Source organism: Sebastes fasciatus, chromosome 8, assembly GCF_043250625.1.
Source record: "Sebastes fasciatus isolate fSebFas1 chromosome 8, fSebFas1.pri, whole genome shotgun sequence".
NCBI lineage: Eukaryota > Metazoa > Chordata > Actinopteri > Perciformes > Sebastidae > Sebastes > Sebastes fasciatus.
In genome coordinates, this window is record NC_133802.1 from 9,898,071 (window position 1) to 9,970,159 (window position 72,089).

The 72,089-nt window shown below is 40.7% G+C and overlaps 1 protein-coding gene across 1 annotated transcript; it reads left to right on the forward strand.

The window, feature by feature from the left end:
- Window positions 1-574: 574 nt before the first annotated feature.
- On the forward strand, window positions 575-42,061 carry ntsr1 (neurotensin receptor 1 (high affinity)). The gene is made up of 4 exons (XM_074643237.1): window positions 575-1,536; window positions 25,320-25,521; window positions 32,872-32,956; window positions 41,322-42,061. The coding sequence occupies exons 1-4, from the start codon at window positions 892-894 to the stop codon at window positions 41,575-41,577; spliced, it is 1,188 nt and encodes a 395-aa protein (XP_074499338.1). The 5' UTR covers window positions 575-891; the 3' UTR covers window positions 41,578-42,061.
- The last annotated feature ends 30,028 nt before the right edge of the window (window positions 42,062-72,089 follow it).

Genomic DNA, 72,089 nt, shown 5'->3' on the forward strand with positions numbered 1-72,089 from the left:
TTTATCCTCTGTCTGAAACGCTCCGTTTTAGTGCATTTCAATGGAATTACGTTGCTAGGCAACAGCTTGGGTCAATGTGTACTTCCTGTCAGCTGATAACATTCACATACACTGCAACCAGGAATAAACTGGGACACATTTAGAATGTTTACTTTTAAAATTGTGTCAAGGGTCTAAATATTGTATATTTGTGACATCACGAATGGGCAGAAATCCTGACAGCTTGTTTCAAATGCAGAGTTTCTGAATACGGGCTGTGCGTATTTCCCTGTGGATTGAGTGTTTTGATACTTTCACAGTATTTATGTAGGACTTAAGCCTGCTTTATAATAAAAAAAACATGAAAATCTCACTTTTTTATAATATGGGACCTTTAAAATAGTGCAAGTTAGAATGTAGGACACCGAATAAGCTGAATGTAAACATGAATGCAGTAAATGTATATGCATGATAGAATATAAATATATATAGTGTAATCAGATGATGTAAACAGGTTGTATGACAGTAAGTAAAGTATATAAAGTGACAGTGACAAATTCTGGGTGCCAAGGCTAAACATACAAATGAAAGATGTCTCTCAGAAAGTGTATTTGACATTAAATGCCCATGATTTTTCGATTAGCTGGTCCTTTAGCGTTATTTTTGGTTGCCAAGGTGAATCGTGAACGGACAAAAACGGCAAGGGGCTGCATGCACTCACTGAATGGCTGTGCGTCATCGCAGCAGACCCAATAGCGAGATACGCCTCTTGTCGTGCCCAATATATAAAAGCTGCGACTCTCTGAGACTGAACCGTTTTACTCTGGTTGGTAAAAGCAAGTGAAACTCATCAAATGTCCGCTCATTTCAAAACAATTCAATTTCCATGTTTCCACATATAGAGGAATAATAATGGATTTAAACGTGACGCTCTCAGGGCGCAACTTGGAGAGACTCTTTGGGAATAACTCTCTGTTTCTGTTTGAAAAAAACAACACTTTTCAGACGGATGAGGAAGACTTGGAGGTGAACACGGATGTTTACTCCAGGGTGATCGTCACCGTCATGTACGCCTTGCTGTTCTGCGTGGGCTGCCTGGGTAACTCCATCACTTTGTACACCCTGCTGACCAAGAAAACCCTGCAGAACCTGCAGAGCACTGTGCACTACCACCTGGCCAGCCTCGCCGTGTCCGACCTGCTCATCCTGGTCCTCTCCATGCCCATCGAGCTCTACAACTTCATCTGGTTCCACCACCCGTGGGTGTTCGGAGACTCGGTGTGCAGAGGTTACTACTTCCTGCGGGACTCCTGCTCGTACGCCACGGCGCTCAACATCGCCAGCCTGAGCGTGGAGCGCTACATGGCCATCTGCCACCCGTTCAAAGCCAAGAGCATCATGAGTCGCAGCCGCACCAAGAAGCTCATCAGCGCCATGTGGCTGGCGTCCTTCGCGCTCGCCATGCCGATGCTCTTCGTCATGGGCCAGGTGATGCGTAAAGGAGAGAAGATCTGCACCGCCATCGTGTCTCCTGTCACCCTGAAGACCGTGCTGCAGGTGGGTGTTGTATAGCTGCTTTAGTGTGTGTTGGCTTTTACGCACAGATGTATCCACAGTTGCGATTTACGCACCGGGATGAATTAAAGGGGGGATATAAAATGTCACTCTGGAGTCCCCAAACTCAAATACGTGGGTGGTGGTTGATACTTTCTTTAAGATTCAAGATTCAAGAGTTTTATTTGCTATTTGCACCTAAGTACATTGGAATTCTGAGCAGTTTATAGTTTTTTACAAGAAAAAGGTAGAAAAGGCTCAAGGTGATTACAGTACAAAATAAGTAGCACATTGAACTCAACACAATAAATAAATAAATTATTAAAATATAAAACGCCCTCAGTGTAGTCAATAAATAAACTAAACTACCCTCTGCATAGGAACGATACCCCCAGAATACAAATATACAGTATATATGCTCCATGACCATGTTAGAAGAACTTGTAACTCTCAAAAATATTTTTAAAAAGAAATAATTCATATATTTCAGAGAATTACACAGTGGAAGGCAGCATATTGCACAGCATTACAGTCCATTCAGTTCAGGTGTACTGTGTGTCAATAATGGTAGTGGGGTAGAGGTGAGGTGTGGGGTATTTGTGTCCCTCTTTACTGTCCTTTACAGTGTACATGAGTGCCATTGCCTTGACAAACTGTACGGTTTTACGTCCGAATGTGTCTCCAAAATCCTGGTTTGTGCGCACAGATACCTGTTGATTTTCCACTGGAAAACACAAAAAAATTCTGTAGTTTAGCATATGCATAAAGAAAGTTTAATGTTATTGTTGAGCTGTATAGGCTTTATATTAGTATATCAAAAACATAATTTAGCCACATGTTTGTCAGTAATTCCACCTCATTGCAGGTTGATTTCTGCCAGGAAATGAACATGGCAGACTCTCACCAACATCAAGAACATGATGCTTATTTCTGTAAAAATCAATCACACAATGTTGAACACACAGGAAATTATCAGATCCTCGGTTCTCAATATCTGAAAAAAAAAAAAACATTTGTTGAGCAGAATAAACAGCTACTAAAAGATGAGCAAAGGTAATCGAGGCTGCCACAGGTGGGATGTTTTCTCAAGTGGATGGTGTCCTGTTGGCTCACTTCCTGTGCATTTGTATATGTTGTGCATGTAGCACTGATATGATTGGTGATTCATGCATTACTAGTTGATTTACAGAATTTTTTTTTATCATTGAAGACACTTTTTAAGCAGAAATTCTAAAGATCAGCTTCTCAAATGTGAGGATTTAATTCAAAATAAATATTTCTAAAAGAAAATCACACAAGTTAAAAAAAACAATAATGACAATCTAATACTTAAAATAGTGCAAGTTAAAATGTAGGACACCGAATAAGCTGAATGTAAACATGAATGCAGTAAATGTATATGCATGATAAAATAGAAATATATATATAGTGTAATCAGATAATGTAAACAGGTTGTATGACAGTAAGTAAAGTATATAAAGTGACAGTGACAAATGATGAGCTCAGGCGCTCCAGAGTTCAGCAGTCTTCTAGCCTGCAGGATGAAGCTGTCCCTGAGCCTGGTTGTGCAGGACCGGATGCTGCGGTACCGTCCGCCACACGGCAGTAGGCAGAGCGGTTTGTGGCTGCGGTGGTTGGGGTCTCTGATCTGATCTTGTTGGCCTTCTTTCTACGCCGCTGGGTGTAGAGGTCCTCCATGGATGGCAGCTCCATCCTGGTGATGTGCTGAGCAGTTTTCACCGGACTCTGTAGAGCCCTGCGGTTGAGGGCGCTGATGCAGCCGGTCAGAATACTCTCGATGGTGCACCTGTAGAAGTTGCAGAGTATCCTGGAGTCCATGTCGGTAAGACTATTAGAATACAGTCACCTTGAACATGAGCCCCTATTTGTGCCTCTCATGATGATGACGATTTTCTGAAAAATAAATACCAGGTATTCATAAAAATAAAAAATAAAAACATTTGTTCGTTTGACAACGCTTACCACGGTTCTAAAGATACTTCTAGAATCCTCAAAAAAATGCTTTGTTGGACGATAAAAATATTTCTTAACATGTTTCCCAAGTTGTGACTGTTTCCTAAAACAAACAAAGATTGGTTTATTACCTCCGCCAAGGCCGAAGGCCAAGGAAGGAGGTTATGTTTTCACCGCCATTGGTTTGTTTGTTCGTTTGTCCGTTTGGATGATTACTCCAAAAGTCCACGATGGATTTGCACAAAATGTTTTGGAAGGGTGGGGTGTGGCACAATGAACAATCCATTTGATTTTTTTAGTAACTCCGCTAAGCCTGTGCATTAACACCACAGGCTTTAAGACATGCACAGTGTAACTGTTCATGACGCGTCACCCTGCCTCTTTCCTTCTGCCTGCAGAGAGAGAGACAGAGAGAGAGCAGGGGGTGGAGGGCGGTGGGGGGGGGACCTATTTGGCGTTTTTTCACATTAAACTTGGTGAAATTACAATTGAGTTCGACCAAAGCACACTTGGTGATTGTTGGAAAGAGTAACGACGACGGTTTAGGTGAGTTTTATTTTGTTTCTGTCCAGTTTGAATGAAGTGTTTTACGATGCTCCGCTACGTACAGCTGGTCTCAACATTAAAAAAAATACACGTGGATGATGGCGCAAGCTGAACGGAGAGTGCCATTCTAGTATTGATGTTACTTTCCAATTTCTGGCAAAAAAAAACAAAAACACCTCCTCAAAATGTTTTTAACTGATGTGTATGACTTGGACAATAATATTTTATTGCATCTGGTTTCACTTTTTGCTTTATCATTTTATCACTGTTTCTTGTGTGTTTGGAAAAGCACTCAGTAATTATGGTAAGAAAAGTGCTGTACAAATAAAGTAATTATTACAAAAAGGCAAAGGACATATGTCATTTCCTTGTAATGTCATAAGAAAAACTTGTTGCAGGCAGCTTGGGTTTAACAGGTTACAAAACGTTTTTGTGTGTAGCAGAGTGAATATTTGTTTCATCTACATGGTTAGAAGAGTCTTTAAGGGTTTTGGAAATTCCTTCAGAACAGCTGTAAGTGTTTTGTATGTGATTTGGTGCCATCTAACGATGTTGTTGCAGATTGAAACCAACTAAAACTTATGCGCCGAACGTGTAGAACTACGGTGGCCGACGTGAAAATGTGAATTGCCCTCTATAAAGCCAGTGGATGGTTTGTCCGTTCTGGGCTACAGTAGAAACATGATGAGGACCCGCTCCCTAAGTAGATATAAACGGCTCATTCTAAGCTAACGAGAACACAACCATTCTTATTTTCAGGTGATTATACACTAAAGAAAACACACCTTTTAATGTATTATATTTCTGCCAATAGATCCCCCTAAATGCAACACACTGTTCCTTTAAATGTGTTTTTCAAAGCAGGTATTAATGTTTTGGACATTTAGATGTCACGTGTGACTCAAATGTAAAGATAATAAATGAGAGGATCAAACTGGGGCGAGGAAAATGTGATGGACAGTTACTTTAAAGGTCCCATATTGTAAAAAGTGAGATTTGCATGTCTTTTATATTATAAAGCAGGTTTAAGTGCTAAATAAATACTGTTAAACTATCAAAACGCTCAATATATGGAGAAATACACACAGCCGATATTCAGTAATTGTGCGTTTGAAAAAAGCCGTTAGGATTTCTGTCCATTTGTGATCATTACACGGTTTTAAACATAAACATTCTAAATATGTCACAGTTTATTCCCTGGTTGCAGTGTATGTGAATAACATCAGCTGACAGGAAGTAGACATGGACCCAAACTGTTGCCTAGCAACGCAATTCCGTTGCAATTCCGTTGAAATGCATTAAAATGGAGCGTTTCAGACGGGGTAAATACAGGTGTATTCAGGCAGACAGTATGAGGAAAATAAAGTTTTTTTTTAACAATACAGCATTTAAACATGTTCTAGTAGAAACACTAAATACAAGTATGAACCTGAAAATGAGCACGATATGGGACCTTTAAGTGTCCTGAGATTTTACAGACCAAACACGGAATAATCAAGACAATCATCAACAATGAAAATTATCATTAGTTGCAGCCCAATGTGCACATTAAGTACGCATGTGGCTTAATGTAAAGAGCCTATGAGTCATCGGAAAGTGAGTGAGTGAGAGACAAAGAGAGAGAGATACGCTCACACACTTCTTCCATATTCTGAGCACAGCAGCCCCCTCTAACAGAAAAAGGCTATTTCTCAAATCTGTCCCCGCTGCTCCCCAAGATGAATGGGGTTGCTCTGCAGGTCGTGGGTCGTATAAATGATTATGCCAATCTGCCAGGCTTTGTTTACAATGCACATACTTGGCGTTGACTCAGAAGCCCAAGTGTTGTGATTTGGTTTGTGAGAGAATTGGAAATGATTAGGTGAGGTGTTTAGTGGATGCTCTGTCACTCCGGTGTAGCTTTACAGACATCTGGCTTGAGACAAACGCAAATAGAAATGTGACATCAGCTGCTGTGTATCTAATGTCTGTCTTCATCAGGAGTGCCTATTCTGCCTGGTTTTACTCTCTACACCACACTGATATTTTCCCATCACTTTGTACTCCCATTTCTCGTGTTTTGTCTGTGTTTTTTTTTTTTTTTTTTGCCTCATCTATTCTTCACTCCTGCACGACAGTGACTAAGTGAAGCAGTGCCAAGGCTAAGAATTGTTATCTTCTGATGCTTAATTTGAGGCTATTGGCATTCGTGAGACAGGCTTCAGCAAATACTCTGTCAGCTGAGAAACATTTTCCCACACAAGAGGTCTTACCCTATAGAAATTACACAAGACTTTGTGTTATTGTTTCCACTTGATGTAAAAAGCAGAACAATAAATAAGTTGGGACAGTAGAGTCTGGGGACATTATATGTGACGCACAGTGAGAAGGGGGTAACGATCAAATTGCTCCCATAACATTTTAAAAATGTGCGTGTTTGTGTGTGAATAAATTGCGCAGTTCATATATATATGTATATGAAAGATGCAGTGTAGGCTGGTTCACAGGGCGTCCCGCTGCTATGGAAGGTCTCAAAACACTTTGGACAACAGTGAGTGACGCTGAGGGGAGAGAAGGTGTGTGTCTGTGTGTGTGAGAGAGAGAGTACTGAAGTGAAAGGGAAGGATGAGGGGGTCAGAGAGCAAGTGGGTAGCAGAAGGGGGGCTGATCCTGTGTAGATTAATAGGAGGAGCATTCACTGCCTGGGGTTAGGAGTTCAATTCCCCCTACAGTTAGCCAACAGGCTTACAGTACATTCAACTGCAGTGCTGGAAGTAAAACTGTACTCTAAATGGCAAATATAAATAATGCAGAACATCTGAAAACTGTTTTAACTTCTTGAAACATTCCAAGGCAGGCTCTCAAAAATGTTGCCATTTGAACCATTTACAAGTTCTTTAAAGGGATTGTTCTAACTACTTACTTAACTTCTTACACGTATAAATCTACTGGGTCGGTTTCCCATGCGCGCTCCCATATGCGCGCTCGCGTGTGGCTACGCTGTTCAGACAAGACTCCAACACAAATTACACGGAAGCACCAAAACCTCTTGGTCCTATCTAGTGAAGCCCGTCTTGCAAAAAAGTGTTGGCGGCGGTCGTACGACACAGGTGAGACCGTAGCTTTAGTCTCCAGGGCCGGAGTCTCTGCTGTTCTCTGCTCCTCTGCCTGCCTGCCTTCACTCACACACCGCGCGCGTTCTCGCTCCACCTCACATCATGCGCGCACACTACACACTGCAGAAGAGTTAGTTTAGCTCTGAGAATATCTAGTGAATGTACAGTGGACGTTTGTGCAGAAATAACTGCTGCAGCTCCTCCAGACCAACAGAGGTCCGTGTCTTGTGAAGTGACGGGGCTCCGCAACGAGAAACGTTATCGTCTCCGACCAAAACCCCAGTGTCGGAGACGATAACGTTTATTTTCCTGCTTCAGCCCTGGAGGCTGAAGCAGGAAACGTTATCGTCTCCGACCAAAACTCCAGTGTCTCCCTGCGGGCGCAGTTGCAGACGATAACATTTCTTTTCCTGCTTCAGCCCCAGAGGCTGAAGCAGGAAAAGCCAACACTAGGATCAGCATTGATTCATGGAGAGACTTCGTCTGGTCAGCTAACATTACTGCCAAGCAGGTGAAATATAGAGTGATATTGTGGTTTTAGCTGACGTGTGTCGCCTCACTGTTTTGAGCAATGCTCGTTCATGTCTATGTAGAGCGAGCAAGCGCGAGCCCAACGCTGATTTTCGTTGACCTAAAGACCACAAGTGTCACTGTTAACAAGCATTTTTGAAAGTTACAAACAGTCCCTTTAAGTTTAAACTTATAACCCTTAAAGCGTGGATAGATAACATTGGAGAAACCAGTAAGAGTACACTAGATTTTAAAAGTATCCAACCTAAAAACCAGCCCAGTGTTGCCAACTCTTTTCCAATGAAAGTAGCTATAGCAGCACTGGCTCCAAAAGTCCCTAAATCTAGAGAGAAAGTCTCCAAGTCATCAACACTGACAGTCCGTCCTTTCAGGCCTCCCTCCAAAGATACTCCCCCAACATTATCATTATGAATGTAAACAACCAACATGGCTATTGTTAGTACTCACAGCTGTCAAGCTGGCAGCTGGTGGAAGACTCTGGTGATGTGCAATGAGTGCACACAGGTAGACAGGTAACTTCGGTCCGAATTAAATGATTGGACGGGTTTCTTACAGTCCTGCGACAACCACAGATGCCATATTTTTTTTTCTCAGTTTTTTGTCAGAGCACTTGATTTATTGATTGCTGTCAGGATTTAACGAGAAGTTCAACAAATATAACAACAGAATGTTGATAAAATATATTACCTACCTTAGCTTTAAAGTCCCAGAGAAATGTACGTTAGAGCGTCTTTATCTTCTGTACGGTGTGTACTGTACTGTATTTCCCAGAGGTGTACAGTTACAAGAGGGAATTAAATCAAATCTTTCGTATTTGATTGGACAGCTAAAAAGTGGGTGGACTTGGCGTGTGTAGCGTGATACAGAGCTACGGAGGACTGTGGTTCACACCATGGATGTATTAAGAGAACTGGATGCAGCATTGGAGGCGGGGCCCCGTTCAATCCTATGAAAGTTGCTCAGTGGTGCATGAAGCCTAAATGGCTCGACTTCCATCTGGAACAGTACCCGGATCTTGGGCACACGGAACATGCGCAGTAGCGTCCGCTCGGTCACATGACTCGGTCACGGGGTCCCAACGTCACGCCTTCGTCACGGCTTGCGCTCCAGCCTCGGTCTGGGTCTCACTCACATGAACGGAGGAGGGGAAATAACTCTGGATCGGCTATTAGTGCGTTTTACAACTTAAAAAACTTATTTTTTTAAATAAGGGCTATTAGGGTGTTCGTATTGGGGAGATGATTCACCTAAAAAAAAAATGATCCGCTGAGTTACAGACATCTCTTTCCCAATGTAAGTCTATGGGAAAAAGTATTTTTGGGCCCAATGCATCACGTGACGGACATGGAGGTTGCAGTATCCCCGTTTGGCCACTACGAAAGTTGGGATCGACGACCGGCGCTCTTCCTGGAGGCTTGGGCTCCACACACACCTCCTTCATCGCTAAAAGTTGCAGATTGGTTGATGGATGGATGTCATGATATTATTGGTGGAAATCAGTTGGTACTAGCTTATGTAAGCCCGTCATATTTAGTTTTACAGGAAAATTCCAGTAAAATTGAATATATCGTTAAATAGGTACACGATATGACCGTGAATGTGATCTAAAAGCGTTAAAAAGGCCTTTTTCATTTCATCTCGACTTTAATACAGCTCTGATACGGCTGTAAGAAAGTGAACAGTAAACAATGAAGTTAATATCAATTGGATGAAATTAAAAAACAAGAATTTGGGCATTTTTTCACAATTTACTGACATTTTATAGATGAGAGAATAATCATTAATTGTTTTAATACCCTTGGGTAAAACACTGTACTTAGGTATAATTTTGAGGTTCTGTACTTCAATTGAGTATTTCCATTTTATGCCAATGATGAACTACACTTCAGTGGGAAATAGTATAGTAATACCTTTTACTCCACTACCTTTATTTGAGAACTTAAGGTTGTAGTTTCTTTGTTACCTCCATCAAGGCCGAAGGCCTAGGAAGGAGGTTATGTTTTCACCGTTATTGGTTTGTTTGTTGGTTTGTCCGTTTGGATGATTACTCCAAAAGTCCGCACTGGATTTGAATGACATTTTTTGGAGGGGCGGGGTGTGGCACAATGAACAATCCATTCGATTTTGGTGGCGATCCGGATCATGATCTGGTTTTGGGAATTTTCTTTAATAACTCCAGTCAGCCTGTGCATTAACACCACAGACTTCAAGACATGCGCAGTGTAACTGATGACGCTTTCATGACGCGTCACCCAGCCTCTTTCCTCTTTCACATTAAACTCTGAAATTGCTGTTGAGTTCGACCAAAGCACACTTGGTGATTGTTGGAAAGAGTAACGACGACGGTTTAGGTGAGTTTTAGTTTGTTTCTGTCCAGTTTGAATGAAGTGTTTTACGATGCTCAGCTGCCTACAGCTGATCTCAACATAAACCAAAAAACACGTGGATGATGGCGCAAGCTGCACGGAGAGGGGGGTCAATCGTACTCAGGCAGCTTGGCGGAGGTCTGCGCTCTCCGAGTGCCATTCTAGTTGATTATGTTTTTACATACTGCAAACACTCCAAAAACATCCCTCTTACCAAGTTGTCTATTATTGACTCTGAAAAGTCAAGACAAGTGAAATAATCTACTAGTTCGGTGAGATAATTTCAGATAATTCTACTGTTTTCATGAATCTTAATACTGGAGCAGCGACCTCTTCTTTCAAGGTTTTCACACCGATTTCTACAGAATTCTTGAAACAAAACCTATTGACCTTCTTCCTACACAGATAAAAACAAAACTCATAAACGTGTGCAAGTGATGATGCAGACTATCTACTGAGACACAGGAGGATTGTGCGATGGAGGAAGAGAGACAGTGAATGAGAGAAAGACTAAAGGACTTAATGAGCAAGAGGGGATTTGTTTTTAATTTCTTCAAGGCTGCAGGATGGGAGCGAGTGGAAGTGAAGTTAACTCAGTGACAGTAAGCTCAGACATTTCCGGTACATTCCTACTTTCCTTGCTGTGCGTTTAGCCCGGTGCCGGTGTGTGCACTTACTTTGGCATGTGTACCTGTGAGCTTGTTTGCTGTCGTTGCACTGAGTGGTGTCCTGCTGTTCAGGAGTCTCTGCTTGGGTTGTACAGGGTCATGTTGTTTGTGCAGCAGGATGAGTTAGAACTGCAAAACCGACTGATTCATCCAGAGGAACTTTAACAAGGTTTTCAGATTGTTTTTGAAAGGTTGAAGTCGTGCTTTCATTGTGTTTAGCAAATGTCTTTCCCTTCCTCCCGGTAGACACAGTTGTTTGTGTTTGACCATTTGAAAACTGTTCTTTACATGTGCGTGATGTAATATACCGGTAGTCCATTTTAGCATGAGGCTGCTATCTGAGTACACTGTAATTGAATTTCTTGGATTGGAAGGATTTTAGTCAAATTCAGCTAGGCCCAACACAACTTGCATATAGGATTGTGCATATTTTGCCCTGATATTCTCTCTTGGTTCTCTATCAGATGCATCTGCCCTATGGATGAAGAGAGTTGGCCTGCAGCTAGAAAATAGAGCATCTCTTATTTATTAGGTTAGCATTCAGAGGTAGTGATGGAGTCCCCAAGATGGTCGACCCAAAATAATCCTCCTTTGTCCTCATTTTTATCTGGCTTCTTGCTTAAATTATTTTCATTTTATATGGACAAGCTTGACATTTAACCCACATTTTCATAACTCCAAGGGTCGTTTTTAATTAAGTGTAATATGTAACATTATTTTTCAATATTTTAGCTCTTGACTAGTAATGTAATCCCCAAATGAATTTTGTACCATGAGCTGAAGAGACTAAAGCTGTGTTCACACTACGAGTGTTTTTTTCGATGGAAGTCGGTGACATGAAGCTACAAACTGGCGCCGCTACACTAGCTATGTGACAGGCGTGACCCGCTACAAATAAAGTTGAGCTTGTCTGAACTTTTTTCAGTGCTCCAATGACGCCAATGACATCACAAGTTTTCGTTTCACTTTGTTTTTGGTTCTGTTCCATCTAAAAAATGCTGTTAGCAAGTTCCCAGTGCTATTAAACAACATAACTACGTCGACGAGCGCTTGAGCAACACTTCAACGGCAACTCGCCAACAATGTAGCTGGCCACGCTGGCCGCTTTGTTGCTTTTGTCCATGACTCACAGAGGCAGAATTGTAAATGCCACTTGTCCAAATGAATGCAGCACTTCTCCCCTTCATCCATAATTGCGTTTGCTGAGGAGAACATGTTGGAGGTGATTTTTTCCATCAAACTGTGACATTTCACCACCTGCTGTTTCCGGAAATTTGGAGAACTTCAGCTCAAATTGAGCTGGAAGAGTAGCACAATATTCCTGATTTGTGCCAAAACCAATCCCTCTTTTTGTCATGACATAATACAGCACATTTCCCCACAAAATTCAATCTGGAGGCAGACATTGCATACTGTGCAGTATGAGGGCCAAAGGCAGCAGATGTTGCTTATAGTGGTTACACAGCTCCAGTATACTCATCAAATGACCATGGTATTGATTTATTACAGGCATTTTTTGAAGTGTTACATTGAGCACCTGCCTTGTGACAACAAGTAGAAGCGCTAGACTGAACCTCAAGGAAAGGGGTGGTTGATAATCTCTGAGGTGGGTGGCCTTGTGCAGTATTTTAACCCCTGACTATTCATCGGTCCAAAGCAGATAATGCTTCTTGATCACAAACTACCTAGTCAGTCAATAAACATTGCATAAACTTAATACAAAAACTCCTGGACTCCTGCTAAAACTCAGTGTTGTCTTATAGGTAAACGTATGAAGTGACTGTCAGTACCATTCTTTTAAACAGCCTTCCTGGCTCCAGTACAACCAGTCACCTTCTGTTTTGTTTTCCTCTTCAAAAGAAATCAGTCCAGACCTCGTTGGACCAGAACAAATCCTCTGTTATGCACACATCTTCACAGCTGTCGGAGTAGCTGAACTCAAAGTGACAAATGGAGCTTCGACCTCACAGACAAATTCTCTATCAGTGCATTCACTCAAGTGATGTGCTGCCTTGAAACCCCTGCATGTATTAGATATTTGATGACTTGTTTTTTGTTTTTTTTAGCTCTGTTGTTCCGTAATGAAGGCACTTTATGACACCTGTTCTTAAAGACATCCCACCCGGCTGTAATCGACAAAGAGGTGACCTTAATACAGTAACTGTATTCATTTAATATTGAGTATCTTTAAATGCCTGTTAGTATCCTGGTTTTTCTCTGACAGGCTCTCGATGACGCGCTGCGCGTAGGTTTTGTTTCTATGACAACAATAGCTTTACAACATATCACACTCTATGTATGATAGACTAGCATCAACCGTTTTCTTTCTATTATCTATTTGGGATACTATGTATTTGTTTGTTAAGGAAAGCAGAATCAGTACAAACCGCTCTGTACAGTTAACCTCGCTTATTATAACCAATGATATAATAATCAATGAGGTTATGGAGGCTATACACTTTACTTGCAGTTGAGTTCGACCAATATGTGTATGTATAATTTTTCATGGGCCTTAATGTCTGCCACCCGTCCTGTAAAATGCATTTATTAGCTGGCCTGTATTTATTTATTTTTGATTCATTCTTTCTCTAAATACATTTGAAACCGTTTATTTTGCACAAGTTCTTAATAAAAAAGAAAATACTCAGTACTTTTCGTTTGTCAAGTATTTAATTCACACAGGACAATTATACAAAAATAAGCTTTACCATGTGGTTATTTCATAAAGATTATTTATTTTACCAGAAGAAAAATGTGCTATATCATGATAGAAGATTTTGGCCACATCGTCCATTCCTACTCTGAATCAGGTCAATTTCAGCTGTCAGCTACTAAGAAGGTATCAGGATCGCTCTCACAGAATCTACTTGCGGTGGGTATTTCTGTACTAACAGCCCGAAGGGACGGCGAGGCAACCGGGGAACGTGGATGGACATCCTGTACTTACCTGTTATGTGCCACAAAATTACCAACACATGCACAATCTGGCAAGAAAAAAAGAAAAAACTCCTCTACAGAGTCAAAACACCAAAACCACAACACTATCATCTTATAATTACTTAAAGTATAATGATACCTGTTCAAAAGTCTCCCTGTAGCGCTTTCTGCAACTTACTACTCAATTCACAAGCTCTGGATTCACAAGAAGGAGATTGAATTTCTGATGGAGTAGCTGCTCAAAGCATGTTTCCTGTCTCCAGTGAGAAATATATCATTTGAAATGGAACTCTGGCACTTTTATTATTATTATAAGACACTCTTAACGTTTGCACCAGTGGAACCACAGGTGTCTCCAAATCAACTGCTACTGAAATCTTAAGGATTACAGCTTTAATACCACAGTATGTGTGAGTTATCTGGTAGAAAATATGTGAGGGGGAGAGAACAGATTTGCACAAGATTATCGTTTATTACATTTTAAATAGGTCATAATTTGTATTGTAAGTGTTTTGATGAATGAAAGATCTGCACATCGCAGGTAAAAGCATGTTTGGGTTCTCTGTTCTGTGGATGTTAGAGATGACCAAGAGAAGAGCCAGATGTGATTGTTTCTGTGTGCGATTGTAAAACACCACGTGACACGTGGCATGTAGCCTGTGCACAGACCTTTGTCTAAACAATGTCACCATGATGCAAATATTTGGATTATCCCCTGCTGAAAGTGGGATAGATGTTTATTTAGATATGAACAAACCATGGTAATTACGAGAGCTGCGTGCCAGAGGAAAAGATATATAGGCTCTCTATGCACGCGCTCACTAACCGGAAGTTGTTTAAGGTTAATGAATCTTCGACAAACGTCAACGCAAGGGGTAATAAAAATGTTCCGTTCTGTATCCAACCCAATTGCTGATGTACATATTTTCACTGAGAGAGAAATCTTGCTGTTACTTCAACTCAACCGGGCTAGAATCAGTGTGAACACAGTGGACTTTGGAAAAGAGTGAGTGAGAGTGAACATGTCAGTGGTAATGTAGTTAATTTAATGTTGTTCCTCAGCCATTTCGGGGGTAAATTGGCTTTGTGTTCTCCTTCCTCTGTTCCTATTTGATAGAAAGGCGAGGAATACAGCGTTGTCATTGCCTCGCCATGGCCATTCAAGCAACCGAATGTTTACAAGGAAGACAGAGAGAAAGAGAAGGATGACAATAAAGTGAATGCTAGATATTGTATAGAAGTGATCAGGTATGATGTAACATGTAAGCAAGGAAATAAAACATTTCTGAGGAATATACAGCATGTCCTTCTGGCTAAATGACCGGCATCTCTGAAATTGTATTACTGTGCAATGACATTGAGTCCAGAAACCATGTGACAGAATGACAAAATGTGTGGTTGCAGACAAAATGACATACAGTATGGGGTTCTGGTAGACATCAGTCCTTCACTAGATACTTTAATTGAATATGACTAAAGAGTTAGAAAACTGAATTATACTTCATTCAAAATACTGAATTTTCTGCCATGTAACTTTTCTACGGCAGAAAGTGAAATGTATGTCTTCAGGTTGTCCATCAATCCGTCCGGTCCATTCTCATGAACACGATATATCAGGAACGTCTTGAGAGAATTTCTTCAAATTTGTCTCAGACGTCCACTTGGATTCAAGGATGGACTAATTCGAATTTGCTGGTCAAAGGTCACTGTGACCTTACGTCCCTCCCATTCTCGTGAAAGCGATATCTCAAGAACGCCTGGAGGGAACTTCATTACATCTGGCCATAGACTGTATAAAAGCAGTGGATGTAGTCACTGTGATGTCACCGATCGGTTTTAGGACTACCATTTTAAAGCCATCTTGTTTTTTTGCAACCAGAAGTGACAGTTACTAAATGAACATCATGCTGTATTGGAGAAGACTTGAAACTAGCGATTAAGACCATAAACTCATGTTTACAATGTTTACTGAGGTAATAAATCAAGTGAGAAGTAGGCTCATTTTCTCATAGACTTCTATACAACCAGAGGAGTCACTTCCTGCTGGCTATTAGAAAGAATGCAGGTTTAAGGTACTTCAGCATTGGCTTCATTATTCAGACCCAGAGGTAGCCCATTGCATCTGGCATAAATGTTCACTCAGGGATGAACTGATTAAAATTTGGTGGTCAAAGGTCAAGGTCAATGTGAACTCAAGAATTCATATGCTAATAGGGGTGTAACGAATCATCTACTACATCGATAGGTACTCGGCAAGTTGTCCTTCAAGGGAGACGTATATCGATATAAAATCGATTTGAAATGCAAAAATCGATTTTATCGATATTGATGATTTGCACCTTGTATTTAAGGACGTTATATGAAAGTGTTTTTTAGCACTTTTATTAATTAAGAAATGTTAAACGTTACTCCGGTTCACTCTCCAGACACACGTCAGCTTGCCAGCACTGCCCTCTGCAGCGGGGCACGCATCCATGGCGTGCATGCAGACGAATGGCGCACTGGACTCTATCACGAGAGGTAGCGGCGTGGAGGGAGATGGGCACCGGTTTGACGGGGGCGGCTTCACCCACAGGCGCTTTCCCCGTGCGCTGTCGGTTTACCTTTCCCCGTCATGATATCCATGTGCACGCAGCATCAGCCTCACGTATCCAGCCCTTAAAGTAGACGGTCCGCGAGGCAAAAATATCACGAGAGTAAAGTAAAAAAAAACAGAAATTCAACTAACGTCAGTCTAACATAGCTTTCAAATGTTTTTCCGTATGTTTTCATGTATGAAAAGACCCCAAATGAACACTGTAGGTGGACTACTTGATTACTATCAGCAAATTATTTAAACAGCGTTTGTTTCGGAATGATGTGTCGCAAGCTGTTTGATCACTATAAGCGATTGATATCTGTATTATTGCTCTACTGTTTATACTGAAAATGAGGACAGAAGCAGCAGGTTAAATTACTGTTCATTTAACTTGAATAGAAGTTGGTTTATTTTATTTTTTGTTAAATATTGCATTGCCTTGTATCTTGAGAACTGAATCAGCAGGTCCTGCAGTTGCACTTTTTATTATTTTCTAATAAAAGCTGTATGGACATTTATCGTTGTTTACTTGTTTATATCCATAATTAATTTATCCCTGATTCCCTTACAAGAAAAACTTTGAGGAATCCTGACCTGCACTGTCCAGTATCCTGCTAATTATTGCACAGTCACACTGACTGAGTTTTTGGCAAAAAGAGCTACTGTATCGATTTCAAATCATTGAATCGTATTGTGTCGCTCTAGATGAGCCAAATATCGTCCTTGAATCATATCGGAACCATGGAAATCGTATTGTATCGTTACACCCCTATATGCTAATTATGATAATTGCACACAAAAATCTAACTGGATAAAATGATGAAGTGATGGCATTTTGGAAAGACATGGATGTTGACTGCAACGTGATGCTTGTGGGAGTGCGCGTGTTTCTAACTTAGGACGCCTTCAAGGACACATTTCAGACCAAAGACCAGTTAATTGGGGATGCTGGTTACGGTATGTCTCAGTTGTACAAACAAGGTGGAACGGCACTGCTCTGCCAACAAATTAAAGTAAGGAACACAATGAGGCATTGACTCACGCACACACTTGAATATAATTATAAAACTGGCACGCTGTCTCGGGAGGACAACGATACGATACTGTCATCTGCTCCATCACCACTGCCATCATGTTTCTGGAAGTGCTTTTCTCTCTAATTGCTTCCCAATAGAATCTCAGTACAGTTCTGCATTAATTTACAACAACTGGATTTTTGAAAACTTCGGGTTTAAGCCTTGGCAAAAGGACCTAGTGGCGACGCCATAGAAATTTTCTATAGGTGACGTCAATGCCCGTAACCATAGTAACTAACTCCTGCCTACATGCGCACTAGAGCTGTATCGAATGTCGTTTTTTTTATTTTTATTTTTTCTTATTGTGATTATACAAATTCATGGTGCTGTTAGATTGCTGCTAGACCACCCTATTAATACATATGTGTGCCTCGACTTCCTGGAGGGCCAAACCACGGGGCACCCATAACTTGTCCCAGGAACCGTTGACTTCCACAGAAGTCTAAGGGAAGCCTGTATATACAGTTAGCTGTAAGCTTTATGGGATAACCTGTATTTTCTTGAATATGCAGCCTTGCAGGCGGTGATGTAGTGATTGCAAATTGCAGACCATACGGTTCGGCTCATTTCCCCTTGGTATTTTGTTCACCATTGTACACCATTGCATTAAATAAAAAGTAATTGATGAGGGACATTTTTGTTTTCAGAGCTAATGGTCACTTAGCAAACTCATTAGCTTATCTCGGTCACTAATGGGACAATATGTTCACACAGTTTATTCAAAAGATGTATTTATACGGTCAACTCCTGTCTCACAACCATCTGCAAAACATTTTTCTTAAGTGGAGCCGTTTATACTCCGACAGAGGAGGTAACAGGTTATGGTGCAGTATAGTTCCCTCAAAGATCAGCACTGTCAAGAGGGCTTGCCTTTTGGTCAATAAGCGTAAATTCAAATCCACTAATCGTGCCGGCTCCATTGGAATTGATCTTTCCATTTTAAATGGGGATGTGACCAGGCTTTAGTCTTGCTGCGTTTTGCAGAAAAAAAGATTAAATACATTTTCTTTTTATAAAAAGAAAGATTAGTAACTAGTCCTGCATTCCTTACTACATATACATCACTACATCAACTTGGCCAACAAGATCGGTCTACTCATGTATTGGTTTCTTTTACTATAATTATTCAAAGAATATGTATGAATAATTGTGGACTTTTTTTAATTTTTATTTGCTCTTGATCTGAGACATACCTGTTGTTAATGTAAATATTTGTCAAGCACCAATCATGCTGTGATTGCCAGATGCAAATTACAATAACACATATTTCAGAACAAATATCGTACCTTATTTTACATTGGTGTTATGGCTGTCTTTACATACAGTGTATATCCACTGTAGTCATTTCACTTTTATTTGTACTTTTACTGAAATCACTGTTATATTTACATTTAACAGACAAGACATCTGTCATTGTTGGGTATATGAGTTCAGTAGCATCCACACACAGCCTCTAGTCCTGGCCTCTACCTCAAAAAGTATTCACAGACCATTCAAGATAAACTCTTGCTGATAGATATATAATAACACAGCTTTATCCATACGGACAGCTCACATAGCATGAAAGCAAGTCTGATAACACCGACCAAACCACCGTCTCTGTGAGAGTTGTCAAACTGATAAAAGGTGAAATCTGATCTGTGCGGGGAAAACGTCCAGAGGTGTGAAGCACAGTGATCAAAACACGCCGTACGAAGGGCAGGTGGAGCTTTGGCCTGGTACTGTTCAGTCAGTGTATGGGTGTATGGTGCAGTCATGTCTGTGCTTGTCCCTTTTGTCATAAATATGTTACATATGTGCATATATTACAGCTTATAATTGAGCGAGGTGTCAGTCAGACTTAACAACGAAAACGAGGCATACACGAGGAAACACAAACAAGCAAACAGGCTCATCTGTCTTCCTCCTACAAACTAACACCACTGAAATTGTTCCCAACAAAAAGTTTAACAGTGATCGAAAAATCAGCAGAGCATGAAGGCTGAGTAAGGAAATTGGTTACAAACACGTAGATGTTGTTTGCCCTCATCTCCAGTAGTTGTTTGGTCTAGTGCTGCATAATTAAGTGACATCTCATCATAAGAGCTTGCATGCTTTGCCCCAGTGTGTGCGTCATTCGTTATCCAAACTGAATCAGCAGTGTGTATGTACGTCTGTTTGTATATGTGCATGCTGGTGTAGAGTTCAGGGTCGTATGGAAACAAAACGAGATATTGTATTGCTTCCAGTCTTTCAATTTGTGGCACACGTTGCTGTTGCTTACGAGGGTGTTTTTTTTTTTTTTTTTTATTGCCAGTTACCTGCTTTAATGGATATTCCAGCCAGAAGGCAGACAATGTAAGCTGCTCAACATGTGAGTTAGAAAAGCATTAGAGCTCTTGTTTGTCGTGAGCTGCAGCTCCCTCACTCCCCCGTTCAGCAATCATATTACGTTTCCAGTTGCAGACTCTCCGGGTTTACTCCCACACATTCAAATTTGAGCAGAGGGTATTATAGCTTCTGCTGTGAAGATAATACATTAGAATACACATTATGCTTTGAGGCCCGGTCACCAGTGTCTTCTGAATTAGACCAAAAAAGTTGCCAGTGCCCTAATTCAGCAGTTGCATGACATGATCATCATCGCATGTGTCTGGGATATATATATATACATATACTGTATATATACTGTATCTACCTAAAGGTAGTTTTGTATGCCTTTCATTACATACATTAGGCCTACTTTTATGTAGCTATTGCTATAAATCAAATTTTACACAAACATAACTTATATATGCTAACTTAAATTATTATATATGTTAGCTGACAGATTATATTGGATAATGGGAAGGAACACCAAAGGCCGTTTTCTATGTGTTTACATAGAGACGCAGTTACGCAGGTGTTTAGAGGTGCGCATCTAGACTCACCGGGTCGGCAGTACGCCCTGCATAGACGTGGCAGCTCTCGAGACGAAAAAGACAAATTTGCTCGTTCGTACACGCCCCTCAGCGAATTAATTTGTTATTTGGTCCGCTTAAATTTGTACACTGTGAAACCAAACCAGACTAAATAGAAAATGAACTAAAAGTATAAATTTCACTCTGATTTGGACTGTGGCTTGTGAAAGCCAAACCCTAATTCCTACACACTGGTCCTTTAATTTAAAATATATTGGCTTTGTTATCAGAGCGGAAGCTGCCAGCCACTTTCAGTCACATCCCACAGAAGAAACAAGTGATACAACCGTTGGTCGTAAATCTCTGGTGACAAGGAGGTGAATTAAAAAAATGGGTTCTCAACATTTGTTAAGAGTTATTTATTGTACACAGCTGAAGCTCTGGCAACAGTTAGCTAAGGGGACATCAAAGTCCTGCAGACTTTGTAACGTATTCATTTTAAGATTTGTAACCTTACACCTTCTTTATGCATCAAAATGTCGACACTTTAAACTGCCAGAGTTATACGTTTCACTGTGTTACTCCCCTCCAATCATTCTAATATCTCAATTCCCTTACACTTCAGTCCCATTTATTCACATTAGCTCTGACAGTTTTTTGGCAGCTTCTTTGTATTTTTTTCTTTTCACCCAAGCCGAGGTTTCGTCTCACTCTGTAGCAGAGTATGCCTTGCTGCTTTTTCTTCTGCTCTCCTTTTCAACTTTAATCAGTCAACAATGTCTAGGAGGCAGGAGACCCTCAGAATTCAGCCAACCTGTTCGTTAAAGCCATTAACATTTTTCATCCATGATTATCCCTTGGAAAAAACAACACTGCATCTGTGTTAGTGTGTAGGAGGTGGAGCGGGAATGCTGTAGGGAAGAACTGATGTAAAAGCTGTTAGTTACATTAATTAAGCAACTATCTACACAAATTAACACCTCACACATCCATTCATGTGTTCTCTCCTCAACAGCATCTCATACCGGCTCCACACAGTTACACAGAAGCAGAAGTCAGCTGTCATAACGGATGTCTACCAGCACCTCATCTCTCTTCTTTTTTTCCTGCCGGCCCCCGCTCCATTATTCTCTCTCATTAATCTACGCTGCTCACTTCATTCTCCCTCTTTTATGTTCTACCAGCAGCAAGGCAGCAGAGTGAGACAAAAGTGGTTTGTGCAAAACTTTCCATTCCGAATTTGATCAAAGCTGGCACTCATAAAATGTGATTTCATTGAGTGTTTTCGAGTGTTTCTAGATGGAACTTTTGAACTGCTTAAAAGTGACTGAGAAGTCAATATGTCTTTTATCATTCCTTTGTCAGGGAAAATAAAGAAAAGAAACTACTGATATATTTATATATCTGCTAAATTAACTTAAAGGTCACATATTATACTCCATTTAAACTAGTTATTATAGGTCTCAGACACCTTCAAACCATGTCTCTGAAGTTTTTTTTTCAAAAAAACAATCAGATCATGCATTCCAGCATGTCTCTATAACCTCTGTTTCAGCCCATTTCCAAAAGTGCTGATTTCTGTGTCTGTAGCCTCTGTCTCCTCCCACTCTGCTCTGATTGGTCAGCGTTTTCTGTCAATCAAACGTCCTCAACAACACAGCGTCACCCTCCCCGCCCCCCTCGCGGCCTGAGAGCAGGGAGAGAGAGGAGTGGAGAGAGAGGAGCTAGAATAGAGCTTATAAACCACTTTAAAGTTTATAAACCAGAAACTTCACCCAGCGCACGTTACCGGAGGAATCTGATCAGAAATCGGCGACACATGATGAACATCTGCGGTCCAGATTCCAGGTTTTCCTGACGGTTTCTCTCAGGTAAATAATGCTGTTTATATCTCTGTTAGTTAACTCAGTGTTTACCTCATGCATCAACTCTGTAAATCGTAAACATACACTCTGTTTTATGTTTGTCTTTACAGATCCATCTGTGAGAAATGACCGACAGAATCATCCCAGAGGAGAGCAGACAGCTGAGAGCAGACAGCTGAGAGCAGACAGCTGTGGGCAGATGGGAGATACAGAGCTAACCCGTTAGCATGTAGCTACATGCTAACGGGTTAGCTCTGTTTACATGGAGATACAGAGCTAACCCGTTAGCATGTAGCTAACCCGTTAGCATGTAGCTACATGCTAACGGGTTAGCTACATGCTACCGCTATGACACGGTGTGTAAACACAGCGACCATCAGGGTGGAAAATAGAAGATGTGAAACAGTAGTCAGTTCATTATTTCTGCTAAAAGATAAATGTATGGAAGATCAGAGTAATGGTATATTATTTACAGTAGTAGCTGTCTCTGTGTTACCATGACTACAGACCACCGGAGCTTAGCTTACCATAGTTTACCAGAGCTGAAGACTTTCTCCTGTACCATGTTAACATAACTAACTAACAGGTGGGATGATTACAAATGCTGTGAATAATTAATATTGTCATCTGTCAACTCAAATAAAGTTTGACTGTGAAACAGAAATGTGTTGTGTTGCTTACAAGTCACTATTTACTACCTGTACTCTGCTACATGCATGACATCAAATATATATAATATATAAATATCATCTGTTTAAACAGTGTAATTACATAAAGCCTTTGTGAATGAACATGTTATATTTAGATGATGGGAGTACATGAAGCCTGTTCTGCTGGTTCTTGCAGACTAACAGTAGGAGCTACTTTGCTCAAGTTCGGTTGAGGAGGAGAGACAGTGACGCGCTGTGGGGCGGGGTCAGCTACTGAAGGTTCTCTCTGGTTCGACCAGGAAACCCTTACATGGCTTGCATTTCTCAAATGACGTCAGAATACAAGGAAAAAAGCGAATTTTTTTTCTGCACCCATTTCCGGACAAACGGAGGAGGAGAAAAAGAGAGAGGATGGTCTTTTATGATACTATGGTGGCCTGTAGACACACTGGGGACAGATATTGATGTTTAAAAGACATGGAAAAGTGCATTTTGCATAATAGGTGACCTTTAATCAAAGGAGGACTGCATCACAGTGGTTGCAAAAAGGTTTTGAAAAGCACAAAAGTGGCCAACTCAATGTTTTGCTGCTGCACCTCTAATTTTCACTTCTATGTAAGTTTTTTATTTTGTATAGGCTCCGCCGTAAGGCTATCGCTGTTGGGTTTATCCCACTCGGGTGCGCACCAAAACAAGTGAACCGTGGTGAGAACATGATCCGACCTCGATCCGGCCCAACTGGAGAAAGCATTGCGACTCTTCGGATTAAACCAGCTCCGGTAGCAAGCTGCGCTGTGCATGTCAACACCAGACACCAGACAAAACAGTACTAAACAGGTGTAACGTCAGGCTGTGTTGAAGACCACGGGCATACCTGATGGATCTTCGAAAATATTTTCGGCCAATGAGAATGTCACAGTTTAGGAGGGTTAATGCACGCCTCCTCCTGAACTGTCTTGGATTAGCCTTCGGCGACTCCAGTGCATCAATACATTGTTTCCCAGTCACAGCCGCGCCTCATTTTCAAACTGTATCGTTTGCCTTGAGTGAAAAATTACTACGAGGTAAAAAAAGAGATGACCAGGGCCAAGCTCAAGCCGCTGATTCGGACCAGAGCAAACGAACTACAGGTGTGAAAACGCCCTAAGTGATAGTTTTCGTAGTTAGTTGTCCTCCTGCATGAGGAGGACAATCAAATCCCAGTGACTGACAGAAGTTTGCGCTTCTGATGATGTTTGTCTGATGTTTATTTATTTCATTGGTGTCACGAAGAGCTCACAAAGAAATGTATACGCATTATTAGTGTTGTTAGATTGCAAATCAACCGCATGTTGTGAATAATGACTAACAGGTAGAGACAGGACTGTACAAAAAGCCCCTTTGTACGCATGAGACGTCTTGTACAACAGACTAATGATTGGGGCTTATTACTGTGGGATCACTGTTGCACACATTTTTAATGGACTTAAAAGCAGGGTTGTTAAGATTTTAGAAATACATTTTGTTATATTAGTTGAAATTCTGTTAACATCTAAAAGCAATCAATAAATCAAATGCTCTGACAAAAAAAAAAGAAAAATCTGTGGCTGTTGCAGGACTGTAATAATCCCGTCCAGTCATTTCATTCAGCCTGAATGTAATGATTGAACCGACTACCTGTCTACCTACCTGCCTGCGTGCACCTTGCTCGTGCACTCAATGGGCGTTTCACCGGAGCTTCCACCAGCTGCTAGCTTGACAGCTGTGAGGACTAACAGTATTTATTTTGATAGTGTTGGGGGAGTGTCTTTTTAGGGAGGCCTGAAGGGACGGACTGTCAGTGTTGCCAACTTGGAGACTTTCTCTCTAGATTTAGGGACTTTTGGAGCTAGTGCTGCTAGCTACTTTCATTGGAAAAGAGTTAACAACACTGGGCTGTGTTTTTCGGCTGGATCACCTCTAATGCCTCTAATGAACTGACAAAGTACGCAGAGTAGGATACAAGCACAACAGCTTTAACATCTTTTGACCTATTAATCAGGAAAAATACCTGCGCTGACATGCATACGTGTTGATTTGCATAAATAGCTCATATACAGTACATGGCCTTATACAGATCAATTATGAGATCGCTCCCTGAACAGATTTCACGATCAGTAGATGGATTTATTATTAGTAGTTCAGCTTTTGAAATCATGCTAAAATCAGACTGCTCGATCTGCTATCATAAAATCCTGTGGTTGGTTCGTTTGCTTTCACACCACAAACAAACCGCACTAGATTCTGCTTGGAAGAGGACTGAGACCTACGTTTCAGGCGGTCTCGGTTCAGTTGTTTGGTCTGCACCAGTGTTCGATTGACAGCTTCCACACCAGCCCAAAGGAACCGTACTAACCAGGCAAACGGGACTGAGTTTGTTTTAACTGAACCAAACAGGTTGGCTGTCAAAGCACCCTAAAAATGAATCTGTGCACACTTGAAATGATTAGTCAGTCAACAGAAAATGTATCAGCAAATATTCTGATAGGTCACACCCCCGTTTTGGGAACCACTGATATAGAAGCTCATAAGAAAATCTTAGGATGTGTTTGATATGTTTTACCTGACCTTCACCTGTGTTCTGTCCTGTCCTCCCTGAACAGGTAAACGCCTTTCTGTCCTTTGTGATACCCATGGTGGCCATATCTGCACTGAACGGGGTCATAGCCAATCAGCTGCTGCGAATGTTCCGCGAGGCAGAGCAAGAAAACCGCGTCTGCATCGTTGGGGGAAATCCCACCATGCTGAATGTCACCGTGGAGCCCAACCGTGCTCAGTCGCTTCGCCATGGAGTTCTTGTTCTCCGTAAGTGAACATCCCCCCACTTTACACACACACACACACAAATATATATATATATATATATATATATATATATATATATATATATACCACGCTCACAGGAGTGCAGCCTCCACATTTTTGGGCATTTTTACTGTTTTCCCCAAATAACTTTTGTGCAGAGAAGATAACTTTCAGAGATTATTTACTGTAACCAGCTACCTAATGACATGGCAACATATTTTGACATCAATTTACATGCAGAACAGGTTTTAGTATATATATACAGTATGTATTAATTAAATTAAATACAAGCAAATATACTGTATATTGCTGTGAGTTTACAAGTAGAAAAGTCGATTTTGAGTGGCGTTTCATTGTACTGTTTCTAGTAGGAGGTCGGAAATTTTGGAGTTCCGAGTTGTCTGGAACGCAGCATTATCCCTGACTCTAACCAGCAAAGGGGGCGCAAGCGTTTCAATTTCTCTCTCATTAATTTCAGCGTGTCTCCTTCATTTGTTTTAATCTATCCTGTCCATCTCTTCCAAACACTTATCCAGGCTTAGCCCAACCAGTTAATCAAAATTAACAGACAAAATCTGACATTTTGTAACAATTTGTTTGGCGCAGTAACACGGTTGTACTGCGGTCACACCTGTGTGGTAATATATTTCACAACAGGTCTGAACGCGACTCAGCCAGTCATAATCAAGGACTAGAACTATCCGTTTTATACTATTTGTTTTAATCATCAGGAGCAGGTAGAGGAGTCAGGAGACAGCTAGTAACATAATACACACACTAAGTGTGTCAGTTGATTAGTCAGGTACATCAATTAGACTGATGATGTCACAGGCCGACACTGCTTGTAAGATAGGGCAACTTACTGTATATCAACAGCACATGTGCATGAACACCCAAAACGCTCAACATCATGCAAACAGTTTTAGTTCTTTAGAAGCTTTTAGACCAGCTGTTCAGAGGAGATTTATATCTGCTTCTTTCAGAAGGAGGATGTCCCAACATTAAACCGGGTCAATTATTTTTTATTTTTGTATATTTGTCACATTCTGACTCTCTGTCGTTTCCCTTGTTTACCACTTTTCCATTTCCCCAACCCTCTCATTGCCGTTCTCTCTATACTGCAAGGCTGGTGAGGGAAAGTGTAAACAGGTGAGCGTGTGGATGAGGGAGTAAAAGGTGGAAAAGTCTGAGGGCATTTGGTGGCAGGTAGTGATTGAACAGGTGTGGGGAGGTGGGAATGTGGTTGGAGGGAGGGACAGTGAGGCAGTGAGGCAGAATGTGACAACATTGCCATCATCATGCTGGCGGCATGACTTGAGGGATGGCAATTTTTGTCCAGACAACAGCTTTAAGACGGATTGCCATGAAATTGTGTAAAGACATTCACGGTTCTCTGACCTGTCCTCTAGCACCAGGTTGACATTTGTGGTTTTGAGTGAAATGTCTCAACTATTGGATACACACATTCATGTTTTCCCTCAGGGATGAACTGTAATAACTTTGGTGATCTCCCTGACTTTTAATCTAGCAGCACCATCAGGTCAAAATTTGCCATCGGTCTCGACTGTGCTTTGTGTTTAGTGCTAATTAGCAAATGTTAGCATGCAAAACATGCTAAACTAAGATGGTGAACATGGTAGAAACAGTATGGCTGCGTTGGAATGGTCTTTTTTTGGCTTATGTAGCCCTCTCGACCACCTTGTTCAGTTAGATAAAGCACAAGAGTAGCTATGGGATGTACCAGTAATATGCTCGTTATCTTCACCAGGGTCATTAAGAAGCCTCGGGTAGCCACAGGGATGACAAATTGTAGCTATACTGCAGGACGAGCCTCCACTCTGAACACTTATACTCAGAGAAATACCTACAAAAAAAGATTACGTTAAACAGCTGAAATGCTTTACCTATTCCAAGAAGGATCAAAGACCTTTTCATATAAATAATAAATAACTGAGCTGTTTTGAAGCCATTCGGCATTTCATTACACTGTCTGAATTTCCCTCCGGGGATTAATAAAGGTTCATCTTATCATATCTTATCTTATCTTATCTTTGAATGCGCACAAATCCAATCATACAAATTTATGGAACAACCTTTAATATAACCGTCTTTCACATGAAAAATATTATTTTTTTAAATAAAACAGAAGCCTTTTTAGCTACAACTACAACTTCAACTACCTACTCAATGAGAAGAACGTTTCAGTTCTTACATAGCCCTAAATGTAAATGTAAAAGTGATTAAATACATAAGCAGTGTTTCTCACACATAGACTTTACTTGGACGGCCCGTCCGTATATTAGCGGCCACCCGAGTATACTGTATTTGGCGATCCATTTTAGCATTATTCATTTTTTTTTTTTTTATCCGTCTGAGATAACAACGACTTCTGCGATCGATTAACTAGTGGACTGGTAGCGGCAGAACAGAGGGGATGAAGAGCTCCGCCCTGCTGGACGGACAGCCCGGACAGCTGTTGTCTTGAAACCTCTACCTGCTCCTTATGATGGTTTTAAAAACAGCAACAATGCCTCTGTGCGTGTTTGGAGAATAACTTGTGAAAACTATGCGATCATATGTTGTGAATACTGTATACAAATATGCATGTGTGTTTCTTTTCAACTGTAAGAATCACTGCAAATGCATACATCTTTATTCTAGCACTTGTCTCTTGTTTAATCATGTGTGGGAAAAATCTCACAGAGCTCTCAGCTTGACATTTCTGGCATTTCATTAAGGGTTTGTCTTTGAAGCGCTCCTTCGAACACCTCGGAAGGATGAGACGGTTGCTGAAGGAACTTCTTAACCCATTCATCTCCTCATAGAGGGTGATGAGATTGGTTCTCCTTGATCTTAGACCTCATCCTCCCCTCAGCCACCTCCTCCGCATCACCAGCCTTAATGCCGCCTCCCCAACACACAACTGCAAAAAAAATTCCACTGACTCATAAAACATGCGTAGCAGCCTGTTACACACATCAAATGACCTAAGTCTCCTTAGGAAGTATACATGCTGCATTGTCCCTTCCTGTAGAGGGCATCACTGTTGTCTGACCAGTCCAGCTTGTTGTTGAGGTGCACCCCCAGGAACTTGTACGACTCCACCACACCAACTTCCTCACCCTGGATGGTGATAGGTGTAGGTGGCTTCCTGTTCCGGTGGAAGTCCACTACCAGCTCTTTCGTCTTGCTGATGTTTAGCTGCAGGTGGTTGTTGCTACACCAGACAACGAATCTCTCCACCAGACTCCTATACTCATCCTCATTGTCCCCAGTGATGCGGCCGACGATGGAAGAGTCATCTGAAAACTTCTGAAGATAAGTAGGTCCAGAATTAAATCTGAAGTCAGAGATGTAGATGGTGAAGAGAAAAGGGAGACAGAACAGTTCCCTAGGGAGCACCCATGTTACTCTCCAGTACCTGTGACTGGCAGTGCTGGAGTCGGACGAACTGCGGTCTGCTGGTGAGATAGTCCGTGATCCAACATACCATGGCACAGTCCACCTGCATACCTGTGAACTTATCTGCAAGCAAGAGATACCGAATGGTGTTGAATGCACTGGAAAAGTCAAAGAACACGACTCTCACAGTGCACCCTGGCCTCTCCAGGTGAGAGTAAGCCTTGTGCAGCAGGTAAATGATGGCGTCGTCCACACTACTACACCTTTAAAATTACAGAAAGAAAGAAGGCAAATACGCATTTTGAACTAATTTAAAGTTAGCGCCTTTGAAATTGTTAAACTTTGAATTTTCATTCATTTTCATTTTGTCTAAGTAGTTGGCCTAATCCATAAATTGGACATTTCAGTCACTTTTTAGGCTTGATTTCCACATGTTCGTTATTATATATTCTATATGTTCATTTTCATTTGTGTGCATCACTGCATCACAATTTTTTACATCCATGGTGCAGTCTGTGTGCGCCATGGATGTAAGTTCCCGTTCCCGAGGATCCTGTTCCTTCCTATGAGAGTTGCTCAGTGGCAGATTAAGCCAAAATGGCTCGACTGCCGTTTCTTCCGGCGTTCCTCCTCATCTATTGGGCCCATAGAGCAGGCGCAATAGTGTTTCTGAACTGGCCGGGCATAGGCCATGCTGTCTCCCTACCGAGTGGGCTCTCCTCCTCCTCCATCTCCTCCCTCTTTCCTCCAATGATGACTGCTTATGGAAAGAAAAGGGCAAATTCCCTAAGCTATCAACCAGGCTCACAAATATACAGTTACGGTTACGGAACACACGGGGAAATCAACAATCCTGCTTTTGATTTTGATGGTTGAGATCAGAAGCTAATTTTGATCGATTTCCAATTTAGAATCAAAATCGTGACACCCCTAGGTTTCAGTCATCACTAGACGTCTATGGTTAAAATGTACTAAGCATTATATTCGAAGAGCTGTGCAGGTGGAGGGTGGTCTGCCAGCGTTTCAGAGGAACTGTTACTGATAAACGGCTATGTGAGTTTGTGCGTGATGACCGACTGACAGTGACAAATTGCGATGGGCAGAGTGCTGAGGACGGAGCTGCCATGCTGGAATAGACTCTGAGCAAATGAGATCCCTGTCTACCGCTGACTTATTGATGGACTGAGTGGGTGTAGCGCAAAGACACACACACACACACACATGCTAATGGAACTCATGCTGGCTCCGTCCTCTCCCACTGTTTTCGCCGCTTGAGTGTGTCTGTGTATTTTCTTTACTGTACCGGCATGTTAATGTTCTTTAATAGATCAAAGTCACCTTTTAAGACGTGCTGACATTTCAGCACATAGTGTACATTCGTACATCCACCGCGGAACAGAAAACAATCAGTGCAAAGCGTCGGTGGCGTTGTGTTTCTTTGCTTCACCCAAAGCGTCGCCTGAAGAATACCATCTGTAGAGAATGTCACCACAGAGACACGAGAGAAAAGAAGAGGAAATGTTCGTTAAGACTCGTGACGTTATCTCTCCTGACAGGCATACAAATTGGCACTCAAATATCTCCTCAATCTCCATTGCGTGGCAGGCTTATCATGCAGTGATGAGTGTCCCTTTCAAAGTTGTACCGGATGAGTTTCCTGCAATGTCTAAGATTGGACCTGGCACCGAAATAGCAACATCCAAGTGAACTAAGATGATGTTCTTACAATAGTGTCTCAGAATAGCCCTGTGGTGACAGGACCATACAGTTTCCCTGTTGTTGTCTGCAGTGTACTTTCTAAAGTAAAAGTCAGCTAGGGCTAGACAGGTTTCCTCATAGCATGGAGTTTGTTGCTTTGAAGTCTGGGAATAACAAGAAGCTGCTAGGAAACCAGCAGCCTCACATAACAGCAGCCTTTACCACCATGGACTTCAGGTGCATTAAATTCAAGCTGCCACTTCAACGTGAAAACGGAGCAAACTCCATGAAGAGGACCCGCTCCCTATGTGTATATGAAGGGCTCATTCTAAGCAGACGAAAACTCAACCATTCTTAGTTTCAGGTGATTATACACTAATGAAAATATAGTTATGAATATTATATTGCATTTCTGGTAATAGATCCCCCGAAATCTTACACACTGGACCTTTAAATGTGGTGAAATCAATGTGTTTTGAGGTTGATCAGGGCATTAGTACTCAAGTCTGGAGTCCAGTCCACTGAATTAAATCTGTATATATATTGTATCACAACTTTCAATCATTACTGCAAATATGAAAATATGTATGAAGAAGTTTGAGGCTCATTTAGTTGTAACCCTTAGTTTGAACTTCTATAACATATCCCAGGGTTTTAATGACATTATAGATTGCCTTTGGATATTTTTGTTTCCTGGTCAGGTGTTTTCAAGGCTGTGGAAACAGTTGATTTATTTAAAGCTTCCGTCTTCATTAAGTCTGAGCCTACAGCACTGGAGATGGATAGTCCAACTTTGGTTGATTGCTGACTTTGCAACCTTAAAGAGTGTTTTTTCGGAATGTTTCCTCTTGCACAGCAGGTATGCTAGACTAATTTACCTTTGCAGTGACTGAAGGCAAACTTCTCCCCATGTGCAGCTCAATCACAGATACTGCCAAAGATACAATTCAAAACAGGCTACACGTGAGGAATTTGCTTTATATGTTGATATTCAGGCACTGACTCAGTGATGTTGTTGTTTTTTAGTCAGCATCACGCACCGTTACACTTCAGAAACACGGTAGAAGTTACAGGTTTGGTGTTTTCACAGAGCAGGAAAATGATGCAGATTTTAGAGCAGAGATATTCACAGCTGTTTTTGGGAACTGAACAATGAGTCAATCAATACTGGCTTTAAGATGTTGAATGGCCACACACCACCAGGTTTCAAACCAGTGCTAAATTATGACTACTTTAACCTGAGTTGGGTGGTTTGAGCCCATTCTTCCAGTGGCAATTTGAAACCAATTTTGTCAAGAAGACTATGAATAGTGAATGTAGAGAGAGTTGTAATGAAATTATATTGACAAAAGAGACAAAGAGGACTGAGCTCAGGTTGAGAAGACTACAAAACCTGTCCTCTGACGCAGAGTACCGCCTTGTCATCCAATCACAAGAGTGTGGATAAAAATGTCGATGAAAGAGAAGAAAAGAGGAGCACCATATAGAGCCCCTGGATTAAACACAGCTGTTTGAATAAACCAGCGATTTGTGCCAACTCAAACGGCTCACTTCTAAATCTTTTATAAATAATTTCCTCTCTAATGCTTCTTTTGTGCTATTTTTGATGTGTTGTTGATTTTTGTCTAAACTGAAAGACAAATGCTGTCATGTCTGTGGGCAGCTACTCGGGATGTAAAGAAATACTAAACGATTATTCGGATAGTGGAACAGATAATGGCACGCAGCTCATGGGGGATATTGAGGTAATTTAAAACTTTAAGCGCCCAATCGCCACAATTTGTGTCAAAAATCACACACCTTCTTCTTTGAGTCATAACTCATAAGAGATAGAGATATTTTTCAGTTGGAAGTTTTCTTCCATATTAAAGTAATCTGGTGATAACTGGATGTCTCTATACATCCATGGGTATATATTGCAAACAGGAACTGCTTAAAGCCAATTCTGCATTCTTTTAATGGTGCCAATTTGTCTCAGTTTTGTCTGAGGGGAGGGAAAACCCCCGATGTAATTACATGGTTACGATTTTATGTTATTTTGTATGTTATGTTGGCAGTTGAACCTAAACGTGAGTATAAATGTCTGTTCTTAAACATTAACATTATAAAGTTCTGAACAGTATATGCACAGTTTTCCAAATGAGCCTTTTCACTTTGTGTATGTTTTTTGTGTGTGTATATTGCTCCTTATCTGTCTATACTGCATTCTTCTTTGTGGCCTCTGATGCTATCTCTCTCCCTTGTGTTCAGGAGCGGTGGTCATTGCCTTCGTGGTCTGCTGGCTGCCCTATCACGCTCGCCGCCTCATGTTTTGCTACATCTCCGACTGGTCCGAGTGAGTAACGATTCTTCTCAGCCTCTCATGCGAGGGAACCTCCATTATGTTTGTTTGCTCACTTGACCTCTGCAGAAACACGCCGACGCTGCATAATCACAGTGCACACACACCCACACATCCAGTAGACCCTCACATGCATGAGCGTTTACACATTACTTCACAGAAGCCCTAGCGCACACACACACACACACACAGATATTGGCTTAAGCCATCATTGAGAGGGTCATCAGTTAAGAGCGTCTGACAAAGAGGAGCAAGACAGATACATCTTCCTGATTAGATTGCCTTTATTTAACATTCTCATCGTCTCTTTCTCTCACTTGCTGTCTCCCTCTCGTTTCTTTCTTCCTTTAACGATTAGTCCTTCCAAACTATACATTGTTTGCCCTAATTAAATCGAACAGACACCGTTTCAGTGAATGAGTGTTAGTGCTGAGAAAGCCTCGTCTTCCCAAACAGCATGTTTCTCGTTTCTAGGATTTCCTCAGTTCCTGTCCGTCGCTACCTGAGGAAGAATACTGAGCTTAAAACATATTGCATATCTGCCTTCTCTCTCTGTCCTGTGTTAAATGACCTTGTTAGTTTTTATCATATCATATCCTGTTTTTTGGCATCTGGGCATTTAAGCCTCGGTCAATGAAAACCACAACTAGTTTTGTGTAGTTTTAGTTTATGAAAACAGTTTTAGTCATCAGATTGCATTGCATATTTCAACATGTCATTCTAGTCTAGCCAAAATATCACCGTTTCTTTCTCCCAAGCCCAGTTGTTGATAAGTTTAACTTAAGGAACTTGTTACTTTGAGTCCTCCTGAATGTGTAGTCATGATATGATGCACGGAACTGCTGCATTGAAATAACAAAACCCAGTCGGTTTGTTTTCATTGACAAACATATTTAGTCACAGTTTTCGTTTACAAAATTAACACCAGAATGAGCAAGCAAGCTTTGTTTGTTTGTTTTTAATTAGTGTGAGACAATTTTCTAAGATCTTTTGAGCTTCAGTTTCTGAAATGGCTGGACTAAACCCCGACATATCCTGGTGCTCAGATGAACAAAAAACAGAATGGTTGTTTAATTTAGATTTGTTTAAGTATGCTAATTTTGTCTCAAAAGCCTCACAAGCATTATGTCATGCATAATTATATGCATAACACAATGATAAAAAACATTAATTCTGATTTACCTACAAGGCAGCAAAACCGTAATATAACTTAAATTAGTTAGTCGATTATTTATTAATAAGAAATTGGTTATCACATCACTAAGCAACTAGTTGCAATCCCACACTGGTTATAAAAAGTATGAGCAGCCGTTTGTCTTTAAAATAAGTGGATTATGCTAATACAGTCTTGGTGTGTTGGTGTGTGTTTTCTGCATCATGCAGAAGATGCAGTGGAGGCGTTCTTGAGCAGCAAGCGCTGTTATTATTCAGGCACTCATAAAAACACAAGGTACAGCATCAACAGAGTCATCTCTCCTGCAGTATAAAAGGACATCCTTCTTCGGTTTTGCTACATCTCATCATCTCTCATCTCATCTTCAACCTCTTATCCGGGGTCGGGTTGCGGGGATAACAGCTCCAGCAGGGGACCCCAAACTTACCTTTCCCGGGCCACATTAACCAGCTCTGACTGAGGCGTTCCCAGGCCAGTGTGGAGATATAATGTCTCCACCTAGTCCTGGGTCTTCCCCGTGGCCTCCCAGCTGGTCGTGCCTGGAACACCTCCCAAGGGAAGCGCCCAGGGGGCATCCTTGCTAGATGCCTGAACCACCTCAGCTGGCTCCTTTCAACGCAAAGGAGCAGCGGCTCTACTCCGAGTCCCTCACAGATGACTGAGCTTCTCTAAGGGAGACGCTAGCCACCCTCCTGAGAAAACGCATTTCAGCCACTTGTACCCGCGATCTAGTTCTTTCGGTCATGACCCAACCCTCATGACCATAGGTGAGAGTAGGAACGAAGATTGACCGGTATATCCAGAGCTTTGCGTTCCGGCTCAGCTCTTTTTTCGTCACAACGGTGCGGTAAAGCGAATGCAATACCGCCCCCGCTGCTCCGATTCTCCGGCCAATCTCACGTTCCATAGTCCCCTCACTCGTGAACAAGATCCCGAGGTACTTGAACTCCTTCACTTGGGGTAAGGACTCATTCCCTACCCGAAGTAGGCAATCCATCGGTTTTCCTGCTGAGAACCGTGGCCTCAGATTTAGAGGTGCTGATCCTCATTTCAGGTGTAAAAGAGTGTTATCACCAGCCGCGATAGCGACGCTGGTATTCTTTTCACCTTATGAGTCTGTGTGTGTGTCATCATGGCAACATGTGGTGCTGGAGACACCTACTGTAGCAGGAACTACCACAGAGGAGGTTTAGAGGACTTTGCCAGGAGTTTATATGTCTGTCTGTCTGTCCGTCCGTCCGTCCGTCTGTTTGTGGACAGATTTAACCAGGCAGCTATAAAATAAGGTCACTCAGTCAAAGTCAGTTGGAAAGAAAATTATAATTACTTGTTCTCGCCTGTCGAGATGTCCTTAGCTATAAATTCAGTTGGACACTTATTGAGACAGACAGAGACAGTGAAGGAGTAGAAGGGGTGCGTGATTAAGCAGCATCCTGTTCGTCTGTATTAATTTATTTATTTTTTTAGACTTTGCACTGGACACCAGGGAGATTCAAGAAATGTCCTTAATCGAGTATTAGACATATTAACAATCAATAGTCAGTTAATCATTAAAAAAATTACGCAACATATTTTTTTATATAAAAACTCTGTTTTTAAACTACTGGCATGGATCATAATCACTGAAAAATCAAAGTATATAAATTAGGTATTTGAGCAATAAATTGTACAAATTAGATGAGACTAAACTTACTGAGCAGTTTAACACTTTAAACCAATCTGGCGAGCTTTAAAAGGCATTACCAAGTGAACATTAAATCAGTTTCACCGATCTCCAGAAAGTCGTTGAGCATGACTTAAACCCACAGAAAGGGGGAACATCACTGAGAGAGTTCATGGCTTTTGTTTTGATGTTGTTGGGAAGCACTGCTTAAATGCCCCTAAAGCAGAGATGGGGACTTGGACTTGGGACTTAAGTCACACATACAGTGATGATACAGTACATGCTTTGAATTCCTTAGATATAGCTATGCCGTGTTGAAGCAGAGCGGATGACATACAGCAGATGATAGAATTTTCATTAACAACCAGAATAGACTTGAGACTTGACTTTGAATTGCAAAAATAACTTGTGAGCATCTCTGCCCTAAAGTTAGCACGGTAACTCCAGCGGTGCTGTCTGCAGTTTCCCGGCCTGCGATCTACACAGGATGTGTTCAAGCACAGTGCTGAGTGTAGGTCACCTCCATCTTATTAAACAAACAGAGGCACCACCAAGTACTAAACCAGTACCACTGAGCCACTGATCCATTTGCAGCCTTTTATTTCCCTCGGAAGTTTGCTGTCCTCGAGCTCAGAAGCACCTGTTTGTATGTGAAACACTGACACATTTTCCTGGTGCAATGCGCAAATAACAGAAAACAATGCATTCTGCCGGCGGCTCAGAGCATGTTGACAGACTTAAGTTGATTTCGTGCCAAGAAGCACCCAGCAGATGGATGTGGATTGGGTGTAGAGGTATCAGTTAGTGTTGTAGGGACCGGTATAGTGTAGCATCAGTCACAACCGGTAAAACATTTATCTTTTCTTTCCTGGTAATAGCAGTCCTCTCAGATAAATTCGTGTCAACCAGGTTGGTCCTGAGTGAATCTGCCTCAAGAGGAAACTGACTGATCACCATTTGGAAATGCTGCACCTGTGGTCCACAGTTTGTCTAACGTTGTGTGTAATTATAATGAAAAATGTCTGAGGCTTGAGGGATTTCTATCAAAATAAAGATTCTACCAGAGCAAAGACTAGCAGAGTTACCTGAGTATATATAATGAAAAGGTCAACTATCCCTGTTGGCCCTTTAAATCTCACCCTCATTCATCTTTAATGGTGTCCCTGTATGCAGACAGACACGCTCATCATTGACTCTCTGCACACTTCAGTGACCCTTGTCCACTGCTAGATCAATACACCAGATTCTAGTTACTGAGATGACACTTGGGAGTATCTACACCAGGGGTGCCCAATACGTCGATCGCGATCTACCGGTCGATCGCAAAGGTAGTGTGGGTAGATCGCATGGCATTAAAAAAAAAAAATAATAATAATAATTAAAAAAAAATTTTTTTTTTTTTTTTTTTTTTTTAAATAGACGTCAGCCAAGAAATTGCAACACTGTTTCACCTGAACTCATCTGGAGTGGAGGATGAGATTTTGACACTACAAGCTGACATTCAGCTTAAGTCCAGGGCTCATGGACAGTTCTGGAACTTACTCACAGAGGAAAAGTACCCCAACATGAGGAAATGTGCTACCTCCTTGACTGCATTATTCGGCTCCACTTATTTATGCGAGTCAGCCTTTTCCCACATGAAGATTATTAAGTCCAAATGCCGTTCCACCTTGACTGATGATCATTTGGAAGTGTGCTTGAGGCTGGCTATCAGCAGCTACTGTCCGAACTATGCATCCCTGGCTGATTCCATTCAGTGCAAGTCATCAGAGTAAGGTAATGACAAAAAATTTACAGTTATATTGTACAATATGGGTTCATGCAGTTATGCAAGGTACACCAACATATATTGTACATATAAAGAATACTCAATATATTTATAAATAAATATATGTTTTGCATTTTTATAGTAGGTAGATCATTTTGACTTGGTCATTTTATAAGTAGCTCGCATGCTGAAAAAGTGTGTGCACCCCTGATCTACACTATGTGTGAGGACATTGATTTGTTATGACTTATAACCTTTTGCTTTCCCTTTCGTGTCCGTTGTTTGCGTGTGTTAAATTGCCTTATACTCTTGTTTCTGTGATACATACCCTCCTATTTAGTATCCAGTCATCCTTACTTTGTGCACATAAAGCGATACCATACTGTGTGATCTCATGAGAGACACCTCGGTGGCGACTTATCCATAAAGAGATGACAACATAAATGTTTCATTTACTTGGGAATCATTTGCTCTGGTGCTCTACCGCCGAGAACGGGTGCAATCAGCGCAGTAGATTACACAAAATCCCACCGACAGAATTAACACGACACACTGACTGTCTCTCTCACTCGCTCTTTTCTTTACTGTCTCCTCCTGCTGGAGATTAATTAACGGAAAGCAGCCGATGCAGTTTTGGAGGTTTGCCGGCCTCTAACAGGTCCGGACCTGGGTTGAAAAAACAATGCAATCTGGTTGCCATGGTAATGAATTACGTCTGACTATTAACCACACCCTCAATCTCTGTTTGAGAAAGAATGTTAACCAATAAACAGGAAGTAAAACTGGCTGGAGGGGGGGTGGGGGGGGCTTTACAGTCAAACTAAAAATACAATTTGTTTTTGTTAACAAATCCATATACTCTATATCATGTATACTGTTTTGAGTTGTCAACTTATTTGGTCATACTTGTAATTACCAAAAAGAATATGTTTTAGTTTTTAAGTATCTGGTGTTTCGTAGGTTTTTTTATGTGCAAATCGAGAATGTGCATGTGTTGAGATAACATGAACGAATAGTATGGTCGAGTGGGAATCAGTTTACGTTAGCAGACAGGTCCACTTTCAGGTGGACAGTAGTGAGCCAGTCTGGTCTCACTCCCAGGGCATCAAATACCGACGCTTTGGAAGTAGCCCTCGGCATCTTGATACTGACGCGCAAGGCGCTCTTTCAACTAGCTTGTGTCCCGTGTTAAACCAAAGGTTTAGTTATTTTTATGGACGATGTTATGTCACATGACACTACGTCACTGAGTCACATGAAGTTACGTAGCCTACTTATTTAACCTAACCCTAATCAAGTACACAGTGTTAAGCATTTTTGTTTCCTAAATTCACCCGCGAGCGTTTCACAACCCTAACTACATGTTACAACGTTAACCTTAACCGTTTCACGTTAACCGTGTGTTACAACATCAACCACGCGCAAACCTCCTGTGTCAAGATACTACACAAAAGGCTGCTGGGCAGAAAGGTTGCAAAATGTGACGAGTAGGGATGAGATCACGTAGAGTAAAGTGGTGGGCACACTACCCGCGTCAAGAGCGTGTGGCGGCTGCGTGGCGTGTTACTTTTTATTTCGGCGATCATGTTAACAGATTAAAGTGGACACACTGCCACATTTTATAGAATAGAAGGCTCGCCTATTTTTCACGCGAGCCGCTCGCGTCTCAGCTGCGTGTCTCAGCAGCAACAGACAGGGAAGGTGATCTAGTGACAGTAAATTAACATCATATCAGCTACATAATACAGTTTACATGTTTATACATCTGTAGAATATGTCACAGACAGTGAAAGTGATGTATTGACTGTATATTAACTTCATACCAGCAAGACTTTACTACAGTTTCGAGGTCTATCTGTAGAATATGTTACAGAGATGACGAAAAGTAAAGACTTATTTTCAAATCAACACTTCCTGCTTTCATTTCAAAATAAAAGCCCTCAGGCGTTTTTTCTATATACAGAATCCCTTCATTTGTTAACACAAGGCTTTTATTCTGAAATATGAGCAGGAAGTGCTGTGGAACACAGAGTCACTTTGAGAGCTCCAAGAATTGATAAAGTTTGGGGTTTAAATCAACACTTCCTGCTTTCATTTTGAAATAAAAGCCCTAAAGCGGGTCTTCTGTGCACAGAATTCCTTCATTTGTTAACACGAGGCTTTTATTCTGAAATATGTGCCGGACAGTGATGTGGAACAAGCAGTGACTTGGAGAGTTCCATGAATGAATATAGTACGGAGTTTTAATTGTGGATTATTACTATTATTTACTAATTACCACACGTTTCTGAACCTTTCTCTGTCTAAAATAAATATAAATTATATTTATCATGAAGTTAAATGGCCATTAAAAGGCAAACTCTATGCAGAAAGAAAGGGCTGACAGCAGCAGCAGAAACACAGCAGAAACAGCCGACACGCAGCCGACACGCAGCCGACACGCAGCCGACACGCGTCTAGTGTGAACACCAGACTCCTGCATCACGCAACCACCACGCGACGCAGCCGCCATGCGCTCCTGACGTTGGTAGTGTGCCCATGGCACAAGTTGAGCTGGGTAGTTTCTACTTTCAGAGTGGAATACCAACTTAACAGCATGTTGGGTCCTCCCAAATACTGAATGTTGTAAAGAGACAGACCTTTTATCAACATTCATAGGATATATGATAATGATGCTGCCCCAACAATGGAAAAATATAAAAGCTGCAAATTTGCTTGATTATATATTTCTATATTGTAGTCTCTTTAATTCTCCCCCTTCATCCCCCATTTGTTTATTTCCCTTACCATCTCTGTACCCCTCCCTTCTCCTGCCCCCTCTTACTGTATATAATCGTGATATCCTTACAGTGATTTCCCTCTCCTCTCCCGCTGAGTAGCTTAATCTTCCTCTTCCTTTTCCTCTCCCACAGCAGTCAGAGGGACAGAGTCAGATCACTCAGTTAAAAACAAAGGTTTACATCTCACTTGTGTATGGCAGAGCAAATATATAATATTGCATATAATAACCTCTTAAACATAAAGTGATTTGTCATTGCTTACAGTAGCTAAAAGCATTCCAATCCTTTATTGGATTGAAAATTAAATGAATACGCTCCATTTTACCATGGATTTACCACATGGATTTAAAAAGCCAATCTTACTCTTCAGTATGCGTTCATTTAATTCCAGCATAGACAATGTTTCTTTTCATTTTACCGTAGCTTTGACAGCAGGAATAAAGCCAGAGGCTGGTGGGTAGCTCACACTGCAGACTTGGAGAAGCTTCCTCTGTTAATGACGTTGGAAGCATTTCTGACAGTGGACTGACACGGCCTAAAATGAGCAGTGAGCAGTGACATCTCACCAGGCAAAAATGATTTATCTGTCAGTGGAAGATAAGATTGAAATATGATTTCCATCAAACAGAAGCACATGGCTAATTATTATGCAGAATGACAGCGATCAGTTGGAACAAAGGATTTCATTGGTCAAACATATATTTCCACAGGCAGAAATCCTCTGAAATCGAGGTCTGTCCGAATGCTTTTCCCCCGCACGAATGTTCCGCAGGGGTGTGCAAGCATTCATAAGAACCCACAAAATCAGTTTTTATAAATTTCCGTGTAAATTTTCTGGTCGAAAAATCTGTGCTGGGATCAGCTCCATCACCCCCGCGACCCTGAATAGAACAAGCGGTTACAGATAATGGATGAATGGACATATGTTAAGTGCTAAACATAACAATGGCTGTCTGTCTTCTGTTTTCTCACAGCGACTTGTATGACTTCTACCACTATTTCTACATGCTGACCAACGTCCTGTTTTACGTCAGCTCGGCCATCAATCCCATCCTCTACAACCTGGTTTCGGCCACTTACCGCCAGATCTTCTTCTCCACGGTGCGCTACTTCTGCTTACCCTGCCGCCATACACCCAGGAGGCACCCCCACCCGCTAACCCGCCACTCCATCAGCATCTCCAGCAACCACACCCTCTCCACCAACATCATCAAAGAGACGGCGTACTGATTGGACTGCAATGGAATACACTTTCTCATACTATAAACCCATCCGCAGCCACCTTGTGATTACTGGTCCGACTTCATCAAGGAAATTATGGAACTGGTTTGGAGACTGTTGACATCCAGTACTGGGATCACCATCATTTTATCGTGTGGGGTCAAGTGCCCACTCTGAGACCACTGTGATTTCATTTCAGATGCACATTTTATGATGTGTTATTGTGTGTTGTGTATTTATTCATTTAACATGAGTTTGGGAAATCAAAAAAATATGACAATGGAAGAATGAAAAAAAAGGAACAATGGACATAAACGAGCATCTTTTAAAATGGAAACTGATATGTAAATGTTTTATACAGTATATACATGTTTTTATTGGACCAATCATTCACACTTGCTTGTGCAGTGTACGTGACTCCATGCCTCTACTGTTTCAGTGTTTCAGAATCAACTTATAAACCTCTTGGAAGTACTTTCTCTAAAAAAGAAAAGGCCTCCGGCATTACTTTCACCACTACAAAAGATCTGACGTAACCCTCCTTTGAGCGACTTAGGGTGAGCAAACCTAGCTTTGATGTAAAAGAAGAAAAAAAAAACTGCAAAGAGTTGGTATTTCTCTTTCTCGAATCCATGTTGCATTGACAGCTGTAGGAAGAATCTTGCATCATTACCATGTACTTCTCTTGACTTTGTCACAAGCAGCTTTTCAGCAAAACTTTGTTGAACAAAGGGTGAGTTCAGATAATAGCGGGTTCTTACACTCTGCAATTTGTAAATAGTGCAGACAAAAATTATGATTATTTCTGGTCAATAGTTTTCTGCATTCATTAAGCGTGTAGACAGCGGAGAAGTGTCTGTAATTGATTTTTTGAAGTATTTGTACATTAGTGACCATGTAGAACAAATGTGATGTATAAACACAAGCATGCTTACAGAGAAAGGAGCACTTCAACAGACACAGAGCGCCCACACTAATGCCCCCCCACCAGCTGCTGCTGCTGGAGCAATCAGAGGCAGGGAGACATCTGGGGACTCCAACGTCTTCTCTAGGAGCAACGCCAAGATGTTTAACAAGCTGGACTCTCCTTCAGTGAAGGCACACAACAAGTGCTACAGAGGGTTAGAGAAATGCCATCGCAATCATTTATTCATAATTAATCAACAGCATTTTGAAAGGCCAAGAGAACGGAGCTTGTGCGATCGGCCACTCTTCTTCTAAATGATGCTGGGTAGCATAAGATCTATATAGTAGTCTCATTCCAGAATAAAATTGTAATCAGAAGGGTTATTATTAGCACAGTGTACCAGCCCAGTATAGGCCGAGGAATTATGTTGATACTGGGCGATTCCGCGCCTCATGATTTACAGTATGTCTAGCGTAAAATGTTCAGTGCCAATACAAGAAGTATTGTGTCCATGAGTGGCATGGCAGAAAGTTAGGGTGTCTAGGAGGTGCTCACAGAGCAGCAGTTATTGTTTTAGTTTAATTATTAACTGCAACCATGATCTTGCCCTAACCCTTAATTAATTCCCTAACCCCAACCAAAAGTTTATTTAGCATAACCTTAAACTTTCCCCAACCTTAGCAATACCCTAACTATAACCAAGTGTTTTAGTTGACCAAAGGCTGGAGAATGCTTGAAACAAACTAGTTTGTACTTGTGTATAAAAACAAAAAAAAGCAATTTCAAAGAGAAGCAGACAGAAGGGTCTACACTATGTGTTTTGAGGATATATCAGGATGTCAAACTGATTCAGCTGTGAAAACAGGTTCAAAAGATAAAGATAGAATTGTAAAGTGAACAGAGATGTGTAGGGGGGATGGGGTTCAGAATCATACTGTCGCCTTAACATTAACCAAACCCCAACCAGAGTTTATTTGCCATAACCTCTGGATTCTGAAAACACTAGCAATGGACCTAAAAACATTGTCACCGAATGTAATCAGGTGTTTTGCAGAAATGTCCGATATCGACATTCTTGTCTGGTGATGGTTTGACTACACACAGAAAATGCCACTGAGAATATATAAGCTAACATAATTCTTGTCAAGTAAATTCCTCCTTTCCTGTTAGGCTAAATCAAAAATTCATTATGGACCATGAGTGAGAGGGGTCATCATAATCATATTAGTTGAAATCGGCCACGTTTTCCTCTTTAGAAAATCAATGGACTACCAGTGGCTTGTTGAGTTGTCAGTATTGTACAGTGTGAAGGTAATGCTTTCTCCATGCGTGCATTTATATATTCCTCATAGAGTTCATGTAACTTACAATTTATGGTATTTGTGAATGTGTTTCTGAACAAATCACACATATAAACAAATAGGAGCATTGAATCAGCAGCACTTGACCATTTTATTCACAAGAGGTTATTTTCATCAGGTGGCGAGAGAACCCAGCCTGTTGCTTACTTTATAAGAGAAGCCTCTACACACTGATTTCAGTTTACTACAAATGGAAATCAATGGATTTCATTAAGGCTGTAGTAATATCACTTTAGTCCTACTTTTTGTGTTTACCAGGTTCAAAACCAAATGAGATGATTGAGAGATTCCCAAGAAAGAGTAAAGTCAATTTAAGCATCTTTGTCATTATAAAAGTCTACAGCCATGCCAGCAGCTCTGTGAGGCTGTACTTGGACACAGAGGCGCTTTGAGCTCTGAATGCTAACATGCTATGTTGACGGTGACTTTGTTGATGCTTGAAACACTTATTCCTAATTTCCTGCTTACTCCATTTTCTATTTTTCTTAATTGCATTGTTCTTAAGAACAGTGTTTTTTTTCTGTGTGCTGCCTTTTAAAGTTATTCTGTTTTTTTCTAATTGTTTTCAGTGAGATTGAAGCATTTTGCACGCTGCTTTTGCATTGCTGAAGTGCCCTGAACGCCTCAAGTTGAAAAAAAATTCCACTCAGCGGAAAAGCGCCTGTTTTTCTCATTGTGGAGACTTTCGCTGGATACCCGGAGCTATATGACCAACCATAGTTACCATGATCTGAATACTAAACAGCAGGCCTGGAAGCAAATTAGAGCTTAACTTTAGATTTTGGTTAAGTTGTTTTCATTAATTTAAACCATACTATTAAAGCTGCAGTCGGTCACTTTGAGCATATATGATAAAAAGTTATTTTTATAAAACACTATATCTACTATATCCTGACATTATTGCATGAGACAGATATCTGTGAAAAAAATGCATGTTGCTCTGTCTGTGCCTCAGGCTCTTAATGGCATTTGCAAGTTTCTACCACACCCGAATCTAAACAACCAATCACAGACGAGCTGGAGCCGGTCAGTCTCTGGGCAGCTGGCGAACTCCGATAAAACAGTCAAACTAGGCAGCGCTGATCAAATATGAATCAAAATTCTGTTACTCTAATTCCTATTTCTCTCCTCAAATGTATCCAGAAACATCTTGTAGTGTACTTTAGCTGTAAAATGAGAAAGTTTGTGACCCGGCAGCCATGTTGAAAACAGTCAAGCTAAAACAAAGCACCGCCCATTGTCTGGAGCAAAGTGATTGTGATTGACAGCTGCTGTAGAGAATCCTCAGCTCTGATTGGTTGTTTTTCTCCAGTCTGTGAAATCTTGCAATTGCCGTTAGGAGCACCAAAGGACACCGGAGGACACAGAGGAAGATGATTTTTTTTCAGACGACCTGTCTCATGTACTACTGTCAGGATATAGTGACCGTGAAATTAACTTATTTTATCATATTTGCTCCAAGTTACCAACTTTAGCTTAGGTAGCGTACAGTTTATGGTTTGGGTTAAGCTAACATTAGCACTCATTTGGTAATGCACTGCAATACACCGATCAGCCATAACATTAAGACCGCCTGCCTAATATTGAGTAGGTCCCCCCTTTTGCTGCCAAAACAGCCCTGAGCCGCCGAGGCATGGACTCCACTAGACCTCTGAAGGTCTGCTGTGGTATCTGGCACCAAGCCGTCAGTGGCAGATCCTTTAAGTCCTGTAAGTTGCGAGGTGGGGCCTCCATGGATCGGACTCGTTTGTCCAGCACATCCCACAGATGCTCGATCGGATTGAGATCTGGAGAATTTGGAGGCCGAGTCAACACCTCAAACTCGTTGCCATCCACATGATGTAAAAGAAAACGTGATCCATCAGACCAGGCCACCTTCAGCCATTGCTCCGTGGTCCAGTTCTGATGCTCACGTGCCCATTATAGGCGCTTTTGGCAGTGGACACGGGTCAGCGCGGGCACCCTGACCGGTCTGCGGCTACGCAGCCCCATACACAACAAACGGCAATGCACTGTGTGTTCTGGTACCTTTCTTTCTCTATCTCTCTTATGAAAGTATGTAATGAGTTTGTAAAATATTCCAATGCCAATTCTATATCTGGTATTTCAGAGGTGTGGTGTATGTTACTGTCAGCTAGGTCCCTGAGAAAAGCCTGTTCACTAAAGTTTTTAAATTTCTTTCGATAACAATCCCAGAGCTGGATCTTTCCAGTCTAGTACTTCTAACACAGGCTAAAGGACAGTGGTCACTAAGACTCCAGAGGCAGTTATTTTGTCCCTCCTGTTGGACAGAATCAAATCTATTAATGTTGATTTTGAAGAATTCTTCAAGTTTGGTCTGGTCGGCTCAACAATCAGCTGTGACAGATTGAGATTATCACACATCTCTTTTAGACCATTTGAGTCATTTGCCAACCAATTCAGGTTAAAGTCACCTGAACCAACATTTAAAAGCATGTGGGTTAAGTAAGATGTGTCATAGGAGGACTTACTCACTAAAAACTAGCTTGTTTTGGGGTTAATTACATTTTTAGGGTTATAATTTGCAAAAGAAATTGACTGGCGAGCCCGATCATAACAATGCGCTGCTTTGTGATTCTGACTGGGATGTTCATGGTAATAGGAGTGGGAGTAGAGACAGAGACTGTGGGGGACAGATGTAAGAAGACCACCTGGCCCACAAGGAGGAGCTAGTGTGGTTGGTTGAGGAAGGAGGGGTATGCTTGATGATGACCAGAGATGATTAGATTAAGTGGGACTGTCAGTGTGAGGGAAAGGTCAAGATGGCGTAGTCACCTCTCTGCGTCACGTCACACGCACCAAAGCCTGATTGGCCCTTGATCTGACTCGCCGGACACAAACGCATCACTTGAAGCCTGACAAGATGGATTTTCGTGTGATATGTGATCCCGCGATTCTGGTGACTTTTCTCTTGACGATGCAGTAACTCATTTGGTGGTTGCCTAGCAACAACAACAACAAAAAAAGACGTAGCAAACTGCAAAACAAATCGGTCTCATCGGGCAACAAAAAGGCAGTGCGGCAGCTCTCGCTTTCCACCTGCAAAACGCACTCTCTGATCACTTCCTTTTGCCCACTAAAACCTGCAATCAGTCCCGGCACTGCTACCACCACCTCAATGCATATCACAGCTGTAAATTGACAACAAAAAAAACTCTGTTTATTGTTTTTATTATACCATGGCTGGTCCTTTTAATATAATGTACTATCATATTGGTGACAGGTATTAGCTGTGCTTTGTATTGGTTGATATGACTCTGTGTTCCTGTGCAGTATCTATGTTCTTGTTGAATCTGTGGCGGCTTTAGCCACGTTATATATATATATATATATATATATATATACGCTCCATTAAAATTTCATTCAGCCAAAAAGGTTCCCTAATCCAAAGATCTACCAGACAACTGAAGGAAATATATGAAGAAAAAAAAAACTGTATATCCCTTTAATTTTCCAAACCATACAAATTGCACATGCAGTTAGAAACCTGTTTTCTGTACTTTTCTGTACATGGATATTATAACCTGAATGTTCTCGACCAGTGTTCATTGTATTTAAATCAAAGAAATAGTTTGCTTATTTTAACTGATGATTCCGATCAGCCGTGTTTAACTGTATATGACATGTTTCTCTGACAGATGTGACACAATGTTACTTCATTTCATGTTTAAACAGAAACAATAAAGGAATGAAGATATATATAATATGCTGATGTACGGACTTTGCTGTTTACAGTATGTTCCTCCTCTGTCTTATCCCTGCCACACGGGTATGCAAACAATGAGAAGTGCCCACACACACACACACTCACCACTTAGCATTGTTTGACCTTTCCTAAAGTAACATCATAACAATTAACAGCTGTGTGCTTGAAAAAGAAATGTATGTAGGCACAGAAGGTTGTTGCCCTATCAAACAAGCCATATGTCTTACTTAAGATGGTAATTGAGGAATAACATGGGACATTACCATGTTCTCCAATGTGAAGCAGGGAATCAAACCCCATAACAGAGCGTACAGTAAATACACAATACAATTTCTGTGGCTGTTTAGCTTTACAGCAGCAGGCCTGGCCAACACAGACAAAAGAAACGGAGAAAAGCCTTGTACTGTAGTTCTTGTTGCTCATTTGTTCTCACAGTCAGCTTGGAGGAATATTAGCTGGAAGCCTGGATCAGGTAAGTTTTAGATGTTATTACTGTTCTAGTCTAGATAGTCGTGTGTGTGTCCCGCAGCACACGAGTGATTGACAGTTGACTGCATGTTTCTTAGCAACAGCGAAACACCTGCTGCAAAAAAATGCCGCTTGGGATCCAGGGGAGGAAAGCAATGCAGTGTGCCTCACTTTAGGTGTCCACTGTCACCTCAGGCACTGGGGCACTCATTCTCAGCCACACCAGAAAAAAAAGTTCCTCCCAAACACACTGGCTCCAGTGCTGTATACAGTATGCTAATATCATATCATAAGATAAGATAAGATATACTTTTATTGTTCCCGTCGGGACATTTTTCCTGGACTCAGTCCAACTGCAGTTGCAAACGCTAGATTAAAACAACAAGAACAACAACAATAATAAACGATTCCACATAAGATAGGGAAACAGTTCCACAGAAACAGATGTTTCAACACATACACAGTCCACGTACATAATGGCACATACCATCACACACACCATGGCAGGTATTGCACCCAGGTAGTGCACTGCACCGTCTACCGTCTTGCCCATATTGCACAGACAATAGCCCAATATTACACAGATGCAACATATTGCACTGTCCCTATTTAACGTATTGCACTGTCCTAACATAATGCACTGTCCCTATTTCACACATTGCACTTTGCTAACATAATGCCCTGTTCCTATTTAACATATTGCACTGTCCTAACATAATGCCCTGTTCCTATTTAACATATTGCACTGTCCTAACATAATGCACTGTTCCTATTTAACATATTGCACTATCCTAACATAATGCACGGCCCCTATTTAACATAAAGCACTATCCTAACATAATGCACTGTCCCTATTTAACATATTGCACTATCCTAACATAATGCACGGTCCCTATTTAACATAAAGCACTGTCCCTATTTCACACATTGCACTTTGCTAACATAATGCCCTGTTCCTATTTAACATATTGCACTGTCCTAACTTATTGCAATGTCCCTGCAATTTTGCAAAATTTAAAACTTGTAACGAACAGGTGATTTTAGAGGATTATTTACATTTTAAATTGTATTAAATATTTAGTTTTCTATTACTCTAGAGCGTTACTCCATCCAGTTTGATAAATAGGGAGATGTGTGTGTTTTCCCCCTTTTACCACGAGGAGTTGGATGTGGGTATGTCATTTTCTCCCTTGTCCCTCCCTGTCCACTCTATTGCATTGTGCCAAATGGGAATCTAAACACATGGAAGAACACAACTAACCAGGCCATATATCACTTGTGAGTGGGAGAATGCTTTCTTTAATGACCAACTGCAAAATACAAGTGGCAGCATTTGAATTGTTTCATCACAGCAGGCTGATGTTCATGCACGCACACTTAGCTTGATGCTTCGAGAAAGCGGGAGTAGAGTTTTCTATTACATCCATCGAAACAGGGACACTAATCAAACCATTTGGTCCGATTGAAAAACAGCTTCTCACTCTTTATGTTGTTACCAGACGTGACGGCGACACTGGTATTGTTCTCACCTAGTGAGTCTCTGTGTGTGTGTCATCATGGCAAAATGTGGTCCTGGAGTATGGGCAGAAATATGTGTCACTAGAACCTGAATTTGAGTCATTTATATTTGAATTGCTCAACTTGAATAATTGCATTAAAAACTGAATTTGAATTGCATAATGTGAAAATTGAATTCATTGGTTTGGAACTGAATTCCAATAAAGTTGAAACTGAACGTAATATTATGAAATTGAATTCAGTTGCTCTGAAACTGTATTTGATCCTGTATTTGAAATGATCTGGAATCAGTTAAAAAAAACAGCTGACGCCGCAATATCAGAAAAAACGTTTGAAATAAACCTAAATGGAAACCTCTCAAGGGACTCGGTTGAAATAGCAGAGGCTTTCAATCACCACTTTGTTGACTCTGTGGCTGATATTGCTCAGGGGCTCTCAGTTAACCAGGACAGAGTGTACCCAGCACCTAATAGAAGGCTCTCGCCTGCTTTTACCAAACAAAACCCCACTGAGCCAGAAGTACTGAAAATCATCAGGTCCCTCAAACCTTCAAGAGCAAAAGATGTGTTTGGGGATGCATTCAACTATGCTCAAAGACCTTGGTTCAGCACTAGTTAATCCAATTACTTTTATCATCAACCGCTCAATATCCCTTGGTCCGTTCCCAAATGCCTGGAAACCTGTAAAGCTTTTGACTCAATCATGAAGTTCTCCTCACTAAGCTATCCAAATTTAACTTTTCTGATGGTGCAGTGAAACGGGTGGAATCATATCTTACAAACCGGTCCCAATCAGTCACCATAAATAATCATCAATCCAAGTCATTGCAGTTGCCTAATGGTGTCCCGCAAGGGTCTATTCTTGGTACACTCCTGTTCAGTATATACATTAATCCATTTCTTTGTCCTGAAGTTGAAACCTTGATGTACGCAGACAACATCAGATTTTAAACTACCACCACCTTAATACGTCACGATGGCAGAGCAGCTGTGTTTTCTCTCTGTAGCCTGTTACCTGTTTAACAAACACCTGCACATGAATAACAGCCTGCAGTCTGTATTTATACTGTGAACTGTGTCCTGCTTAGAGACTCAGGATCCATTTCTACTGGCACAATGCCTTTATATTATTTATTCATTATTAGCGTCTGTATTTATTGATATTCTGATTGGGAATTCATTATTGAATAACCCAGAATATGACTATGGTGTTTTTTTGACACTGTAAATGATTTATTAGGCTAAATGCTTCAGGGGAAATTGAAATGATGTAACTCATATCAAACATTTAACTCAGGATTTATCAGCGTCACATGTGACTGAATGGACATGATGATAAATTATGTGAAAAGTGTTTCTCGCTGACAGACAGACTCTCCTGCTCTCTCTCTGACTTTAATTGTATCATTAATAAAAGTTATGGGGAAAATAACAGGTCATGAAAAGAAAAATATTTTTAGTTAAAGAAGAAAGTTGTTTTCTGGCCCTTTTGTTGTTCAGAACTACAATTAACACAGATTTTTAACAAGATGGTGAATCAGAAGACAAATAAAATATAAAACTTTGGAGTGACACATTTAAATTGAACCAGTCTTCACTCCGGTATGAAACTCCAGTAATTGACATGTATCAGATCAGGCCGATCGGCTGCAGCCTCCAATCAATAACTGATATCCAATAAGGGGGCGTGTTGGTCGATAAAAAGACTTCCGTGAAGGCTGCTCTCATGTATCCTCGCTCATGGCTCCTCAGAGATCCCTGCTCGCTCCTCGATCCTCAGAGCAGGAATAAGACTTTTGAGACAGTCTCCAAGACGACAGGACATGTGAAATAAAAGACTTGGGATTCACCCCAACAAACAGAAAGCGAATGGTAAAGAAAAACTTTATATTTCTCTGTAGGGTCCTTTCTATAATGTTGTCAGACACTTGCCACCTGTCAGTGGCAAAAACAAGCACTATCAGTCAGCTGCACCCAATCAGAAGGCTTCCTTTTTTTGCTGGATCATCCAGTGAATAGCAGTCAGTGCTGTTTCAATTCTCTGACTACGACCATAAAGTGGTAGTGCATTTCACAGCAGCCCCTCCTCTTTCACTCAGCCGGTGTCTCTCGGCCTCGTGATCACTCGTAGTGACGGCAGCTGTCGAAAACACAAACAGAAAGCCTGGAATTTTACTTTATCCATTTTAAATAAATACTCCTCTGTGTTTATAATCTACGTCAACCAGTTACATAAACGTTACTAGTATGCATATACATTTGGCTGAATGTCACCAGATAACACTGTCACTTGTTAAACGGAAACACCTGTACATTGAGGAACAGAGGTCTGAGGAGCAGGAGGAAGAAGTTCAGCCATCGTTCTCAACCGTATATTGAAATGTGTTTGTGTTTTGTGTGAGAGTGAGGGTATTTGTCTGGTGAGGATCTTTGTTTCCCCATCTAGGTGCTCTCTCTCTGATTGGCTGGAGGTGTGGGTTCGGTCCTGGGTGTGTCAGCTGCTGATTGGTCCAACCATCATCTCTGCAGCTTAAAAATGCTCAGGTAGTCTGACAGCAGCCTTGTTCTGTCCTCGGCCTCCAAACCTTTGTGTTAAAGCTGTGATATACAGTTGAATTAGTAGCCTTAGTGCCCTAGTTGGCTTCATAATTGTGTAACTTGAGGCCAGATTTAGGAACTGTCATTTTGTTTGCTTGTTTATTTTGTTCAGGGTTAGTCAGTTTGTTAATTATTTTGTTTGTTGTTTTGGCCTTTGTTCACCATCAGTTATATTGTTTCATTTTATTGTTTGTTAACTTGATTTTTAGTACAGTATCACATCAGACTGAACTCTTTGTCCTTGCTCACCTTTGAAAGGGACTATGAAGTCATTTCAGTGTTCAACACCAAGAAGCCCCGTCGTCTCCTGCTGGAATCATCAACAGAAAGATCGTTTACAATTATGGACTAACGGCCTACTTCATTATTATTGTTTATTGGGTATAGTTTATGTTCGGTGTACAAATTGGATTTTATGCTGATGTTGCTGCCAGTATGCTGCCTGTATGAATATGTGGCCGCCGTGCCAGGCTATGCTATGCTATGCTGTTTATGTTTGTCTTGTTGGATCAGAATCAGCTTGATTATCCAGGTATGAGTAGACCTACACACATAGAGGCTACAAGGAATCTGACTCTGGTTATTTTGCTCTCATTGTACGACGGAAATAGAAATGCAGCTAAAAACAAGGTCAACAAAGCTGAACAAAAGTGAAGAGAGAAGATAAATATACATGTCAGGTAACATTACCTCTGATGATGATGATGATGATGTAGAAGGCTTGTAGGATTAAACTGTGGTGCATGGCCTATTTTGGTTAACATATGCCTTTCAGAATCTTATAAATAGATGTTTTGTAAATAGATGAAACACCTGATTTTCTCTGTGCCCCCCCACACTGTGATTGCTGCCTACGCCACTGCTATCAGTAGATTTACATTGACCGTGAGGATTACATTACAGCTTCTTTAGCAACTAATTTCAAAAATCGTTGTCCCCATTTGCCACTTAAACACCAATCCAGGGTAAAAGATACCTTAGTTTCCATTTACAAAAGTGTTGAATCCTAAATCAGAAGAGACATTTTCATCTAAGGGGCTTGTATGTCCTTAGCAGGTTTGTTCCTCCTGTCCATAATATGTACCCCTTTTAATAGCTTATCATGTTACAGAATAATAATGTCAGGCTACAGTAATTACTCAGCGTTTCCAAAAACAAATAGTTTTTCATTTTATAAGCAGTTTGGAGGTTTGATTTAGATGCAAAGACTATGCAGCACAGTTGAGGTGAGTAAATTGATGATCATGTCATCCACGATACTTAAAAATATAATAATTATGGATGCAGTCTAGGCTGAATAGTTCGCCATAAATTGCTTTTGGAGTGAGGAGCCACATGTCATATTTATTAATTTCCTCACTAGCTGTGTGAATGAGCCATGACTCTCCTCCTTCTCCTTTTCATCCTCCTAATTTAGAGTTCTCCACAGTGAAGAAAACGACACAGCCCCGGCAGAAACTGCCTTGAAAACACCCAAAGAAAGGGATTAATAAGGCAGAAAAACAGAGAAAAGTGTGTGAGGAGGTTGTCAGGGAAATAAAAAAAAAAGAATGAGGTAGGGTGAAGAGAAAAACAAGGTAAGTCTGTGAGAGATGAATAACCTGAGAGAAAGAAAACCAGACAGACAGACAGAGAGAGAGAGATTTGGTCAAGCGTATGAACAGCATGTTACTGCCCAGTCACTGGAGGTAGGTACACCAACACAGGAGGTATCCAAATCCAATCTCTGGGAATTTGCACAACAAATTGTTTTTGGAGCCAAAACAGCAGCTTAGAGGCGGCTTTCCCACAGGTTGTCATGAGGGAGCCGTCGCTCTCATTAGCTGCAGTCAGACAGAGGAGGGAAAGCAGTCAGATAGAATGGCCGGGTCGAGGACAAAAAACTCAGCAACGTTCCTTACTCTTCTTTCTTTCACTTCACTTTTTGTTGGCTCACAGGGTTTCTACCAATTGCCCAAAACTAGAGGTTGGAAAGTAATTTACATCTGCTACAGAATATACAGAATAATCTTACAAAATAACAGAATATACAAAATTTCTGTGTTAAAGGGGACATATCCTGCTCATTTACAGGTTTATACTTGTATTTTGGGTTCCTATTAGAACATGTTTACATGCTTTAATGTTCAAAAAACATATTATTTTCCTCATACATCTGTCTGAATGTACCTGTATTCACCATCTGTCTGAAACGCTCCGTTTTAGCTCTTGTCTCTTTAAGACTCCTTGTCTCTTTTCGGAGACCCATTCAGAACCCAGTAGCAACTCTCCTTGAAGCATTTTTTTCAGCCCCTTGGTATTTTCTGCAGATACATACATTATAGTATCATCCGCATATATAGCCATGAATGCATTTCAAATCATTTGTAAATATGGAGTAAAGGAGAGGTCCTAAACAACTGCCCTGGGGAATTCCGCATTGTAGTGATTTAATATTTGACAGGGTATAACATTAAACAAAACACACTGTTGTCTGTTGGATAAATAACTTTTCGTCCAATTGATTGCTGAAGTTTTGAATCAATATGCAGATAGTTTGAGGAGTAGTAGCTCATCGTCTATAAGATCAAAAGCTGCACTGAAGTCCAGTAGTACAGTACCCACCATTCACTTTTTGTCAATTTGTTTTGACCAGTCATCTGTTAATTGTGTTAAAGCTGTTCATGTTGAGTAACCCATCTTATATGCTTGTTGGAATTCAGAGTTGATACTGTTTTCTGAGAAGTAATGCTTAATCAAAACAGGCAGAATGCTAACAGGCCGACTATTTGGTCCAGGAAATGACTCCTTGCTATTTTTTTGGTACAGGAGTAACCTTTGCTATTTTCCTCATTTGTGGATTTACACCTTCATTCAGACATAAATTAAAAATATGACACAGTGGTTTTGCCACAATCCTAGCTGACAGCTACCATCCAGGTTATCATAGCCACAGGGTTTATCTCACTTCAATGACAAGAGACGCTTTTCCAATTCTTCTATGTTTACATCAATAAAGTCAAATTCACATTTTTTGTAATACATAATATGTTGCTTAATTAATGATACAAGCAGCTTGCCGTTCCTTTCTTATTGTATCCACTTTACTTTTGAAATGATTATTAAAATAATTAGCTATATCTTGAGGTTTGGTAATAAACCCACCAATAAATAAAGGAGTTTTATTCACTTTATCTTTGCGCATCACATCGTTACGGGTTCTCCATAACTTTTTACTGTCACCCATAATTTCCTGAATCTTGGATTTATATCATTGCTTTTTCTTTTTGTGACTCTGTTGCTCAGTAAACGGTAAGACTGCCGCTCAGCGAAAGCTACCAGATGTGATAGCAGCTTTTTTCAGTTGGTCCCCCAAATCAAGCCAAGGGATTTTTACTGGTTCTGACAGTTAGTTTTCTGATAGGAGCATGTTTGTCACAAGTAGATAAAAACAGTTGCATAAATAATTGTAAGGCAGCCTTTGTATAAGTTCATTTAACCACATTATCCCACTGTATCTCATTCATGTCTTCAAAGAGTGCATTTTCTCAAAAGGTTTTATAAATCCTTTTGTACATTAGTTTAGGAACCTTTGCTTCCCTTGCCACTGTAAGGATGTTATGATCATTGAAGCCTACTGGTACAGATACATCTTTTGAACATTTCTCCACAGAATTAGTGAAAAAAAAAAAAATCTATGCAAGTTGAAGAGGACGTTCTTGAACAACTGATAACAAAAAGAAAATACCAACTTTATCTCTAGAAAGTACTTTTCATCTGCCGACCCTGACATAAAACAACTAAATATCAGTACAGTATTACATTTCTTAGGAGACATAAAGCGGTTATGAAAAGGATGTAGCCGGTTCAATATCTCATGAGCTGACAGATCAGGATGTTTATCAGTGGAGTTAGCAGCATATTGGTAGCAGAGAGCTAAAGCGTCACATCCTCCAAGGACTTCAGCATTTTCTATTCCAGTCCTGAGGGTGAGGCACTCACTTGTTCAAGGTCACTTGTTTTATAGTCTGTGGTTATAATGGAACAGTGTCAACAGAAAACCAATGTCGCTGCACTCAGGAAAATATTGTAAGAGATTTTCTTCTGTTCTCTCTCTCTACTGGTTCTTTTTTGCAGCATATACCCCGTAATGAACGTTAATCAGGAGGCTGAATCTCAGCGAGATGCCCCGCTGATCAATGTTTCACTCGTATGAGCAAAAATACGAGATACAGGAAGCTCATCTCTTAGGACTAATTAATGTCTTTTAGCGTAGCAGTGCTGCTGAAGCCATGTTATTCATGCAACTCTCACAGACAAATGAACAAAACACACACACACTCTGTAGGAACATGATGCATAGATTTCTGTCAAATAAACTCACATAGTCTCAGTGCCTTTACTGTACGTGGACTGATCATGCTTACTGTCACGCGTAGTCGCCCCTCAAAGGCCCATTCAGAGTCAGTAAAAAATTTATTACAGATACAGATACTTTAATTAATTCTGGTCATTTTTTAATATTTTATAATCATGACTTTTGTGCATTTCATGATGTTTTAAAATGCATACACTGTTTTAATTATCTAATCAAATAATTCAACCATAAAAACGTAGCTTTTGACCCACTCACATTTTCTTTAATTTATTTCAGCAACCACAAGGTTACCATAAAAGATTAAAAAAAATCCAATAACTACCAAAATAGCTGAAGAGAGAGAGAGAAAGAGACAGAGTGTGGGTTATAAAATACGATTACAACCCACACATGATTACAGAGAAGAATTAATTATAGCGGTGGAACAGAATCCAGCAGGACATTTGAACAGTACAGACTGCCCTGTTGAGTAATGTGACATTTATGAAAACAGCACTCTGAAGTGTTTTCCTCTAAATCCATCAAGTTTAAAAATAAAAAACAGAAAATACATGAAAAATAACAGAGCAGCTTTGTGGTTATCACACTTGTTATCGCAGCTACCCTGCCAGGTCTATTTATGTAACACAATTAGAGGTAATTGTTGCAACACGACTCATCGGTCAGTCGGTCTCTACAGACGTAGACAGACGTGACTTCAACGGACATGATTTGTGGTGATAACATGGCAGAAATGAGAGCTGTCACCACAGGTCTTTATAATCTGACATCTAGTCAATAGCGACTTCCACCACCTGCCAGGCCGTGTTTGTTTGTGTTTTCTAACACTCTGGTTGTGCTTGTGTGTTCATGCTGTGTGTGAGAAAGGTTAAGACATGAACACAGATTGTAAATGTTGAAACTGAAGTAATCAATAAATTTGTACATTGTCGAGACTCCTATTTACTGTAGCCTGTCTGGCTCTGTCTAAGTCATTTAGTCAATAATACACTTGTAACAAACAGCTTTTTTGTTTGGAGAAAAGGTGCTTCTCTGCCATGGGACCAGACCTTTGAATCCGCCCACTCCACCAAATTGACTGAATCGTCTGGCATCATGACATGAAACCGCTGTTTCTCGGTTGAAAAAGCAATCAATCCAATCAGCGCCACGCCATTTATTTTACATAGATGACATGCCTTCTCAATATCACCCGACATAGGTAGTTTGTTTTTACTTCACTCCACTCCACTACCTGCCAAAACCAGTTTTGTCGGCATGGCTACGCATTATTATCGACTTAAAATTATGTTAGATTTCGATAAACTGGACCCCTGTGATTGGTTAGGGAAAGGCAATGTCGGACTTAAGAAGGAAACGGAGTGTAAGGAGTTGACAATTCTGTCTGATATCAGGCAAGGTGCTTCTTTAAAAAAAGTGGGAAACAGTATTTCACTCCTCTACCTGTCCCTGAGAATAAGTTTTTACTCAAGGTTTTGCACCATCTTTTCTTTTCTTTGCATCTTACTTGTGACTAACAGTGCAGCAAAGTCAGCCGCGAAGTTGGGGTTCCAGACTTGATGATGGTGAGCGGTACCAAGGCACTGATCTTGGATGTGGCTATCCTGTTGGACACCTCAACCCGGACGTGACCGATGTATTTGTCAGTGGCCATCCACTTGGCGTCACTTTATTTTCAACATCAAAACCATTATAATTATCCTTGGCGTCACTTCAGGATTAGGCAACAAAGCCACTATAGTTGTAGTTTAGTTAAGAACAACATGGTTGGGCTTAAAATTACTACATTTGTACAATGAAAATGATGCTGAATGCTGTGAACACGGGACACCAACGAACAGCTGATTGTAACGTGACACACGGGACCCGAACAGCGGTCTCCTGGATAAAAGCCTCGTGTTTGTTGGACCCAATCACCCTCCACTCCCACCTGCCCGGAGTGTCTCTAATTAAACTACGTCACCACACTCCCGGTGCACTCTCTCGGCGTTTACTGTTGCTGCGGCTGGCTTTACATAGTAGTTAATGGAAAGCCCAGTGCGTTTCATATCGGCACTAAGGGGTGCATTGTGCGGCGATACCGAACGCTGATGGCTGTCACAGAGCCTCGTTCATTTGACACGCTGGGAATGAGGACTGGCTGGATCTAATTAGTGGTCGATGTTTGCCAGAGTGTTGCAGAGAAAAGTCTCTTATCTCTGGCAGTCCTTCACACTGTACATTACATCATAAAACTGGTCAGATATTTGCTCAAATGTAGGCACAAGCAGATGTCCATCCACATAGAGCAACTTTTAAAGGAGAGTTGAAAACATTCTCTTAAACTGAAATATGTTTAAGTCAAACCAAAGTGACTTTCTGGGTCATTTCAATGCATATTTTCAAATAATATGTTGAATTTGTGATCTGCTACCAACTTATGTACATGTCCACCACCCACTAATTTATAAGCCAGCATTATTTCCAAGTCTTTAGACATAAACTGTTCTTCCCAAACTTTAACTCATGGTCCTAGCTACTGTATCTGTAAATAGCTATGGTGTTAGCACTATCCATCCATACAAATGACCCTCACACCGAAGCTATACAGTAAACAGCTAATTTATTAATTAATAATATGAAACCTCAATGAATAAATATTAACAGACTTACAGTCATTACTATCCTTTAAGTTCCAATGAGAGCTAGCCTCCAGCTTTTCCTATACAGAAGTAACATCAACTGCAGTAGGATGTCAAATAAGCCTCAAACTCTGACAGTCTGACTCCGATGATTCTGTATTGATTTGACCTTTACACCTCATTCAATTTTAAATTGTTAAGGGAAATCATTGTTGTGCTCTCTTCCCCTAAGGTGACCTTGCTGCACTCATGGGCATTTGAAATATATATAAACTCAAACTTTGTACACTTGATGCACCACGTGAACACTTTTATGGAGGGCAAAAACCATACTCAAAATATATCCATTTCCCTCTGGTAGCCTTTATTTAACCCCCACAGTCACAGAGTCAGAGCAAGTTCAGTAACTTGTATCTGTTATGATGAAAGCCGGTGCGGGGCATTAGTATGGTGGATGTTTCCAGATTTGGCTTTGGTCTGAAAGGCATGTTATGTCAAAGAAACATAACTCTTTTCTGCATTCTTCATTGTGATCATACGTGAATTATTTCCCAGGTGTTCTGTTTCGCTTGTATTTTCCTTTAATTCTGTCCAGGTGGCTGTCATGCAGGCTGTCTTTCTTTATTTGTATTCAACCAATGATTTTTTTGTTTTTATTAGATTAGACATTCACAGTGCACTATGTGGGAAGAATTGTCTCCAGACAGCATGAAACATGGCTAATACCAGCTGACAGGAATGAACGATTGAACCTTGCCAGACTGAAACAAATTCTTGAGGACCTCTCTCCATTTTTCCCTTGTAGCTGATTAGATGGCGAAGGAGACTTCTTTTATTTCCAGTTCACAACCTCTACTTCGTCTTCTACTCTGTTCACTGGCGGATTCCAGCCGTGCGTAAAGCGTAACCTATAGTACGAGTTTATCAGTAGCTTATGTTGTGTAGATCACTCCATATGTCTAGATGAGGATTTTATTTTTTTAAATACAATCTAATATCGCTGTTTATTCCATATTTGTGTTTTTTAACAGCCTTTAGCAAACCCCATTTCCCATAAACCCTAGACCGCCGTGGGTTAAAGCTCGACAAAAGAGGCAAGTTGAGGAGTTCAGACGCGTGTTAAAACAGCAGGACTGAGAGGAGCAAACGGAGTAAATTAGTAGAATAGTTTTTAGACAGCTGTGATTACAGCTAAAAAATGACTTTGACTGGGTCAAACATCCGATTGCTTGGGTTTGATCCATGGGTAAAGTTAACCCAGTATAGTGCCGATGCTATATTGACACAAAGTGGGTGAGTTTTGACCCAGTGATTTTTAGTGTGAAGCAAAAGCTGCAGAAAGGGAGAGGAAAATTCATAGACATGAACAGACGGAAAAGAGCGCAGTGAAAATGAAATAAATCACAATCAAGTGCAGTCAATCTGAGCAACAACAGGCATACTGAATGTGTAGAGATTGGAACAATGCAAAGGTTGGATAGACAGAGAAACAGATGGAAGGAGACGGATGAAGCAATGACCCATCAATCAATTATAGAGGCCCATTCATGCCAAGTCTTGTCTAACCCTTGGATATGAAATGCCTGGTTGACCTTCACTATGGCAGTCTATCTCACAATCATATGGCACTAATGAGACAGCGACTGGATGTGATGAATTGTGTGGCTCTGCGTTGTGATCACAAAGCAGGCTATATGATAGACAAATATAAAAAAAAAAGTACTTCTGAGCGAAAAACATGCAGAAAGAAACAACAAAAGCAGATTCACAAATGAGAGAATTGAGGAAGATAAGCAGCATGAAAGGTGGCAAGAGTCAAACGGATGAATGAAAATGAACTTTTGTATGATAGTTGTGTACACAAGCAGCAGTGAAGAGTCAATAATGGGACTTGTGTTGAATTCCTCCAAGGTGCAGCGTCCCATTTTCCTTCAGGTTAACAACACTCGCTGGTACAAAGTGAATCTGTTGAATGCTTGAGACCGCTGAGCTGAGATGCCTCCAGTTCCACTGGGGAAAAGTAATTAAAGTTATCAGTCATAAAATGGTCACAGGCCTTCTGAATAACATATTTGTAATTTGGTTTTAATGAAAGTAGAAATTATTATCATGAGAATTGTTTCCTCTGTATATTAAAGCTGCGCTCTTATCCTTGTTTGAAGGAAGCCGTCCACAAGCAGAGCTGTGTGATATGAATTTTCTCACTGATCTTTGGGTGGACATGGAATAGTAAGTGGATTCAACACTACACACAACAACTCTGTGTTTAGTTTTTTCTGAAAAGCCTTGCTGCAGAGTTCTGGACCAGCTGGAGTCGCGATGAGTGGGAAATTACTTTAGGCTCATGAAAAAGGCGTTACGGTAGTTGAGGGACACTGTAATAAGAACTTGATGACTTTTCCCAAATTGTGAGGCTGAAGGAGGTCTACGATCTTTCCATATTTGGAAGAGCAGGAATGATCCAGAAATTTCACATGGAGCCTTAAAGTTAAGGTTGGGATCAAACATAACCCTGGTGCTGGAAGCAACAGCCAAAGGGGAAGTGGAGAGAAGGTTGCAAACTATGACGACCATCATAGAGAGCATGGCTGCTGAAAGGTTTGGTGTTGAGGAAGATCGGGGACCCAAGAAACCCTACACCAAGAGCCAGAGGGCAGTACAAATCCACAACAAAGAACACTGTCATGCTGGAACTGACCGTGCCATGCGAGGATCGAAGTATGAGGGCCTCGTCAGCGACTGCCGCAGACAAGGCTGGAAGGCAAGGTGCTTACCAGTGGAGGTATAGGGTGCATGCTTTGCAGGACAGTCCCTCTGTAAGGCTTACTCTGCACTCGGCATCATAGGAGAGAGGAGAAGGAGAAGGCTGCTGAGAAAGCCTCTAGGTGGCTCTGGATCAAGAGAGCGGATCCGTTGGAAAGTGCAGCTGAGGCTTGATCAACCTCAGCTTGGTCGCCTGAGTGAGGGTGTCTGATGCTCGAAAGACCCAAAACACCCGATGACCTCAGGTTCATCACTGACGATGTTCCCTAGCTTAGCATCTGAGGATGTTTCATCACAAATTTCCAAATTTGGAGGCTGAAGGAAGTCTACGATCTTTCCATATTTGGAAGAGCATGCAGGAATGATCCAGAAATTTCACATGGAGCTCAAAGTTAAGGTAGGGATCAAACATTAACCCTGGGATTGTTTTTTTACACGATATTTAAATGTTGGGCAAGCATGACAATTAAAATGTGAGTAGTGTGCATAAGAGGATTTTATGTTTTATCCGGGCTAGTTGGTGAGCTAACCATTAAAATACTAGCTGGCCCGGCCAGGCTTTAGCGATGAGTCTCAGTAGCTCATGGAGCTTCTGTGTTCTGTTTACTTCCCCCTGGCGTTTTGTTCACCATTGCACACCATTTCGTTCAATAAAAAGTTATTGAAGGGAGGAAAATAAAGTCATGCTAACTTTGCACTCCCCACCTCCGTTGTAGAAATTTGGGCAAACAAGGACACAAAACAAAACAATATAAATTGGGGGCAAACTGTGCAAGCATCCTACAGCTTTCTAAATAAACATGTTTGACAGCTTGGTCAGTGGCCCTGCACTTCAAACTCAAATAAACTTCCCAGTTCACAGGAAACTACTTGGTTAGGTTTAGGAAAAGATCATGGTTTGGGTTCAAATAAGTATGTTTGTTACGTAGTTAAGTAGGCTACGTTATGTACACAACGAAAGTTAATTAAGATATGTAAAACTATTGTCCTAATTATTGAGGTCCTACGTCAAGGAATATCCTGTTCTGTTGAAAATTTTAAAAAAAATGTAACATGCTGTTCCGTACCTTAACTTTACGCAACTTAAAATAAGTCGATGCTGACTGTTGCTTTCACACAGGACACGAACACCAGTATCCTGGGTAAAAGTCCTGTGTTTTTTGAAAACATCCATCCAACCTGACCTCCTCCCACTTTATGGCTCTTTATACTACGCCACCCGACTTCCTCCTTTACTCCCGCCATAACTATGGCCACGCAAAGCGTCATAATTTGACGCATACTGTAGGACCACTGACCAAGCTGCCGTATTTGATGACTTGGTAGTTATGTCTAATTGTTTGATAGATTAGTGTTGACAAGACGTCACATTCTTCTTTATCTTTGGATATAATTGATCTTGGGCTAATTATTCCACACAGTCATGACTTTTTCTCTCAGCTACCATCATAATTTTGCGCATTATTACACAAGAATGCAACTGTTCCAATTCTCTTTACCTCTTTGCTTCCTAATGTCATGTCATTCACTTTCCTCCCTTGTTTTCCTCAATGTCTCCAAGTAACCTAATAGGGTAGGTGATTGTGAGGAAGAATAGGAGGAAATGAGCGAAAAAGGAAAGACAAACAGAGCACACCCAGGGAGCAGCGAGCTAATCCTTACAGTTAATGGATGTCTGGAGTCTTTGGTGTTCCCGTCTTCCACCAAAAATGACCTAGAGCTTTCATTGAACTATAGCAAAATAAAATCCCCTTTCTTGGCTTTCAGCCCAGACAAACGCATAAATTCCCACACCTCCGAAGAGGCCCTGTTGATTTTCCACCAAGAGAAGGTCTCATACATTTTGTCAGTCTGTTCTGACTCTCCAGTCACCTCGCTCACTGAATTAACAGATAAGATATTTTAGCAGGAGTCTCAGTGACATTTAATGCAAAGCTGTTTACCCACAATATAAATCCAAATACAAAATGTGGGTCTATGCATTCATACACACACAAACTGTTATGTTCTATCTCAATCATCTCCCAAGGTGCGTCAATCATGCAGACAATTTAATTAGCTTTTATCGGCAAGCCCTGTAGCTTCAATCACTTTAAAAGACTCGGCTGGTATGTCAGGAGTTTTTTTTTTTTTTTTACACATTAATGATAAGGTGGACTAATTATATCAATCTTCTCAAGCTCACTTGAGCTACACTTCCATGACAACGGCATCGGATGGGATGGCGTTATCAGCAGCATATGAGAGCAGTGCAGAGTGAGCTAGCCAGTGGGGCACGCTCACATGCACTAACATGCACAAAAAGTCATGCGCAGCCAGCTGGCTATGTAAACAAAGCAATGAGAAGCTCTGATTATTCTCTGCTCAGGTAGACATTACTCCTTTATGTCTTTACATTACAAATAGTTGTTTGATGCTATATTAATGCTCTAGATATTGTATAGAGAACCTTTAAATTACCAAAATGTTAACAGGCTAATGAACAAAAACATCTTGAAACACCGTTTGATTGCACGTATAGCCTACAGTATGTCTCGTGAACTTTTGAAGAACATAAAGTATTCTGTTGACATGATTCAGAATGAAATGTCACTAATTCTGTGACAGTCCTGCCAAAACGCTAATAATATTTGAGTATAGCATCAGAAGTCCATTAAGTTGTTAAATGATGTCTGCATAGTACAACAGGTCAGATACTTGGCCTAAATCTGCACTTACTTTGGTTTGTCCTGTTGCATGACAGCACTGCTCAGCTGCCACTATAAATGTATGTGTGTGTGTGTGTGTGTTAATTTATAATTTTTCTCTAGGGCAGCATGCTCATGGAGTTGAAAGTTGAAGTTGAAATGAGGAGTTATCTGATACGATACCTCCTCATTTCACTGCAAACACATAAATAAGGAGACAGCAGGCTGGAGGGAGATCACCAGGAGATTGCCTGAAAGTTTACTGAGGCTACTGTTGGCTGTATTGTATGTCATTATCAGTAAATAATCGCAGTATAAAACCTGTGTTTTCTGTTTAAAAAACACAAATGTCAGAAGAGAGTATGTACTACTCACCCAAACTTTTAAATGGTTACGTCTCCAGTCTGATCTTGACCGCACAGCTGATGGGTACGTGGTTTGTTTCTATCTTCTTATCTTGTGGGTTTCTTATTCTGTCAAAATGAAGACACAACAAGGTCGATATTATTCATCATTACAATAAATTATTAGTTCTACGTTATTATAAAAAAATATAGATGCATTTCTAGGGGGTTTCTGAACCAATTCATACTGCGCCTGTGCTCTCACACTCAGAAATGATATCACAAGTGGCTGTTATGTGTATTTGTCAGCACACACTTGAATGTAATTATCCAGCATTAACATTCATGCTAATTAGAATTCTACTGCATTTCAATTTCGCTTGAGTGAACCGAATAAAAATTAAATAGGGGAAGAAAGAAAAATGAATGAGGTGAGGGTGGAGAACAAGGGAGCCCGACAGATGAGGTACTGCACTGATCACAGACAGATTTGAATAACAATACAGGCTCTTAATTTGTTCCCTTAAGGACATTTTGAAAAATAAGTAGAAAGCGCTATGATTTTTAATTCTTATGGCAGCTCAGAAGGTGGGAATCAGGGGCTAAATAATAATGGCCATGTACTACCACCTACAATTTCTCTTTCAATTCATTAGTTTTCTGTTTTACTTATCTGGTATCATTATCTTGTTTTAAATTTAAATTAGAGTTTAGATTTACCGTACAGATTTACATGACAGTTCATTTCAACACGTTCACATGCCACCGCTTTGTCACGCCCCTTGGCATCACTTAAGGTTTTGGCATCAAAACCACTATAGGTGGGTTTAGGGAAAAAAACGACATGGTTGGGATTAAAATTAGTTTGTAAAATGAAGCTGATCATTTTGAACATGGGACATGAACGAACAGCTGATTAACGTGAAAGTGACACTTAACAAGGTCTCCTGGATGAAAGCCTTGTGTTTGTGTTTTTCACATCATGGTTGGGCTTAAAATAAGTACGTAAACTAAGTAAAATACATACGGAAACAATGTCACACAACTACGGAAAACATGTCACAAACTTCACTAAAAAACATGTCACATGTAACTTCGTTACGTCACAAACGATGCCGCTCTCTCTCTCTCTCTCTCTCTCTCTCACTTCACCACTCATATCTCACGTGCACATCACACCCGCTGCCCACGTGCACACACACTCTACGCACTGGCTCTGTTATTCTCCAAATGAACTACGCCACTGCCACAACAAAGGGCAACGATAGGACACATGCAGTGCTTCTCCAAAATTCGTGGCGCTTCGGCATCTAGTGCGAAACCGGCAAATCGGGTTTTTACTTTTTTATATTTTCTTGTCTTCCTCCAAAATGACCATCATGATTGACATGAGGGGGAGCATTTGATCGGCAATGAGAGATATAATGATCAACGGATGAAATCGAAAAGGTTTTGAGGACCACATGGAGAGTAGAAGCTAAAATCTCTGCCAGGGAATTTGGCAGGTCACACCACGCTCCATCTCATCTTCTCTAATCGCATTACTCTCAGACAGCGCAAGGGATTAAGATTTTATCCTGTTGTCAAATCAAAGATGTTACAATTTGCCATCTACTTTACTCCCTGCAGATAAAGTTCATTCTTTAGCTATCGACTCCTATCAAAAGTGCTGAGCTCCACTGCTCCCAAGAGTGCCTTTTTACACCGAGCCAATGAGCCATATAGATTACAACACAAGTTATCAACTAAATGTGTAGTGTCTTTATATTAACATCTCTGTGCCTCTCTGGACTCAAATGTCATTTTATATTTGACATGTCACAAAATGAAAGCTACTGCTGTTAGCACCTTGAGGAGTTGTTCAATGGAACGGATTGAATAAAAGGTTTTACTATTCATAAGGTGTTGTTTTGGCCGTACAGTCTGATTGGCTAAATACACATTATAACCACATTTATATTCATGTTGAAAATAGAAAATATTGCTTTGCTAATTATGAACAGTGGTCATTCTTTCATACTTTTTCTTTATTTCTCTTTGTGTCTAGATGAATAGGTGTAGTGAATAGGCTACTGCTGGAGTGAATGTACAGAGAAATTCAAGGCAATCTTTACAAAGCTCTTTTTCCGATACTATTTTAGTTGTTTGTGTGTTGACTCAGTTATATGGTAGATTCGAGAATGTACTTTGTGTATTCAGTGTTAAGGCTTGTCCGTCTCACAGAACAGATTGATGGATTTTATCAGATATGTTTGTGTATGTGTTTTTTTATGCTCCAAGTCGCTTCGTGAGGTGTAATCTTCACAGGCAATTATGTCTCCTAAAAAAACATGTTCCCATACAACGAAACTACATTCTCAATAACATTTCAAGGGAAAGGCATTTTCTCCCGGATTTCGGTCACAGTTTTAAACATGTGGTTTATGTTCTAAACAGAAACAAAACGACTTGGTTAGGTTTAGTAAAAATAATTGTTTGTGTAAAAATAAGTTAATTCGTCATGTAATCCACCCCGACCTCCTGCTTGTGCAGACTTACGTAGACTTTGATTGGAAAATGATTTGTGATACTTCAAAAACAAATGTAATCCAGGAGAATGTTTCCCTCTAAATGTAATTGCCAACGCAGTTTCGTTCTATGGGAAAGTAATTCTTAGGAGACAGGCTGTCAGGCAGCAGTTTAAATCACACAAATCTCCCGCTGTCTGTTTTGCACTTATTATTATTATTATTATTATATTATTAATGGTATGATTAATCAAGACCCCCAGTTTCGCTGTGAGCTTTACGGTAGGGTGGCCAATACCACAAAATTGGCTCTTGATCTGATACCAAGTAATAACAGGGCCAGTATCCCAAATACAGATACTTTGTATTAATAAAAGTGGCTTGTATTATTATGTAGGGGAGAGCCATATTTCATGATTTAGGATGTACATGCTTAATTAATAGAGTAATAGGCTACTTCTGAACACAAATCCATCACCACCAAATCATGGCTTTATCGCGTGCATGTTAAAACAGAGAACTGTTATTATAGTAAATAACATGGGTCCGGCTGCTGGGACCATTTTGCCCCCCCGCCCCTCTCCCTTCCGTTACGGCCTCACTTTAGCCTAGGCATATTTCCCCTGCCTGCACCATAGAAACTGATCTGATCCAGTGTAACAACCAATAATATGCATTATTTTCATTATTTAAGATTGTAAAGGGGGTTCTATTTTATATATTGTTCTACAAATTATCAGACGTCAAATCTCTGTTTACTATTTAAAGGTGCTAAATTCAGAGTATTAATATATCATCAGCAACTATTGTCGATGTAAAGATATACAGGAGTATTGTCTACCTGAGCAGAGAATGAAGTCTCACTCCCTCTGTGTGTGTTGGAATCAGAGCTTCTCTGTGCTTTGTTGACATCGCCAGGCCGGCCACGCATGCTTTAAGTGCATGCAAGTCCCAGTGTGCGTGCCCCAATGGCTACCTAATCGTCTCCGCTCTGCACATACGGCGGTTATAGCCGCGATAACGCCATTCCGACCAACGTTGTGGATGCGTAGCACCCACCCTCCGGTTACCCCCCAGGTTAACACTGTTAGCTCTGTCAGAAATGATTGCCGTTGTTTGCACTGTTAGTGCTGTTAGCACCCTTAGCTGCTAGCACCCTTAGCTGCTAGACGCCTGCTCAGCTGTCGCCATGTTGAGAGCTGTGTGGAGGCAATCCCTCAATCTCTGAATTTCAAATTTAGCACCTTTAATTCTGATTCATAAGTGTGACATTGGTTGAATGGGTAGTGCTGTGCTTGGTGGTGCCGATTTTTATTCCACCCCTGGTGGAAAACCATGATTTATATGCCATCTTTAAAAGAGAGCTGCAGCCTGGAATAATGCAAAGGCGCAACGAGAGCAGGCAGAGAATTGCAAGTAGCCAAGCTGAGAGACAGGTGGACCTGTGAAGGAGGAGAGACAGAAGAAACTGAGAAAATAAACTGAGGTTCAAGGTGTCAAACAGAGTAGATGTCAGAGAAATTGATAGAATCTGTATTAAATACTGTGAGATGAAAACACCTCTCAACCTCTGACATTTGCTTAATGGAATACAGAGACAGCAGCAAGATGACAACAGCAAGATGACAACAGCAAGATGACAACAGCGATGGTCGTGTGTCTGGGGTGAATGTGAGTCATAAGAGGAGCAGGGAGCTACTAAAGATTTAAAAAGAAATTTGGGATTTAAAATAACCCTCAAGCAAAGGTCCAGACACTGAAATAGAATAGAGGGGACAGCACATAGATCATTGCTACAGCACATAGATCATTGCTACAGCACAGACTGCACTACTGACTGATCCATAAAAGAATTAATGCTACTTTGTCTGATCTTCTGGCCCTCAGCTGGCTCATATAAACTGGGGAGAGTAAAATAAGGAGAGAGTTGGTGTGCTTTCTCCTGCCATCTACGTCCAGCCCTCACTGTATGTCTATATATTCTTTTTGCCTTTTACAGTACCATTTAATAAAGAACATTGGTTTGTGTAAAAGTGTGAAAAACTCATTCACATTTTCTGATCACTTCACAGTCTCGCACCAGATCACTGCATTCTACTGAATCTCACATTAACCGTTCCTCGGTCCAGGATTAAGCCCGTACGGTGGTGCTGCATTGACCTCATACGTCTCCAGTCTCCCTCCCTGTGGAGTTGAGAATGTGCACCATGCATACTTTTAAAAACTTAAAGCTCATCGTTTCAAAATTGCTTTTACATAGAAACCTTTACTATATTTTAACACCTACCTACAGCAGTAATTGTCATTGTATAGGCTACTATTAATTTGATTATTTTTAAATATTTCTTTGATTTCTGTTTATCCTGTTCCTCTTTCTTGCATTTTTTATGTTTTGTTTTTTTTCATCTTTGGTGAAGCACATGATGCAATGGACTATATTAAATATTATTATTATTATTATTATTATTAAACAACCTGTATTCTATTGATTAGTTTTCTGGTACAAAAACATGATATTCATCAATATACAGTGCAAACGGCTTATAGTGGTTTAGTGAGTTATAGTGATCAACTGCTTATATGGATCAAAAAGCTTGGGACAGAATCATTTCTATTAAATAGCTGTTTAAATAATATGCGTATAGTAATCATGTAGTCCACTTACAGTGTTCATTTTGGGTCTTTTTACCTTCTTCCCATGATACTGTGCCTCGCCTGTCTGCTTCTGGCTGTCCACCAATTACTATAAGCAGTTTCCACTTTATATGTAAAATTTAAATAATGTTAATACAATATTAATGTTGAATATGAATAATGAATGATGTTGTGGAATTATTCCTTATGTCATGGGCAATTTTGGGATATGGGTATGGAATAATAAAGTATTCCTCCACAGCCTGCATTCTTTCTAACAGCTGGCAGGGGGCGACTCCTCTGGTTGTATAGAAGTCTATGAGAAAATGAGCCTCATTAAACATTGTAAACATGAGTTTATGGTTTCAATCGCTAATTTCAAGTCTTCTTCAATACAGCATGATGTTCATTTAGTAAATTATGGTCCCATTTAGAATCAAATAGACCATAAAGCAGGGGATGACTAAGGCGGGGCTAACTTGGTATTGACAGGTCACTACCACGGCGTTGTCCGGTCTGGGAGTTGTACATGTTTTTGTCGTAGAACGTTAACCCTTTCACAGTGTGTTTTCTGTTAATTAAAGTTAAATGTAACATTTTGGTCTTATTCAGTGTTCGCTTGTACTTAGCTCCACCCTCTTGAGTCACTTCTGGTTCCAAAAAACAGGATGGCAACGGCCAAAAACCAAGATGGCGATGGACAAAATGCCAAACTCGAGGCTTCAAAACGGTAGTCAAAAACCAATGGGTGACATCACGGTGACTACATCCACTTCTTACAGTCTATGGTCACATCCCAGACTATTCACTTGTCACTTTTACAGAGTTTAATCATGAGCTTAATCATCCAAATAATGTTTTGATTTCAACATGCAAAGGTGTGCAAATACATTGTGTGATTCATGAATGAATGAATGAATGAATGAAAGACTTTATTTCGAACATAAAGATAAATAAAGACAGATACAAAATAATAACAAACAAAACAAGAGTAATAGTGTCCGAAAAGGAGTAGGTAGAAGTAAAACTTATATTTCCCTATACCCCTTTCTCACTTCTCCTCTAATAACTCATATATCATAGAATGAAGGGCGGCTGTGGCTCAGAGGGTAGAGCAGGTTGTCCACCAATCGGAAGGTCGGTGGTTCGATCCCCGGCTGCTCCGGGTCACATGTCGATGTGTCCTTGAGCAAGACACTTAACCCCAAATTGCTCCCGGAGGCATAGCCATCGGTGTGTGAATGAGTATTTAGATTAAATCCTGATGGGCAAAGTTGGCACCTTAGTAGCCTCTGCCATCAGTGTATGAATGTGTGTGTGAATGGGTGAATACTGACATGTAGTGTAAAGCGCTTTGAGTGGTCGGAAGACTAGAAAAGCGCTATATAAGTCCAAGTCCATTTACCATCCAAGTCCAATGATAATGTAATATAATATATAAACTATCCCAGAGTTATTTACATCCCAAATTAAATATATGAACAGCATCCCGAGTTTATTTACAACCCACATATCCATCCGGAGTTAAAAAGTAGATATAAACCAACCCTTAACGCAACCCTTATCATAACTCTTCCTCAACCATATACCTCCCAAAAATATCTTTCTTGCATAGCTTTTTAAAGGGATTTATATTTGTGCTCCCCTTCAACCCATCACCTATAACCCATCCACAAATCCACCCCACAGACTGAAATACACATACTCTTCTTTTTTGTACGAACACAATGCTTTTTAAAATTCAATTTTCCTCTTAAATAATAACCCCCCTCACAAAACATTTTTTGAATATTGCCCGGAAGTGAATTATTTCTTGCTTTAGACATAATTATTGCAGTTTTAAATTTGACCAAATCCATGAATTTCAATGCATGTGACTTTAAAAACAGTGTGTTTGTGTGTTCCCTATATCCCACATTATGTACTATCCTGATTGCTCTCTTTTGTAGTATGCATAATGGTTGTAAGTTGCTTTTATAAGTGTTACCCCAAACTTCTACACAGTAATTCAGATATGGTGATGATTACAG

Coding starts and splice junctions, on each gene's coding strand:
- ntsr1 (XM_074643237.1), top strand. CDS start 892: ATGGATTTAAACGTGACGCTCTCAGGGCGCAACTTGGAGAGACTCTTT. Junction 25,522..32,871: donor CCATGGAGTTCTTGTTCTCC/GTAAGTGAACAT, acceptor CCTTGTGTTCAG/GAGCGGTGGTCATTGCCTTC. Junction 32,957..41,321: donor TACATCTCCGACTGGTCCGA/GTGAGTAACGAT, acceptor GTTTTCTCACAG/CGACTTGTATGACTTCTACC.